Here is a 72089-nt window from a genome sequence, read left to right as displayed (position 1 = left end):
GCGGCGAGGAAAAACTTCCCTTTAACAGGCAGAAACCTCAGGCAGAACCAGACCCAGATGTTAAGTTTGCGGACGACACAGCTGTGGTGGGACGCATCACAAACAACGACGAGTCCCAGTAGGAGGTGGAACATCTGCAGGGTTGGTGCAGGGAGAACAACCTCTGCATCAACTCCAAAAAGACAGAGGAGATGATCGTGGACTTCAGGAAGGGCAGACACCGACCCCCTTCCCCTGCACATCGGAGGATCAGCTGTGGAAGTGGTCCCCAGCTTCAGGTACCTGGGAATACATCTTTCTGAGGACCTCACCTGGAGAATGAACACTTCCTGTCTGGTAAAGAAGGCCCACCAGTGCCTCTACTTTCTTAGGAAGCTGAGGCGCGCAGGACTTGGGAGCTCAGCTCTGAACTCTTTCTACAGATGTGTGGTGGAGAGCGTCCTGTGCTCCTGCATCACTGCTCTGCTGCAGAGAAGAAGACTCTGCAGTGGGTGGTGAAGGCCGCACAGAGGATTGTAGGGAACAGCTTACCACCAACCACTGACATTTACACCAGCAGATGCAGAAATAGGGCCTCTGGCATCATGAAGGACACCTCCCACCTCCCACCCTGCACACAAACTGTTTGCTCCTCTCCCCTCAGGTAGGAGGCTGCGGTAAGACTGCTGAACTCTGGTGGTGCTCTGTAGACTCGGCCGCTCCCAGCCATACAGACTCTAACATGAACAGTACTATAAAACGGACTACCTCAAAACTTGCACACTGTACATTTGCACATTCAATTGCACTATGACACAAATAACTCAATCAGTCCATGCACAATATTTATATTTGTATTTATATTTTTACATTTATTACTAATGTCTTCCCTTAATTGTATGATCTTTTTTGGCTTAATACGGGACCTGAGAAATTAAATTTTGTTCCATATCATGAGACAGCTTGTATTGGTATGACAATAAAAAACCTTGAATCCTTGAAACCCAGGTTAGACAGCCATCTGCCTCGACCGAGTTGGGGTTGGAAAGAGGGATAGAGGAGAATAAGAGATTGATAAATAAGTAAATTAATATAATGCAGTGCAATGATCAACAATCGTTCAGCCCTAACCCCTACCATCGAATACAGTGCCTTTGCTAAAATTCACAACATGTTGAAGTATATTCTTTGGCATATTTGCTCTGCATCCTCCCTTGCATGCAATGTCTTTGCAACACTGTTGCACTGTTGACTTCCTGTGGTTGGCCTTGATACGCTTCTCACAACTGTGTTCACGTACTGTGCCACAAATGATGTAATGTGACGTCTGCACAGCAGGTACAACTTTTGTGGACTGCAAAATTCTCATTTAGGATTCCTTCTGAGGGATTTATGTTGCCGTAGGAACTGAAATTCATGTGCCTCATCAAATCCACCAGTCTCAGAAATTTAGAGCCAGGTCTAAATTACAACCATTTCTTTATACCCTGGCCTAAATGGCAATGGAAGAAAAAAAAATCCTGACTTTGAAGGCAATTCCGTGTAACATAAAAATTCTGTTAACCTCTGTTCCTCACTCTCATCAAGGATGTGTGATTTACAAACTTTGAGTGTATCCTGAGATCTTGTGAAATATTCAGTGTAATAGATAATGATACAGGTGTATTTAGAGGGTGAAAAGTTCCTCAGCTCTGCATCCCCTAGCTGCACTTTGCTTTAGACTTTAGACTTTATTGTCCCCTTGGGGAAATTCTTTTTCACAGTACCTTTCTGCATCTCCACAGACAGAGACAATCACAAGAACATACACTGTAAGCTCAACTAACTGTCCACTAGGGCTGCAGCTAACGATCATTTTTGGTGTCGACTAATCTATTGATTATTTTTTCGATTAACTCAACTCAACTCAACTTTATTTATAAAGCACCTTTCATACATAAAACATGCAGCCCAAAGTGCTTCACAGAATAACAGTCAGAAAACAACAGCAATGGTAAAATTATAAAAGGCATTATTTAAAAAAAGAAATACTTAAAAAATAAAAGAAAATTAACACATTAAAATCAAGATCAGATGAACACAAGAAATAAACAAGATCAATAAATACATGTTAAAACAATAGTTTAGATAATAATGATTAAAACAATAATAAAAATAATAAAGCCGCAAGCGGCGATGAACAGGCCCTCGCACACCTGCTACCGCCGCCACACGTAAACCGCCTTCTGATGTTTGCCACCACTCGATGCGAAAACAAGATCTGAGAGTATATGCAGCCTTAAGGCTGATTTATACTTCTGCGTCGAATCGAGCCTACGCACAAAAAACTCTAGGAGGAGCTCTCAAAAGCATGCACCCTTACTCGGGCTTCATTCTTCACATTCAGAGCTGTACGTGCGTTTGATGCCCCGCCTCAACGCATGCCACGCCCACAATTTTTGTCTGATCAAAATTTGCTCTGATAATTTTTTCTCGTCAAGGTGTCTACTATAGGTTGCCCTTGGTTTGGAATGAATCGGAGAAGTTCCTTCAGGGAAGATAATGAAAGTTTGCACCCTTATTTTGATGCCGCTTTTCATGTTCAAAGCTAGGTGGCGCTCTTCCTGTGGAGTTTGGGATATGGGTGCAAAAGGCTTTTTTGTGCGTCCTGATGCCATGAATATGTGTAAAATTTTTCAAGCATGTAGTTCAAAATAACCCCTATGGGGAGGGTTTTTTGAAAACTGTAGGGGGCGCTAGTGAGCACATTTTTTCGACTTTTTTTGCGAAACCCATAAAATGTCGCAATTTTTCCCAGCACTGACGAGTGTGTTGGATGAAGTGAGATTACGTGCATTTTAAAGTAACAAAATTCCATTTTCCGACGTTTTTTTTTTATGCCCCATCCCAAACTCTGACACGCCCACAACTTTGGTCTGAACGGAATGCCTTTACTTTGTATTAATCTTCAATGGGTTTACTATAGAATGTGCCTAGTTTGGACTGAATCAGAGAAAAGCTCTAGGAGAAATTAGCAAGTATGCACCCTTGCACGGACCCATTTTTTCATGTTCAAAGCTAGGTGGCGCTCTTCCTGTTGAGTTTTGAATATGGGTGCCACTGACTGATTGTGCGTCCTGATGCCATAAATATGTGTAAGATTTTTCATGCATGTAGCTCAAAAAACTTGATGCGTAGGGTGTTATTTTTACCTCTAGGGGGCGCTACAGAATTTTTTTTTGCGAGACCTATAATAACTTGCAATTTTTACCAGGCCCGATGAGTGTGCAAAAATATCCGCGCTTTCATTAACGTTCAGGGGTCCAAAACTGCAATCTCCTATAATAATAACCCTTAGGGTTACAATAGGGCCTTCGCCACCAGCGGTGCTCGGGCCTTTATAATAATGAAGTCCAGGGCTAAAATAAATTACTCCAAATTAAAAGCTAGATTAAAAAGGTACAACAGAAGTGTTTCCAGAGGACACTTAAAAGTGATGCACACATCCGGACACACTTGTTGACGTGGATTTTGAGTCACAGCGTTATTAAGGTTCTCTTACCGTCAGTGGTGTTGGAAAATGAGATAAAAAAGTAAGTGTTTTTGATTTATTTTAACATTGTGATCACATGATTTAGCCCATTGCAGTGATCTGCTGTTAAACTACAAACATGTCCGTATGTGTGCATCACTTTTAAGTGTCCTCTGGAAACACTTCTGTTGTGTTGTGGTCTTTGCAGCACGTTTTCTTAAGGCTGCACATGTCTTGTCAAATTGATGAAGAAGTTTTCTTAATTTGCTTGTGTTTTGTCTTTTTGCATGTGTTTTCCTAAGTTGCAGTGCTGTGAGCTCTCAGGGCCACCGTAGATAAAAGTGTTTCTGCCCAAAACAATAATATCACTATAACAGCTCTGCAAATAAAGCAAATCAACTCCTGAACTTTGGACCAGAAGGTTTTCCCTTGTGAATGAGATTTTGTACCGCTGGGACATTCACAAAAGTTGGTGCTCTTGTGACGGCTCTCTGGTTTTCATGTCTGACCTTTCCTACCTAACTCTTTTTAGATGCACTCCATAGAGATGTGTGTTCACTCTTTGTGCCTGTCTATCTCCTCTTCTCCCATGATACAAACTCATCAAGCTGCTTTCATTTTGGAACAAGGCCACCTGAATAACCCTGCAGAGGGCTGGATGCCAGCTTGCTTCATAGTTTTCTGTCAGGAAATAAGAGCTGAACCTGCCAGTGAAGCCAGTCAGCCCTTTATCAAAACCTCCCAAGGGATTTCAGAAAATGAGAAAGCTGATTTAAATCAATTGATTGAACATTTTCAGTGTGTCACTCACACCGCTGAGCTGATCATGTCGTCATTTCACTCAGAGGAAATAACAAAATGACAACTGAGCAACTGTTACAAACACAGGGAAGAAACAAACCCAACACTATTAAAACTGACCTGAGTGTTGTTGCTCTGTAGTCATTTTCGTCGCCCTGCTGGCTCGTACAACATTGTAATCTCATTCACAGCAGGCTCTGCACTCTGAGCTTCAGTAACCACATGTTCTGTAATGATCTGGAAATAAAACACTATTTTTATGCACTTTCTGTGCCATCATGGCACCAGGCTTGTAGACATTGTTTAAATTCAGTCATTTCTTTTGTAGCTATAAAGACAAATTTAGATAAACATTAAGATTAAATGAAACCATGGATAGGGTTCGACAAAGTCAATATAAACCAATGACAAAATTAGCTGCAGATAAATTTAAAAGTTGATAAGCCATTGAGGACGTCATCACACGTTTTCATGGAGTTGAATTGCTGAGGAGTGAGACATCTTGCATCCTTACTATCTTTGCTGAGAGTTGCATGTGACAAAAAGACATATGGACACAGCAACTGGGAAGCAACACATCTTGCATCCTTCCTATCTCTGCTGAGGTTAGCATGTGCAAAACAGTGACTGGGACATGACAGGTAAACAAAACATAGCAACATGGTGGCAACTGATGCAATGCCATCATGTTGTGAAATTTCTACAGTCCTGGAGTATTTGACTCAACACTGCAAGATCTGTAAAGTGGAACTTGCTTTTCATGGGAGCGCTTCAGTAATGTGTGAGCGTTTGAGGAGAAGGCATGGTGATATTATTTAACTTATTGGTACAAAGTTAGCACCACACATTTTCTGTCTCTTACCTTAAAGCTGGGGTTGGTAGTCAGATTTAGATCCACTTTTTGTCATACTGGTTAAAATGATCTTTATGTCCCGATGGTAATCAATACATAATGTGTTCTTAAAAAAGAGGTAAAAAAGCTGCTATCTACAGCCGGAGTAAACCTGGGAAAACACCAACCAATCACTGTTTTTTGGGTCCCCAAATTTTAAACCAATCAAATCCTGTCCTGCCGTTCTGCCCGCCTCCTGCAAAGCGTACATTTCCCCAGCGTTCACTCCCCGTCCCCTGCCTCTGCTTCCCCTGACTCTACTGACTGCCCCTCTCACTCGACCTCGGGCCTGTCCCCTCAGACCCGATGAGGTGCTTTGCTCAGGACTGTAGTCCGGATCAGAGTCTAAAAAGCTCTCACCACGGGGGCTCTGACAAGCAGAAGAATGAATGACATTTAGTAAGTCCTACAGAAATGTAGATGTATTGTAGCGTCCATCCGGACGCTGTAGTGATGACGAGCCGATTCGTGAACACGTTGATCTTCAATAACCGGTCACTGTCGGCCGTGATCACGCCAACCAACAAAACAACAATCAATGTTTGAATGAATGTAGAACTTCTCCTCTTGTCTCTCCTCTCTCCAGCTCACACACTCTACACCTCTCCTGATGCCTTCACTGACTGTCAACACTGTAGGAATTAAGAACATCTACACTGAACACGTTTAACAAATAGTAGAGTTGTTACAGTATTATATATGTGTTATAACTTTTCTCCTGATATCGTGTCACCAGTACAACTGGATAATGCTAGAATAACAGTTGTAAGTACTAACAGCAGCCATGTTTGTTTGTGTTTTTAACTTTCACTATGATAATGTTTTGCTGAGGACCGGTTTTGAATCAGTCACCATCATATGGTCGAGAATCAGCGGCGCTCGTGCATGTGAGCGGGGGGCGTCGTTTTGGAGGAGCTCCGAGGGAGGAGGGGAGGGGTTAGACGGAGTCATGAGGAAATGCTACATTCAAATTCATGCTAGTTTTCCGAGACTACCAACCCTAGCTTTAATAGAAGGGATGTACGATAATTATCGGCACCGATGATTATCGGTTCGTTAATGGGAAAAATGACAATTTATAAATAAGTCTGATACTGAAAAAAACTGCAGATAACAAGAGCAGACTCAAATTAACCAAGATTGCTCTTGATTACTGTCACTTTAAGTTCGTCTAGCCCAGGGGTCGGCAACCTTTAACACTCAAAGAGCCATTTGGACCAGATTTCCTCAAAAAAGAAAACACCAGGAGCCGCAAATCCTTTTTTGACACCTAAAATGAAGATAACCTTGCATATGTTGTTTTGCTACCTTTATGCTATGTATAAAAAAATATATATAGTTACAATGTTACAATGTTACAATGTCATTTAGCAGACGCTTTTATCCAAAGCGACGTACATACGAGAACAAGAACAACACAAGCAAAGATCTAGACAAGAGGAAACAAGATCAGTAAGAGTAACAAAGTGCTTCAAGTCAATTTGGGTGCAGGTACTGCCAAGCAGTGTAAAGGCAATGCACAAAAGTAAATAAGGAACATCTACAATGAAGCAACCAAACCATTTAAAACCTTTCATTATCATCATCAACCATTAACATCACCACAATAATGACCAAAGTACCAAGTGCTGGGTCACTCCAGACCTGAACACAGATTCCCAGAGTAGAGCAGGACAGTGTGAGTCAACTGTAGCTGGAAGACATGATCTGCCACTGGGGACAACAGTGGAGAACAGTCTAGCTAAGTGCATAGTGCTTCCTAAAGAGCTGGGTCTTTAGCTGTCGTTTGAAAGTAGAGAGGGACTCTGCAGATCGAATGGAGTTATAAGCAATAGTGTGTTGTTTATGAAATCAATGTATGCAAAGAAAACATTTTGAACATTTAAAAAAACCGCTGGAAAGGTTTACGTCATAGAAAGCCGAACTTAACTATCCATCTGCAAAACAAGAATGCTGTGTGCCGTCATCCTTCGTGTACCAGAGCATGCAGCAGAGTGTTGACCTATTTCACTGAATATACAGTATGTCATATGTCATCGTCGCTGTCAGAATCACTCATTTCTGCAGTTTGTAGTTTTTGTTCCTAAAAGTGTCTTCTAAAAATGCTACGTGCTTGTTAATCCAAACAGCTGATTGGTGTGTATCCGTGCTCATGCAGCGGAAGAACAACGGTCTGCGAGGTCTGAAAATAGTGCCAAAAAAATAATAGTGCTGTCAGGAGAGGGACTTAGTGACAACAATACTTCAGGACCTTTCTGAATCAGAGGATACCAGCGGCTCACATACGGCTCCAGTCTGCATCACTCATCATCCAGAGTTCCCTGCCTTACAGGAGGTTTGCTTGTTTGAACAGCCGGGATAAAGACAGGTACGTCCCATCTTTTAAATGTGCAGAAAAGTGAGTTTAATTCACTCTAAAGACCGATACCGCTACTTGATCCTGCTACGTGCTTGTTGATCCAAACAGCTGATCGGCGTGTATCCGTGCTCATGCAGCGGAAGAACACCGGTCTGCGAGGTGTGTCTGAAAATAGTGCCAAAACAAAACAAAGCGGTTTTCTGACTGCATACTGAATAGCTCCAATTTTTTCTACTGGTTCATGCATTTGCACCGTGATAAGTTCCTGGACCATATTTTCTCAACTTTAGTGAAATTACATGAAATAGGAGGCCCCGTCTGCAGAGAATTGTAGCCTAGCTTACCTCCCGGCCCTCTGGGAATATTCTCATTGAAGGGGAAGAGCTCACCGGCACTCATTGTGGCTAACAGGAGCAATAGTGTAATGTAACTCCTACGACCCCACTTCAAAAAGTATCACTTTAAGGCTGTTAATTTAAATAGGTACATTGGTTTGTTTTACTGGTAAATGACTTGTAAAATAGCCTGAATAATCTAAGTGAAAGAATCGTGATAAAATCGTGATTTTGCCCCAAAAAAATCGTGATAGGACACAGCAGATTCTCACACAGACAGTCACACATACACTCACACACACGCAACCCCCCCCATGCACAGCAGTACATGTGTCAGGTATAGCTGCCCCTGATACATTTGATTTAATTTAAAAACTGTGCTTTTGAGCTGAAACAAATGTTGGTAATTTCAAGAAACTACAAGTAAAAAAAAGGCATGGATATTTCTCTTTTTCTGTATGGAAAACGTATTGAACCGAACCGTGAATTTTGTATATTGTTGCCCCCCTAGAAATCTGCTGTATTGTGTTTGTGAGGGAATTATTATTTCCATTTTTTTTTCTTTAAATCTCATTAAAGGCCCTGTGAGGAGTTTTGAACTGGCTGAGAAACAGGCTGAAAATGATACTGATGCCTCTTTATAACCTTCAATAGCAAACAAGTCCATCAGCAGCAACACTGGCACCTTCTCTGTTGTAATTTTTAAAGCCTGAAACCGCCCTGGGGGGGTAGGTGCCAGACCAGATGATGGACATCTTGCTTCAGAAACAGCCTTTATTTGACTGTTTTCATGGAAAATAATCACATTGCCTGATAAAGTTGACTTTTAAAAGACAACAGGATGAGGCTTTTGTTGAAAACACTACTTCTGCATGTATAGGACAAGAGATAAGAGGTATCACTTTGTCCACAAGGGGGGTGCCAGAATCGATACAAAACAAAAGTTCCTCACAGCAGCTTTAAATAATCCTGGTTGCAGAGAATAAGAGTTAGTTGCAGTATTGCCCAGGTTTTTTTGTAACTTTTTAAATACAGAATAAATTTGTATTTGTTTGTATGAATAGGCACAGATGTCACCAACCACCACTAAATTGTTTGGTCATGTATTGTAAATGTGGAAAGTGGAAAATTTGTCCTTTTTTTTTTGTTTGTTGTTTTTGAAAGCGTTAAAATTATCCAGTTATTTTTTGTTTATGTCACACTAATGTGTTGAGTGAGTCAGAAGCACATAAAGAGAAATGTGCTGCATATTGCTATAGTTGAAAAATGTGTACAATTTAATAGTTAAGCATTATTAAAGTTAATTGATTCACTGCAGTTTTTCTTGATTTTATATGAATCTAAAGTTTCTTAGGAGGAGTTTGAAGTAGTCAACAATAAGTTCTGCTGAACTGCAGCAACATTTAAAATTCTTCAGGAGTCTATCTGGTTAAATAAACATTTCAAGCAACACTTGGAGTACATTTTTCCTGTAGTATTTAGGCCTTCAGTCTGGTAGTACTTTGTGAACGTGTTGCTATTTCCCTCAGACATGGCTCGGGTGAATTGCATGAAAGGACAGCTCAAGTGTATTAGCGAATCAAGTACACACATTTTATTACCCTTCATCCCTTTATCTGTGGATGTGAAAGGGGTCTATTCACTCGGCTGGGCTTATGCAGTGCACGAACAAGCAGCCAGTCCCGCGTGTGCTGCCTGAGTTTGTCCGTGTTCGCTCCAACAATTGAGAGGGACAAAGGTGAACCAACTGATTTGTTGCAGTCGCTAAAATAATAGAGCAATTTCTTTCCTTAATGCTCATGGTCTGCTGTTGACTCACACACACACACACACACACACACACACACACACACACACACACACACACACACACACACATTCTCCCTCTTTCTCTCAGGCACACGCAGACGGCCAGGTCTGCAGAGAACAGGCTGTTCGCTCAAATCGTCCTCAAACAATGAAGTGCTGAACAGATCACATCAATCTCTCTCAAGAGAAATATTAGTTTCCCCCACCTTCCTTCCACCCCCCCACCCACACATACTGGAGGAGGCTGGGACTGGGGCATGTGCTTTTGTGACCGTGCTTTTGTGTGTGTGTGTGATCTGTGAATGTGTGTGACAGTGCGGTGGAAATAAGATACATTTCCAGCTTGTCTCAAATCTACCTCCAAGCCCCCTGAGAGATTTACACAACTGGCGAAAAATAGTCGGCGGGGTTGGACTGCCATGACCATCTAGAGGAGACATAAAACAACATTTTACAGGCAGCCAACTGGACATCAATCACACCTTTATTTTTCTGGTCGAGGAACGGCTAAAGAGGTCTTTTCCCTGCAGCTTAGAAAGGGATAGTGTGGAGGGCTGCAATGATTATACACAATATTGGGTAACACTTTATATTAACTACACACTTTTAAGCATTAATTAAGCATTAATTAATACTTAACTCATCATGTGTAAAGCATTGTTCATACATTAATACTCATTTATATATCATGTACAAACACAGTTATAAATGTTTTATTATTCATGAATATGACTCTTTATAATGTGTTAACTAACTCTTTGTTCATACTTTATAAATGATGGATTCACCAAATACAAATGAGCTATTATGGTCATTATAAACCAGTTATAAACACATTTACAGGTTATGATTCTAACATTTAGTAAGGGTTAAGGCTGATTTATACTTCTGCGTCTCCCCTACGCAGCAGGGGCTGATGCGGACATGAGCACCACATACTTGTGCGTCGGTGTGTCCGTGTCGCGCAGCAATTCCCCGCCGAAACGCTTGAGGGCAGTGCGGTCTCTCTGATAGCCGGTCGCCTGCTTCCGGTCCTGCTACGATCTCTGTTTACTTTTCCACAGCGATTCAGAGCGTGTTATGTTAATCTACAGCTGATACATGTTGCTGTTTATCATACAGACATGATTACATGAAGAATAGAGAGGAGGAGATGAAATACACGGCCGATGTGCGGCCGATGTCCGGGATCCCGGAAGTGCTGTAAATGCGGGGAAGACAAAGCCGCCGAGCGGACCAATCACAGGGCTTGCGGTCCGCGTCGGCTCTACGTGGAGTTACATTTTAGGGGAGGTGCACGTCAGCTACGTGCGTAGGCCTCGGCATAGGTATGGGAGCTACGGGGACCCCCGGCGTAGGGTACGCCGTTGATTCAACGCAGAAGTATAAATCAGCCTTTAGTGAACACCTTATTACATAGCAAATTATGATTAATCAAGGTAGTCACAAAGGACTTATAAGCTGCTTGTTCATGGTTTTGTGAGCTGATCTAAAGTGAGGACTTTTTATGCTTTACAAATAATTCATTAATGAGATTTAAGAACCAGCAGCACCTTAAAACACAGAATCCAAGTTATTGTTCAGTTTTGCAGCTGCATTTTAACTTGTGTTTACAAATGGTTTCATACAGCCAGCCTTTAAATGTTACTGTGTCTTTTTAAATATTTGATATGTTATATTTTATTTGAGTTTTTCCACTGTGAGCACTTTAAGTTTGAGAGATTTTTCTTTTTCAGTTGCAGAGTATTTTAAGTTCATATGAAGAGTTATTTTGATAAATGCGGTTTTATACAGAGGTTGTTTCCTTTTAATAAAAACAAGTTTAAGTACATGTGTTGTGTCTGTTTCCGTATTCTGTTGAATCAATATCTGTGACTTCTGTGTTTTAAGTCCTTTGTGACTACCTTGATTAATCATAATTTGCTATGTAATAAGGTGTTCACTAACCCTTACTAAATGTTAGAATCATAACCTGTAAATGCGTTTATAACTGGTTTATAATGACCAGATAGCTCATTTGTAATTGGTGAAATAAAATAATAATAAAATAAAATGTATTATCATTATAATTATTATATAGTTTTCAGTTTTTCAATTTATCCTAAAACTCAAATGCAATAAATCTGAAATCATTCTAATCAGCCCCAAATCCCTCCTCCCCTCCACCCAGAACTTCTCACTATGCACCTACAACCACACAGTCACACCCTCCCCAGTAGTCCGTAACCCTGGCATCACCCTCGACCTCACCCTCTCCTTCAAACCTCACATCAGAAACATCCCCAAAGTATCCTTTTTTCATCTCTGCATCATTGCACGGCTCAGATCCTCTCTCTCCTCCTCTGCTGCAGAAACCCTCATCCACGCCTTCATAACCTCCCGACTGGACTATTGCAACAGCATTCTCTACGGCCTCCCCTCCACCGACCTCAAAAAACTTCAATATGTCCAAAAGTCAGCTGCCCGATTACTCACCCACTCCCGCTCCAGACCCCACATCACACCCATCCTTCAGCACCTCCACTGGCTCCCCATTCAGCACCGAATCCACTTCAAGATCCTGCTCATCACCTACAAAGCCCTCAATAACCTCGCCCCCTCTTACCTGACCGACCTCCTCAAACGCCACTCCCCATCTCGCCGCCTCAGATCATCAGATGCCAACCTCCTGTCCCCTATCACCAAGTCCAAGCACTGCACCTTGGGGGACAGAGCCTTTGCCATCGCTGCCCCCACTCTCTGGAACTCTCTCCCTCCACACACCCACAACTCTGACTCTCTCCTCTCATTTAAAAACCACCTCAAGACCTACCTGTTCCAAAAAGCATACAACACATGACCTCCCCCCGCCCGCCCCACCTCTGTCCCTGTTTTGTTTTATTTTTTAGTTTGACCTCATGTAAAGTGACTTTGAGTACTTAGAAAAGTGCTATATAAATTCTATGAATTATTATTATTATTATCAATACGTTTGTAACAGCAAAACATGCTCCTAAAAGCTAAAAAGTTTTGTCTTGGGTTTTCACACGACCAGTTTAAATTTCAGATGGATGATTCTATTTGAAGGTGTAGCATAGCTACTATAATAATATGGCAAGAGTCTCTGCATTTCTGTTTAGTGTAGGAGAAGGGGAAGAAATATGATGGAGTGTTCTAAAGCAAAGGTTTTAAAGTAGGGGACTGAGAATGTCCCCTGAGATTTTGCTATGTTTTGTTTAGCTGTCACTTCCTGGGCCCATTTAGCATGTGCAGCTGTCAGCAGAGGTAGTGAGGATGCAAGATGACTCACCTCTCAGCAGCTAAGCTCTGGAGATGAGCAGCTCACTGCATCAAAAACCTGATGGGTGATGGTCATAGACTGTATATAAAATGGACCGCGCTGCTCTGCTTTTTCCCACTGTACGGATTTGAAGCCATAAAACGCCGTACCAATGCGCAGCCATTGTGCAGCCAGAGTCTGCGCTGTAGAGAATTGCTGTGGTTGCCACGGCAGTTTATGTGTTGCCATGGTAACGAGCTCCACCCTCCAGCGTAGCGTCACAAGATCCTATGGAGTTTCTCTCTACAGCGGCTGTCAATCAAAGCAAACCCGGACGTAAAACCCCGTTTTTTAACCTCTAATAAGAAGAAACTTCAGAAAAAAGAGGCCTTGAACACAAAACAGTCAAATAGTAACTACATATCACCACAGCATACGGATGTGAGAAACATTCGTATGATGTGTATTTATTTTTTAAAGTTTGACTGCAGCCCCATTCAAATGAATGGGACAGACAGAGTTTTTGACCTATACAGGGGCGGCAGTTGCTCAGTCCATAGGGAACCGAAGGGTCGCCGGTTCGAGTCCCAGTATGTACGAAGTTTGGCAAGTAGACTGGTGGCTGGAGAGGTGCTGGTTCACTTGCCTGGGCACTGCCGAGGTGCCCTTGAGCAAGGCACTGAACCCCCAACTGCTCTGGGTGCGCTGGTTGACGGCAGTACCCTCACTCTGACATCTCTCCCTAAGCATGTTCACTGCATGTGTGTGCATTTGTATGTATATGTGGTGCACCCAAATATGTGCAACCACATTTGTTGTGTATTGAGTAACTGAACTTTGTTTAATAAGCACTTAGTGTTTACAAATATGCTCTGATAATCAAGACAAGTATTACTTTACATTTATGAGATGTAGTCCTGTGTGAATATTAATAAGTCAAAGAGAGAAACGGTAAGCGGAACCTTTGTCACTGTAGTCGCGCACCCCAGTTGCCTACTGAGGACGGACGTCACTCAGACGGAATCTGGAGAAAGATACGAGTGCTTCTGTTCTTCTTGCTCTGAGACTCTGCTTTTATTCTACAGGTTAGTAGTGACTCAAAATCGCTATAAAATGAAAGCTTTAAGCTTTGTGTTACTTCTGTGAGTGACAGGTTGTAATGTTTGTATGAATGTGATAACTCTAGAGTTAAGTTTAAGTGAACCGCGGTAAGCTAACGGGCGCTAAGCTAACGGTGTTGCGCCGGAAGTCTCGCGTGATTTCGCTGTCGCTCCCACTAAATACTGTATAATCTCACAGTGCTACCCAGAGGAAAATTTTACTGCTCAAGGCTTTCTCTTCTAAGTCTCTGGAGACAAAATTGAGATTCTCACTTCAGCCTCATTCAAGTTTCAAATTGTTCTCATTTGTTTCTCCTAAAATTCACTAGGAGAAATATTTGAGACCATGACATGAGTCTTATTTGAGACTTAAATGAGAGATCTCATTAATGGCTTATTTTCTTCTCTTTTTTAAATATATTTTTGGCCTTTTTGCCTTTATTTGACAGGACAGCTGAAGAGAGACAGGAAATGTGGGGAGTAGTGAGCGGGGGAAGACATGCAGGAAATGGTCGATCGGCCGGGAATCGAACCGACGACCCCTGCGACGAGGACTGTACCCTCTGTATGTGGGGCACTTAGACTGCTAGGCCACCAGCACCCAAAAGAATCCCCCCCTTTAATTGTAATAATCTGTCTAAATCTGGTCAGCCCTTTTGCGGCCCATATTTTAAATAAATGGTCTGTCATACCTGGTATGAAATCTCTATCTTTTGCAGTTTCTCCCAAATCCACTAAATCTTTGTGAAGTTGTTTTGTTCCAAACAGACTTGTAAAGGAAGGACCATATTGTGAAGTCAAAGAAGAGATCATTTCACATCTAAATAGCTGATCTTGAAGTGGTTCAAATGTTTTAATGAGAATTGTAAGTTTGTGGACAATCACATTGAAATCTTAATTTTGCAGGGCACTATAAATGTTCATGAAAAGATGAGCTCAGGCTCTTTCTTTGCTCCATCTGAGCTCAACTTGAGACACAAAAACTGAGTCTGACAAAAACAAATGGATGAGGTTAGATTGAGACAATTGAGAGAGCTCCCTGATTTCTCCACCTGAGCTCAAAAGGAGTCACAACACTTGAGAAATACCTGAGAATCATTTCAGATTTTGACCAGATCTCCTTTTGAACTGAAAGGGAGACTAAGCTGAGACTTTTTGAAACTTTTTTTCTGGAGGCAAGAATGAGAAACAGGAGACATAAGCTATAGTCTCATTTCGCTTTCAAACAGATCTCATTGTTGTCTAGGAGACATAAATGAAACACTTTTGAGATCTCCTCTCTAAATTTATTTTCCTATGGGTATGTGTGTTAGTTTGTTTACACTTAGTAATGTGCTCCAGTTTATTTTGCAAGGCTCCTGATGTGACTTAATGTGTTTGATGATTACAGAATGTATATTTGTTTGATGTTTTTGGTTAAGACAGTCATGTTAAGCTAATTAATTCACAGTCTAGTTGCAATGTCCATATATGATTAAGTTACAGCACTTATATAAGAGTATGGATGAGTAATCCTGAGTTTTGCACTATGTTCATTGAAGTCAATGAAAGATTAAAGGTGCCATATGTGATTTGTAAGTCAAGTTTGTAAGTCCCCTTAAAAGTTTTTTAGGCAACAGTTTTGAGTATTTAAACATGCTTATTGTGACAAAGGGAACTTATTTAGGTTTTTTTTTAGAGTTTATATTAATAGGACAAGAAAATGCACTGAATGTGAAATGTAAAAGGGTTAAAGAAATTAAAAGATTGAATCTGGAGAAAGATACGAGTGCTTCTGTTCTTCTTGCTCTGAGACTCTGCTTTTATTCTACAGATCCGTTCTTTTTGTTATTGTGGTCACCGTGCACAGGACCTGTAACATATATACCAAAAAAACTGTATGTGTAGCATGTCCAAAATAGCATGAGTGAAATAATTGAATTTCCCCCCTGGGGATCAATAAAGTGCCTTTCTTTCTTCTTACTGCAGCCAGCCACCAGGGGGCAGACACTTTGCTGGAAGCTTCACTTCCAGCCGAGCGAGCTGCACTCCTAGTGATGATGCATTGATGTAGCTAACTAGTTATCAAAGATCCCATTTGCAGTTTGGCAACTAGTTTTATCATCCACTTTCATTGACACATCGCACCCCTCTCAACAGCACAATCTTCACCTGCTGCCGCCATGACTACACCCCTTTATCCAGATCCAGACATTAGACACGTGATGATGTCAATCTAAAAAAAAGGTTAAAGCAGGTAGCGCCCCCTGCTATTTCAAAAGAGGTATTGCAATTTGTGTTTTTTTTAATCTCACCAGTTTAATTTTCCCCTGTTATGTTTTTCGATTTTGAACTGCCTTGTGAAGTGCTGTTACATCCCTAATTTCACAGCAGTTGAAGTGTAATAGTTTATATTTTTCTCCTAGTTTAATTGCAGCTATTACCATAAAATATACTTAACATTAAAGTACAGCATGCACTTTCTCTGTTGAATCCTGCTTGAATCGGCAGGGTGTTGCATGAGAAGTTTTCAATATCAGAATTGGAAATTAGTTTTGAAATCCTGAAAGCAAGGTGAAGGAAGGCTGGCTGATAAGGCAGCTGGGTTTTAAAAAAAGGTTTTAAAAAAGTTTCCCTATTTTGTGCGGTTTCTCTCCCCCATCTCTCTCTCCCAGCCCCCCACTAATCTCTGCATATTAGCTCTCAGGAAGAGAAAGCTCAGTCGGTGTGCTCTGGCTGTTTTAATATCTGTCAGCTTCATCCTGTGCTCCATCCCTCTGCTTCCTCCTCTCTTATTTTGGTTCTCTGTTTCCTCCCGTCTTCATATTTCACTCCTTTGTTTGACTCCTCTGTCCCTGTCTCCGTTCACTTCATCAGTCCTCGTCAGTGACCAGCAGCGGACAACTCTGCGTGCGTACTCATTTAGAGACGGATGATAAGGTCTACACCATTTACAGCTTTGTCTTGGCATTCCTCTTTTCACCCAGTGCTTTTTGTCACAGAAACTCAGGTTTCTTGACAGTCTGTATAAACACACTGATTACAGCGAGAGCTATGGGACCAGAGTGTGTGTGACTGTTTGTGTACATGTATGTGGGTGTGTGTGTGACTGATGCCTGGCGTGCACCTGTGTTTCAGGGTTACCCTAGAAGCAACATCTTTCTGCAGGCCATCAATTCAATTACATATTTTTCCAAACATCTGATGTGCAGAGATACATTTATTCTAAGTTAAATTCCAAGAATGTCTAATTAACTTAGAGACTACAGAAAAAGCACCCAGCAATGTTAAACCCTTTGATATCCATTACTGTTAAAAATGAATGGATGCTGTGCCCTTGGAACATGGATTGGTTGACTGCGTACTGAAACATTCTTTGAACTATTGAATCAAATGTTTCTCTTTAGAAAGTAAATTCTATGTGATTCAGAGGATGTCATCTTAACTATGGACACTGTTTGGCCTCTTAATTCAAATGGAAATGCATTCTGCAATGCCCGATTCAATGTGCAATTTGGTCATGCGGTTTTAAAAAGTATTTTGCTCTTGGTAATCCAATATTCGAAGTGACACTGAAGTCCTCCGTTAAGGTAAAAATATTTTGGCATTTTATGAAGATGCATTTGTAATAGTATTGGTTTTATTGCAGATTTGCCATGGAATTGCCTGTTGCAAAATATATATATATAATATTTAGGTGTCCACCTGGATATTAAGTTCAGCTGGGAGGCCCACATTGATAACCTGTGTTCCCACATACAGCAAAGATTGTACTTCTTACGTCGGCTCAGGGTGTTTGGTGTGAATCAGCAGGCTATGTTTTTGTTCTATCAGGCTAGTATTATTAGGTATGGGATGACAGCATGGTACGGTAACCTCTCTGTTCAGCTCAAAACCAAACTCTCTCACCTGGTGCAGACTGCCAAGAAGGTCATAGGGAAGACTGGCAACTAGGGGTGACCCCAAATAGTCGAATATTCGACGATTCGTTCTAAGGAGCCTTAGTCGACTGCCAATCTCATAGTTGAATATTTGCATATGAAATATGGATCATTCCATTCAAACCATGGGGGTGCTCAATGTCTAATTTTACATTATTTTCCTGTTTCCCGTAAAAATAGTGTCTCATATATCCTATTTTTATATAAATATAGACTTATTTAATGTCATTCTGAGAACAGCTCTTGAAGTGTTAAATCTCCTTTAAGTGGTAATTAAATCTCCCCTGGTAATTAAAGGTGGACCATTTAGCGGGACCTGTGAAGCAGACGTACCCCAGCTGGCCTTTAACCCTCAAAGACCTAGACAGCTGCCGGCAGCTTCTTGTTCTTAAATGTTTGATAACTTTTGAACCGCTAATCCAATCAACAAGCTTTAAAAACTCAGTTAAGGCGGATTTTCTCATTCAGCATTTTAAAAGTAAATTCAGAAGAGTCTGGCGCCCCCAAAGATGGTCTAGGTCTTTAAGGTTTAAATCTTTCTACGTTCATGGCAGCTCAAAATGTCAGGAAATAAAACTTCAGTTGATCCTAAAAGATAGTGATGAAGATGAGGAGCAGCTTCATGGAGAGGGCTGTGACATCAAGGATTACCGGACCACACAAAAACTGTACGGGGCCAAAAGAACGAGGAGGAATACCCAAAGCTGTCTGAAGCCTCAAAAACAATCCACAGCATCCCATCCACCTCCACACCATCAGAGAGGATATTCCCAAAGACAGGATTTACAGTCAACAAAGTAACGAGCGCACTTCTGCCAGTAAACATGATGGTTTTCCTCACGTACAATTTGAAAAGTCTCAAGCGGACAAAGACGCGATGAAAGACTGTTTTAAAAGGTTCTGCTAAGAGATTTAAAAACCCTCTAGCTGGTTCAGGTTTGATTTTGAACATTATACAAATGTTTAGCCTTAAGTTGGACAAACTACCCATGAAGTGCTGCTCTTCTCTGTGTGAACACTGTTTAAATATCTCCTCATTCCTTTCTCTATAGTGGAGCGTTGTTCCATGTTTAACAGATGGTGGCATTATTTGAGTTTTCTCTCCATCACCTCGTTGTTTTTGCAATATAGATTAAAACATCTAAGTTTTATACTTACAATATTCTGTTGTCCCTTTTACTTTAAGCTACGAGTCTCTTAATTGTAAATGGTTATGCGTAATATTGTCATGCGGTCACCATCATGCAGACTTTGGGTCAATAAGGAAAAACAACAAACATTCCACTATTCATCGACTATGGGCAAAATCTGATGAATCAGATTCGACTAAGCAAATCCTTAGTCGGGCTCACCCCTACTGGCAACCCTTCCCTTCAGGCCATTTATGAGCAGTGTGTTCTTGGGCAGGCTCAGAGAATACTTGGAGACCCGTTGCACATCCTTTACTATGAGTATGAACTTTTACCATCCAGAAGAAGGTACAGACTAGTCCCCAAATGTAAATTGAATCATTTTAAAAACTCCTTTGTGCCGATCTCTATTAGAATTTAAAATATTAAATAGCCTGTTAGTGTTGGGACAGTGTTATGGTGCTCTCTCTTTAAGAGTATGCTGTGTGTTGTATGAATGTGGACTATTTATTGTACTTTTCTTATTTATTTATGTGTTCTTGTGACATTGTGGTGGTTTTTGTAGGAGCAGGTAACGTGCAGCACTGATGTCAAAGACAAATTTCCCTACAGGGACAATAAAGTACATCGTATCCTATCGTATCGTATCATAAAATGCATTTCCATCTGAATACAGGGGCCTTAAAAACTTGCATACTGAGGTGGACCTGTCAAACAAAACTTGCTTTCTAAACTAAACAAGAGAGAGAGAACAATTGGTGGTGAGTAGCAGAGGTAGTTTTTACACTATTTTTTTAATGTAAAAACTACCTCTGCTACTCACCACTGCACTTTTATCATATTATTTTAGCCTGTACATATTAGTCATGCCTATTTGTTCTTCTTTTGTATTTACAGCTGATGTTATTTTTATTTTATTTTTATTTGTAGGTCTTATTCTTATGCCTTGTACAAAGAGAGCACAGTTTACCTAAGTCAAATTCCTTGTGTGTTCAAGCATACCTGGCCAATAAAGCTGATTCTGATTCTGATTATTTCAAGAAAAGTAAAAACTTCCTCCTCAGAACAGTATGAGAAATTGTGTCAATTATCCAGCCAAGGTTGACTTAGATGGAGTGAACAGTTGTCCTGCAAACTAAAGAACAGACATATTCTCAGGGGTATCATCCTTTTGAGATGTTTATGTTTGGAAAAATCACACAGGCATGTGGATGTTAACCTTTAAGTAGAACCAAGCGGCAACCTCCGGTCTAAAAATATGAGTCCAATGCGGAAGTGATAAAAGCTGCAGTTAATTGAGGATCTGCTTGAGGCTGGCTCCAGAAGTACCTGAAGTCACATACACATGAATAGGAAAAAGAAGATCTTTACATCAGAAATAAACATGTTTACAGCCTGGTACAAAAGACGAGTGTACAATCTGATGTTTTTTTTACCAGCATGCTAAGTGATCTGGTGTTCAGCCATGTTCAATACGTCATACATACATCAATTTTGTGTGTTTTTGTCAAGGGCAACCTCCGGTCTCAAAATATGAAGCCCATGAAGAAGTGTTATAAACTGCAATTCATTGTGAATCTGCTTGAGGCTGGCTGCAGAGCCAGCCTCAAGCAGATTCTGTTGGCTAGGAGGCTTGAAGCCCGCCTCTTTACCTCACACTAAGTTTGGTTGAGTTCATCATTACCAATAAGGCTCCCGCCAAGGAACAGATTGGTGACGTCACAGACACTACGTCCATTATTTATACAGATGGTTTATACATGGTTTTTGTATAGCGATACTTCTTGGTTAAAGGTGACATATCACGCTCTTTTCATCAAAATATATTGGTCTAAGAGGTCCCCAAAACATGTCTTTAAAGTTTATGCTCAAAAAAACACTTTGAAATCAGATTTTGGCAAGCCTGAAGAACCCTCTTTTTCAGCCTTGCTCAGAACAGGCTGTTTTCTGTGTCTGTGCCTTTAAATGAGAATGAGCTCTCTGACCACGCCCCCTCAGGAAGTGGATGTGGCCTCGGCTGTCCAGCACGTGGATCTAATGTTTACATGTTGGCTGAATATACAAGGCTGCTCACAGACCCGCGTTACTTCAACCCTCTGAATCTGATCCAGAATCTGATCCTGATGGAGAGGCGCCTGCAGCAGGACCTTTCTGAACCATTGGTCACAGATTTAGTGTTTCTTGTTGTTTTATTTGTCAGTATGTCGACGTGTGTCTTGGTACACAGCGACGAACATGTAGCTATGTGGCTATGCTAACTAGCGCTAGCACTTATCCATGATAAATAAAAATCATCCACTAGATCTTCAAATCTGCAGACGTGGGGAGTAAAACCGACCTCTGCCAGAAAGGCAGCAGGACCTTTCTGAACCATTGGTCACAGATTTAGTGTTTCTTGTTGTTTTATTTGTCAGTATGTCGACGTGTGTCTTGGTACACAGCTACGAACATGTAGCTATGTGGCTATGCTAACTAGCGCTAGCACTTTTCCATGAAATCATCCACTAGATCTTCAAATCTGCAGACGTGGGGAGTAAAACCGACCTTTGTGTTTATTAAGACAGCCTACAACTAGCATGCCTCCCTCCTAAGCTCCTTGTTAGCCTGACTCCGTTACAGACCGGATGGCGTTGTGACGTATGAAAAACACTGAAAACTGAAACGGCTCGTTTCAGCACACATTTACAGAAAGGTGGAGAAATCAGAACAGGGGCAGAATGGATTCTTTTCATTTTCGGGGGGTTTGTAGACATGCCAGGGAAACATATTTCAGGTAGAGAACCATTGAAAAGTCGACTCTGCATGATGTGTCACCTTTAATCAGACTTTAAATTTTCGTTTTCGACAAAGCAGAGTCTTCAGAACCTCACTGGTACTAATCAACCGTCACCAGAAGAGCAGAAGTTTTGAATTAATCTCATCTGGATGTGGACTGGACGAAAAAATCAGGCAAGTAAATGTTAACCTTTATCTCTTTCTAGAGGAAACACACAAACAGATGATTTTGTAATGATCAAATTTTGCAGACACAAACCTCTAATATATTATAAACCCATGTTTTTGTACATAAAGTTACTAATCAATAGGGACGTAATGATACGACTGCTTTGACAATAACCAAACAGTTCATGCCAATAAAGCAATCTGATCTGAACTGAACTGAATTCAACCAAATATTCAAATACTCTTTGTTTCTTTCCTCTGTCGCCTGAGAGCTGGTGTGTTTGTGGAGATCACACCCCCCTGGATAATGTGAAACTCTTTCTCCTTATCAACTGTAAGACAAAGAGGACACTGGGCACATGGAGGATCACTCCCATCACAACACCCCTCTCAAACGCTCAAAGGCTATTGATGGAAAGTCAGCAAGGAATCAACCAGAGGCTCAAAGGAACCAGCGAAACAAATAAGTCTCTGTTGCTAAGGTGCCTGGCAAGAGATAGATGCTATCACACTTCTCTGTTGATTGTAGAATTTAGGATTTCAGAGAATTAAACACATTGTTCTCCTGTACCAAAAACCCCAAACAGGAAGAGGCTAAAACATGACCCGCAGAGAACCTCAGAGGAAACTTCTTCTTGTCCCATAAGACTGAGAGGAAGGAAGAGAGGAAGACAAAAACTAGTGCGCTCACAAAAACAAGGTAGGTTGGCTCATGGCTACACTCAGACTTGGGATCACTTGATTGAAAACTAACAAAATGGACCCTGACAGAGTAACAGTGAAGTAGAAAGTATTTTGGCAGCCCCTTTCAGCTCAGCTAGGGGACTATAGAACTTGAGAGCTACAACTTCAACTGATAAACAGTGAAATAAATCAAATATAATATGTTGTTATTTCCTTCAGTGATGTGTCCTTGGACATTGTATCTACTTCCAAATGCATAAACACTTTAAAGACTCTTCTATTTGATTGTAAGATCCCTCTCTTTGAGTATCAGGAGCTTGCTTTTGAGCATATTTTTAAAAATATATTGTCAGTGCAATTAAACTTTCAAATTTAGTTCTGCCTTCTTGCCTTTTTAAAAATATTTTTCCCATTGAAATACCATTGTGACAACCAACCCCATAGTGTGTGACAACCAACCCCATAGTGTGTGACAACCAACCCTATAGTGTGTGACAACCAACCCCATAGTGTGTGACAACCAACCCCCATAGTGTGTGACAACCAACCCCATAGTGTGTGACAACCAACCCCATAGTGTGTGACAACCAACCCTATAGTGTGTGACAACCAACCCCATAGTGTGTGACAACCAACCCCATAGTGTGTGACAACCAACCCCATAGTGTGTGACAACCAACCCTATAGTGTGTGACAACCAACCCAATAGTGTGTGACAACCAACCCTATAGTGTGTGACAACCAACCCAATAGTGTGTGACAACCAACCCTATAGTGTGTGACAACTAACCCCATAGTGAGTGACAACTAACCCCATAGTGAGTGACAACCAATCCCATAGTGTGACAACCAACCCCATAGTGTGTGACCACCAACCCCATAGTGTGTGATAACCAACCCCATAGTGTGTGACAACCAACTCCATAGTGTGTGACAACTAACCCCATAGTGTGTGACAACCAACCCCATAGTGTGTGACAACCAACCCCATAGTGTGTGACAACCAACCCCATAGTGTGTGACCACCAACCCCATAGTGTGTGACCACCAACCCCATAGTGTGTGACCACCAACCCCATAGTGTGTGACAACCAACCCCATAGTGTGCGACAACCAACTCCATAGTGTGTGACAACTAACCCCATAGTGTGTGACAACCAACCCCATAGTGTGTGACCACCAACCCCATAGTGTGTGACAACCAACCCCATAGTGTGTGACAACCAAGATATTTAGATTACGAGTCTTCCAATGAGAGGCACAGCTGACTTGATTGACAGGCTGGAACACTGTAGCTGTTGGCTAGGAGGCTCAAAGCCCGCCTCTTTACGTCACAATCGCTCGACAGCAGCAATATGGCTGCCGCAGCGAATTGGCTTCAAAACAGCACTTCAGAAACAGATGGGTGACGTCACGGATCCTAGGTCCATATTTTATACAGTCTATGATCACTACATTAACTGGGAGGCTTACTGAAGGACCTCTCTCTCTGATCACCAGCATATGTCAGGTGCTGCAGGTTACAAGACAGAGGGGCATGAAGTGACAAAAGAACAACTTCACCATTTATCATAGCAATCTTGTGTGGGTAAATAAAAGAAATGGTCGGCAATTAAACAAGGGGGTTTGAAAATATACTTGGGTGGCATGCTCAGGTATTGTAAGTGTGTTGGAAATACTGGGCTGCACTATAAAACATTTTAAAGCATGATAACTTGGGTTAAAAGAATGCATAGAAAAAATCACACAAAAGGTTATACCAGGGGCCCAAGTTCAACCTGGAACCTTTTTTTGGGTTCTTCAGTAACAATCTGTCATGGTTCTGTGCAACCTCTCTCAGGGTTCTTGACACCTCTGACTGTGCTTTGAAAATGATTGTTGCCAATGGAGAACACTTTGTTGATGGAGGCTCTATTTATGTCAAATAGTCGTACAAACCACCACAACACATTCTACCTTTTAATGTTATCTGTGAATCAGTTGTCTGAATGTCCAATGGAAACATTGTATGTAACTCATCAACTTCTGAGGATCTAAGAAAACAGGCTTGTTTCAAACTTAATAAAGAAGTTTTGTGATAATCCATTGTGCTTTGAAGGATATCCATGAGCCTTAGTGGTGGGGGAATTTCCTTAAGACATCAAAAAAGCAGGTAATCCCTCAAGTTTATTGAACACAGGAATCACCATACTTGGAAAAAGAAGAATTTCACAGTAAAGTGATGAGTGTGTCTCCAGCCACACTCATATTTAGAGAAGGTGAGGGGTTGGTTGTTCTTTTATATTAATTAAGAACAAAAAAAAAATGGAACATGATAAAAAAAAGGCGAGATTTGTTTTCCTTTATGTAAAAAAATGTGAAAATACATTGGATTAAAAAAGACAGGTGTATTGATGAGGTCTGCTTTGGATGAGGTTAAAACCACCCTCTTAAACTGATGTTTGAACAGGTGTTTGAATGAGAGATGTTATCCTTTTTAACTGTAATATTTTAAATCTCTGGGCACCATAGACACATATTACACGCATACATTAGAACAATTGCTGTCAGGTTAATATATGTTTTTTGAGAGGCGCCATAGGAGGTCATTTTCATCCTTTATTTTACACTTCAGATGAATATGAAGCCATCTTCTACACAGATTATTCAAAGGCAAACAAAATCCATATTAATATTGGAAATATTAAAAATGCTCAGTAAATGGATATATCTACATCTGCAAAACCCTTTTTAAAACATATTTATTTTACTCATTTGTTTCCACTAAAACCAGCCAAGGCAGCACTTTTTTCAAAAATCAGTGACCAGGACTGGTTTTAACATATATATATTTAAAACTGCACACAGAGAAGCAGTTTTCCTGTCATTTTGAAGAAACATGGAAGTGTTTGCATCTAATTGGAGCCCTAAATAGATAATTGATCATGTCTGACTAAACTATTTAAACATATCTCAATCAATCAATCAATCAACCTTTATTTGTATAGTGCCAAATCACAACAAACGTTATCTCAAGACGCTTTTACAAACATAGGAGGTCTAGACCACTCTATGTCAAATTATGAACAGAGACCCAACTTCAAGACAGGGTAAGACTCAGTCTGACCCCACCTTAATCCATCATGAGCATTGCACATCGCAGTATTTAGCTAGTTACAGTGGTGAGGAAAAACTTCCTTTTAACAGGCAGAAACCTCAGGCAGAACCAGACTCATGTTAGACAGCCATCATGCCTCGACCGAGTTGGGTCTGGAAAGAAAGATAGAGGGGAGTAAGAGAGAGAGGTGATAGTGATGAGAAGAGTAGTAGAAGCTGTTGCTGCTGGAGTCCAGATCGTCCGCAGCAGGAGGATGTCTACGGCAGCTCAGAGGAATCTACGAGACAAGGGAGCTCAGGGACTCCAGAAAAGTCTATGGTTAGTAACTTTAATGGGACAGGCAGAGTTAAAGTAAGTGATGAAGGGGTTGGGGGGGAAGGGGGTGAGCTAGGATCCAAGTGTGTCAGTGCGCCAGTTCCCCCGGCAGTCTAGGCCTATAGCAGCATAACAAAAGCTGGTCCAAGCCTGATCCAGCTCTAACTATAAGCTTTATCAAAAAGGAAAGTTTTAAGCCTACTCTTAAAAGTGGAGAGGGTGTCTGCCTCCCGGACCCTGACTGGTAGATGATTCCAAAGGAGAGGGGCCTGATAACTGAAGGTTCTACCTCCCATACTACTTTTAGAGATTTGAGGTACAACTAGCAAGCCTGCATGTTGGGAGCGTAGAGTTCTAGAGGGGTAATAGGGCACAATGAGCTCTTTAAGATACAAGGGTGCCTGATTTTTAAGGGCTTTGTAGGTTAAAAAGAAGGATTTTAAATTCTATTCTGCATTTTATTGGGAGCCAGTGAAGAGAAGCTAACACTGGAGAGATGTGCTCTCTCTTCCAAGTTCTAGTCAATACTCGAGCTGCGGCGTCTTGAACTAGCTGAAGAATCTTTAGAGACTTATTGGGGCAGCCTGATATCTGAACTTGTAACCTTTGTCGTGCACCCTTGAGATGTCTTGTTTCATTCTGTTTTTTATATACGCTTAGACCAGTGATCCTGAAAATAGATACTTGCACTACTATATAGTTTATGATGCAAGACAATGTCTGTATGTAACTTTTTACAAGGATTCATACTATCATTTCAATCAGTACAGCTTGTCATTCACTGCTGCTCACTGTTTTGTGTTCATAAGGTGTGATGAGTTGTGTATTTAAATGTAGCAAGCTGAACAGTTAAAGTGAACCAACTGTCCACAAGTAGGAATCACACTACAGACACACTACACCGACATAATCAGGGCTCACTAAGGGCCTGATCTACTAAAGGTTTGCGTGTATAAAAACACGTGCAAACTTGATAGCGTGCGCAAAGCTGACGTACTAACCGGGAGCACTGAGGATTACGTCTTTCAAATGAGCAAAATAGCACTCGCAAATCATTTAGCGTGTTTGCCTTCATTAATATGCAGAATACATGTAGATCATCAGGACGCGCAAAATACTGGGAGGAGAAGATGCAAATGTAATCATTTAGCACACGCAATGTGATTTATCAAACCCTGAAGCAGATAGCGCGCGCTGTATTTGCGTCTAAACGTTTGAAAGGCAGGTGCAAACTGGCACAGTGTTACGCACACTTGGCTGCGGTCACTGTAAAGCTCATCATAACATCGCTTTACAACATGCCCGCAAAAGCTGGGCTTACAAGCAATACTAAATGTTTTAGTCAATCAAACAAAGAGAACAAAAAATAATAATAATAAAACAACACAAATTCTAAGCAGTTCAGCACCACAGATAGCGACTGCATCATTCTGACACCCACTTTAACTTTCAACTAATGAGAGCACAGTAGGTCACTGCATCAACAGATATAAAGTTTAGTAAAATTGGCACAGCGGCCCACATCTTCACATACACCAAAAAATCTATACGAAGTACTCGGCCTACTCACCACTGTTTGGACGAGCCTTAAGCTCTGCGGACTTGTCCACGATGCGCTGTATGTCCATTTTCTTTGATCTGTCATTCTCAATAGATAACCTGACATGTCCACTCAGTCTCTCCTGTCCCATCGTGCTCATCAAGGGGTTTTTAGTTAGTTTTAACTTGGAGAATGAGTGCTCACTGAGCTGCGCCAGGCAGCTCTGCATAACTCCTCATCTCGTGCTTGCAGCAGTGTTTTGGGGTGAATTGACTCAAACATGTTCCCAGTTCAATTTAAGCTGGTGAATCTTTGGGACAGTTGCTGGATGATGATATCAGGCATTAAAAACGTTCACCCGAAAGTTGCTCCCTGGGACAGTGAGGCGACTGTCTTCATCCAAGTGACGCCTAACTTTTCTAGAGCAAGAGTGGCAGACTAAGCCTCATCAAATCGCTCTCTAAACTCCATCAAAACACTGATTGCGTTTTGGAGTAGAGTAGACGCGTTTATTTCATCGGCAGATCTTCTGTTTTTTCTCACATCATTCACCTTTTCACAGATGGACTCCCACTCTGCTCTCTCAAACTCTCCATAGCACATGCAAAATCCTCGTAAAATAGGGCGGTCCGCACCACTTTTGCACTCGTTATCATTTGCGCACGCAGTCTTAGTAGATCACCCGCAACACGCCCAGAAATAACACGTGCAAAATTATTATTTGCACACGCAAATTAGCGCTCGTTATGTGGGATCTTAGTAGATCAGGCCCTAAGTGTTTATTAAGAACATTCTTAGACTGATGGTATTTATCTTTAAGAAGCTGATTCTGTTTTATGAGTGATTGTTAATCAGCTTTAATTTTTTGGGGTGTATGTACCCAGCCCTGTTTATAACCTCAAACACATATTCAACACACCTCTTTCTGCTGATGTTGGCTGAGCTTCAGTGAAACACAGAAACTTTTGTATGAATAGATAATACTCAAAGGCCATTGTTCATTCTGCATAACTCTGGTGACTCGGGTGCTCTTTTTGAAATTCAGAATGTTTTTTCTGCCTCTGATGGTGATTTCTAAAAGGCCAAGGTGGAACTAATTCTTTCTGGCTTGTTAGCAGAGGCTGTCGCACTGTTTGTGTGCTCCTGAAATGTAACTCCACCTTCACGAAGCCCGACTGTTCTCATTTCTCTATTTGCTTTTATGTCTCAAGTACATTATTTTGTTATTATTATTAACCAAAAAAGCCTGTCTCGCTCCCTCTCTCTCGCTTCCAGGAGTGCAGAAATTGAATATTGCATTTAAAAGTCAATTTCCACGATGGGATTACGCAAATCAGCCTCTCCCTGTTCCACTCTTTTGCTTCCATTCATCTCTCATTCATCCTCCTCCACCTTGATGCATCTCTTCATTTGCTGCGGTTTACTCTATTCATTTGAAGACATCTTTTTTCACGCTCAACAGCCTAACACATGTTTTTCCACTTTGCATTGTTACATTGCCCCTGGCCAACCTGTGTGTGTCTGTGTGTCTGTGTGTGTCTCGTGCATATACAAATATCCTGTCCAGACCTTTTTAAGTGCAAAGAACATGATGAAAAAAAAAAATCTTAAAAGCTATTACTCCCCTTAAATGTAATGTTTTTGGTCAATGCAATTTAACTATTAGAAGTGAGGGTTATTTATTTCTGTATTGAAAGCAGGGGAATTGGTGAAATTGTGCCTGGGAAGTGAATTTGGAGAAAAAGACTTGGATGAACAAAAGCACATTCTAATACATTACAACCCCACCTCATCCTGAGTCAACCTGTCTGTCTGTCTTTCTGCATAAGTAAACCATATTTTACAAAACACTGTGAAAGAATCAGACACGGGCATGACTAGATTTCTTGAAAACAACCAAAAGGAGAAGATGCGGAAGCATAAACATGTTGGAATACAATGTAAATATTGATATACATACAGTATCTCATAAAAGTGAGTATACCCCCACATTTCTTCTAAAGATGATGCACAAGAAAGTCTGCAAACAGTTTGCTAAAGACAGCAGACAAAGGACATGGATTACTGGAACCATGTCTTGTGGTCTGATGAGACCAAGATACATTTATTTGGTTCAGATGGTGTCAAGCGTGTGTGGCGGCGCCCAGGTGAGGAGTACAAAGACAAGTGTGTCTTGCCTACAGTCAAGCATGGTGGTGGAGGTGTCATGGTCTGGGTCTGCATGGGTCCTGCCGGCACTGGGGAGCTACAGTTCATTGAGGGAACATATACTGTGACATGCTGAAGCAGAGCATGATCCCCTCCCTTCAGAAACTGGGCTGCAGGGCAGTACTCCAACATGATAATGACCCCAAACACACCTCCAAGACGGCCCCTGCCTTGCTAAAGGAGCTGAGGGTAAAGGTGATGGAGTGGCCAAGCATGTCTCCAGACCTAAACCCTATTGAGCATCTGTGGGACATCCTCAAACGGAAGGTGGAGGAGCACAAGGTCTCTAACATCCACCAGCTCTGTGATGTCATCATAGAGGAGTTGAAGAGGACTCCAGTGGAAACCTGTGAAGCTCTGGTGAACTCCATGCCCAAGAGGGTTAAGGCAGTGCTGGAAAATAATGGTGGCCACACAAAATATTGACACTTTGTGCCCAATTTGGACATTTTCACTTAGGGGTGTACTCACTTTTGTTGCCGGTGGTTTAGACATTAATGGCTGTGTGTTGAGTTATTTTGAGGGGACAGTAAATTTACACTGTTAAACAAGCTGTACACTGACTACTTTACATTGTATCAAAGTGTCATTTCTTCAGTGTTGTCCCATGAAAAGATATAATTAAATATGTGCAGAAATGTGAGGGGGGTACTCACTTTTGTGAGATACTGTACATTCTGAGAAATGTTGTGAACCTTGACCTAGCAGACATGGAGTCAACTGTGGACCTCTGAAGTTGTGATTTGGTATCTACCACAAAAGATGTTACCACCTCAAGTTCTGTAAGGTGCGAGGGGGGGCCTTCATGGCTTGGACTTGGTGGTCCAGCACATCCCACAGAGGTTCAGTTTAATTGAGATCTGCGTTGTTGGCACTTTCGGTGTTGCACAGGACTCAGCATTGGCACCCTGACAAAAAACTGTGACTTCATAGGTGGTGTGACACCTTTCTATCAGAACCAGTATTCACTTTTTCTGTGATGTGAGCTCCAGTAGCTCCTCTATTAATATGTCTTGCCATATAACCTTGTTGCTGGTTCACTGGTTTTCCTATCATGGACCACTTTTAGCAGGTACTGACCACAGTATGCCGGCGACCACCCACAAGTACTCCAGTTTAGGGGATGCTCTGACACAGTTGCCTTCCCATCACAATTTTTACCCAAATGCTCCCATCCTTATACCAATCATCCTTGCTTTCAATACATGAACTTCAAGGACAAAATGTTTACCTGCAGCCTAAAATATCCCATCCACTCTCAGGTGGCACTGCAGCAAGATAATCAATGATACTCACTTCATCTGTTAGTGACCTTAATGTTATGGCTGAGTGATGTATTGTTTTAATTGTTCATTATTTATGTTGCCTTGAAGTTCCTTTTGACTGTTTTTTGCCACATAGAAACTTGTCCTTACTTGATTTGTATTTCTGAGAGAGAACAAGACAGAGCAAACTATTGATTGACACAGTCAAAATTTCAGCCTTCCATGTCTTTGGCTAGTGCTTCGGTCAGTAACTAGAAGATGGTGTTGTTGTAGTAACCTGAGGCTGTAGCTAACGCCCTGCACACCAGACACATTTAATCAACACTCATGCACACACACACTTACTGCAGAGAAAGGGGGGATTTTTGAAGGAGTGTTTGGAAACAGGATTTTGCTGCATTAAGTTGGAAGAACAGATGCCACATGAGTACATGGGTTCGTGGGAAGGAGAATACACAGAACTTGTACAGGATGTCTGTATTTCTATGTGTTTCAAAGTAATTAATTAAAGATGTATAACACATGAACATAAATACATCAATTTAAACTTCCTGGAGTCAAATATTCCATGTTCTTTGAATTGTACATGCCAGGCTTATTTTGAAATGTCAACCTAAAAGCATATTCTCCCGGACCTTTGAGCTTTTGTCTGTAAATTCTTGTCTGGAACTTCAGGATCTAATTGATATTGATATGTGTATATTTCATGGAAAGACTTTAACTTTGTATCATAAAATAACACACCTGCATCTGGAATTCACATATTCATTATATCAGGGCTATTCAATTACCTTTTAAACCAGGCCAGATTTGAAGACCAGGACAATAAAGCAGCTCAGTCCTTTGTTGAAGGCAAACTTTAAATAAATGCAAATGAATGCAGTCCCATAGAAACATTTATCATTGTTTCTGCTTTAAACACTTGCTCACATGTCAGGCAGAGGCACATTAAAGAGCATGAACATTATTTAACCAACAATAAGTGCTATTATTCCATGGACTCAATTCATATACTCTTGTAGTCTATGGGTGCATCTCAAAGCTCTAAACGTCCATCCTCGCGTCTCTTCCTCACGTCTTAGTCCCGCCCACCAGAGATGCGAGGAAATGAAACCAGAGGAGAGAGGAGATTTGTATTTAGAGAAATGAGACGTCCTCTCCTCCGGAGCGTCACGTGAAGCGATGTCGGTTTGTGATGACGGCTTTAACAGCTGTTTGTGTCTGCACACATGTTCACTGTAATAACTCTGATAAATATAAACAGTAACAGAGCTCTGTCTCTGTGTTTACATGTTTAACACACACTTGCACATGAAGAGAATCAGCTCTCTGTTTATTCTGTCCTAAAGCATCGCGGATCGATTCACTGGTAAAATGCCTCATTATTAAATTATTTATTACTTTAAGGGAAAATAGAAACCATGCAACTCTTTTCAAACCCTGTGCTCATTAATGATCAGCCTCATATGAAACTTTATTAACCTGACAGGAAATATAAGAAGTGTTTTTACTAACAGACAAACTTTACTGTCAGACTTCCCTTCATGAAGAAAACGAGAACAAATGGGGAAACTAACAGGAGGAATAACTGATCATTGATATATATTCTATCAATGATGTTAGACTCTATTACTCTATTTCATTAGACAGTGAATCTGACAAAAACAATCAGATATAACATAATCCATCCTCTGTTATATTGAATTTATGATTTTGCGATCAGTATTTTGTTTTTAAAATTCATATCAAACACTTTTCAATCTCAGCTCATCACACACAGACTGTTTAGAAACCGACGGATGTTTATGATCTGTTTCAGGGCACCCTTAATGACTGTTTTAAGGTCCATCTTTTCTCTGTTATTAAACTCAGCTGATGTTAAGTTTCGGTTAAGTCTGAGCCGCTGCAGCGTCCAATCGGTGAGTGATATTCGATAAGGGGGCGTGTCTGTCAGAGAAAAGACTTCCGCACAGTCTGCTCTCGTGTTTCCTCGATTATCCCTCCTCGGATCAGTCTCCTCGCTCCTCTCTCCTCCAGCAGCGTTTAGAGCTTTGGAACGCAAGTTAAAATGGCGCGTCAGTAAGTACTTCCGGTTCGACCGAGGAGCGAGGAGCAAGGAGACTGCAGTTTAGAGCTTTAAGATGCACCCTATAACTTCCTCAGAGTCTGTGAATGGCCGCTTCTACTTTGTCAAGATCCAGGACTCATGAAGGGTAGCCACTGTGGCTCTGTGTTGGGCTGTGCAGGTCTGTGTCTCTATTCGTAAGCTGCAGACCTCCCTTATCTGTTTTCCTTTGGGAAACTTTGATCAGAAAGTTGGGTGTTTTTCAAAGTGATGCCTTTGAATGTTATATTCTCTAATTAAAATACAACGCACTAGTTGAAAGTGAGTAGAGTTGCTAAGGGGTGGAAGATTTCTGGTAAATTTCTGGAAAGTTTCTGGTAAATTTCCATGGGAAGTTAAGCTGGGGAATTTTGGAAATACTCCAAATTGGAAACTTTCCATTGGAATTATGGGAATTTATGGGAATTAACTGGGAATTGAGGGTAATTTAATGGACAGGTATCATATCCAAGCATAAATATTTGTTTTGCTATAAGCAGACATCCATCCAAAATAGAAATCATCTGTGAATGTGATGGAGGAATGCACAGTGCATGTAGGGGGCGTGGTCTCAATAGCCCTGCAGTAAGCAGTGTGCTATGTGCATGTGATTGAGGAATAGCATAGATATTCAACTGTACTTGTATGAAATCTGGTTCTTTTAGTCAGGATTATGCTAAAATATATTTTCCCCAACTCTATTTAAGTTCCCTATTAAGAGCCAACCTTCAATTTAGTAAATTTCTGGTTTATTCTCATTTATTTCCATAAATCTTTTGAATTCCTGTTAATTCCTATAAATTCCCGTTAATTATGATGGAAAGTTTCCAACTTTTAAAATTTCCCCAAATTTTGCAACCCTAAAAATGAGGCATGCTGGTTTTACTTTGGAGTTTGTGGTAAAACAAATACAGATTTTATAGTCCAGGCAGGGTTAATCCCATCTGCAATCAGACTGTTTAACACCAGTACTGCTGTGTCCCGTTAATCAGCTGTTCTCATCTTTCATTCCACTACATGGAAGTTACTATGTGACTTGGCACATTCACAAATAACTACTGTAATCCATCTGAATCACACTGTTCCTCATACTGTGTATGTTACTGTGTATTTAATAACCTGGTGCAATTTTATCCATGCAATAACATACCTTATGTATTTATCAGATAGAAGTGTACATAGTGTGTATACATCTGTAATAGTTGTCATATTTTATTTTATTTTATTTCATTTTATTTTCTTCTATTTTATTTTCTTCTATTTTATTCTATTCTATTTTACTTTATTTTATTCTATTTTATTTTATTTTATTCTAATTTATTTTATTATATTTTATTTTATTCTGTTTTATTTTATTCTATTCTATTCTATTTTATTCTATTTTATTTTATTTTATTCTATTCTATTTTATTCTATTTTATTTTATTCTATTTTATTTTATTCTATTCTATTTTATTTTATTCTATTTTATTTTATTCTATTTTATTTTATTCTATTTTAGTTTATTTTATTCTATTTTATTTTATTCTATTCTATTTTATTTTATTCTATTTTATTTTATTCTATTTTATTTTATTCTATTTTATTTTATTCTATTTTATTCTATTCTATTTTATTTTATTCTATTTTATTTTATTCTATTCTATTTTACATTTGTCATTGCTATTATTATTATTATTATATTTTTTAACTATGTTAGTACATTGTTGTATTCCCCTGTCCCGTGTTGTAAGCTGCTGTAACAAAAGAATTCCCCCCAATGGGGGACCAATAAAGAATATCCTATCTTAAACTTGGCTGAAAGTTTTGAAGATGACTACTTCAATGAACCTCCGCTCTGATGGGTACTACACATGTCCTACTCTTGACAAAGACAGGAATTAAGTAAGATGGATCACTTGCAAGCTACTTCCGTGCACACTGTATGTGCTGTTTAATTATTTTTCCATATATTTAATTTATGCATGCTGGTAGGGTTGGAGTCACTCTGTGGTTGCCTGCTGGCCGGATTCAGCTGGGGGCTGCCAATTGAATAACTCGGCATGACATCATATGTAATATGGAGGATGTTGGCGCGCATTAAGATTTGGACAATGTATAAATGAACAAAGCAATACATAAAAAGTCCTAGATGATCTTTTCTTTCCCCCCATTGAGTAGTAGAAATTACACTACCCATCCCCTCCCTCCCCTCCTTTTTTTGGGGGGGGCTGCAATATCTGTGTCAGAAATTATGACACTGTGGCCCACATAGCCCTCTACCACCCTTCACCCTCCCCTCTCCCTGCTTTCACCTCTCCAGACGGCATCTCTCACCCGCTCCACTTTCCTCTCTGCTTGTTTACAGTAAGCAGGTCCGAGCAGGATGGTTTTACCTTTTATGGCCATTCTTTATCCACGGTAAAAGTGCACTAATACAACGGTATGTTACCCACTTCCCCCTCCCGGTTCTGACCTCCTGGATAGGTTGCCATGGTTGGTTGGACTCTGTGTGTCTCTCTCTGTGTGTGTGTGTGTGCATGGTACAGACTGGCTTAACATGTCTGTGAGGTGTTTAGTTTCTGATGCACGGTAAAAGCACCTTTTTAAAACGTCTCACTTGTCTACACAGACAGATATTGGCTGAAGGTATGGGTTTGTTTTGAATGTCTGGAGGTAAAAAAAAAATCTCTTCTGCAAGTGTTTAGGTTAGACTGGGGGTCCCTATGTCTCACTAACGCATACACACACCCACTTACCAAAAGCAGGAAGGTGTTACTGAGTCCTGCTGCAAACATATCACAGGGTTTTCAAGGAGGAGTGAGTCAGAGGGGAGAGAAAGAAATGGTGGATACAGATGGTTACAGCATGGTTCAGACATAGTGGGCAATCATGGGAAAGGAACTTTGTTGATTGTATTGAAGTTTCACAGTGACTTCTAGTAGAATAATATTTGATTTATCATAAATGGACAGCTTGAGGGGATCTGGCCTGGATATTGGTTGGCTCCAAGCAGCAACCCCTGGTCTAAAAATATGAGTCCAATGCCAAAGTGCTAAACACTGCAGTTCATAGAGGATCCGCTTGAGGCTGGCTCTGGAAGTACCGGCAACCACATACACATGAATGGGAAAAAGCTGATCTTTACAGCAGAAATAAACATGTTTACAGCCTGGTACAAAAGACAAGTGTAGTCTGGATAACTGATTTCTCGATCGGCACACACTGTACGGGAGGTACAGTCTATGGTTCAACGTTCAACCAAAAGTCCCGGGACCTCTTAAAAGTACTACCCCCCAAGCAGGGGCTTTTCACGGGGGAGATTATCTACCCCATTTCCGGGGTAAAGTTAAAGTGTATCTCTTTCTTGTAGCATCTGTTTGCAATCCTACAAGCTGGGTAGTTTAGCTCAGCTTGACTGTGCTGAGGGTCAATACGGCCAATGTCTGTGAGGAAGATTCAGCTAAATTGTTGCACCATCTTCTAGGTAAAAAAATGAATAATAATAATACAAATTCTTTTTACACTGGTTTTGTAGTTGCAGCGGTTTATGGGACCAAGTCTACTTTTTTTTAGAAGAGAAACATGTATTTAGTGTATCTTTTACAATGAGTTATACAGCTTTTTAAAACTTTCACAAACAAATGATTGGCCATATTTACAGTCAGACACCCCTGAAGTAGCAAGTTGAATGTGATGTGAGATATGAAAGTATCAATCACACCAAATCCCCAATCTTTGAAATGCATATAATCGGGTTGATGATTGGATTATTGGTTTATTTCATGTAGCTCTTCTTTACACTATGTATTCATAGCAAAAGTGATCATTTCCAGTTTTAATATTGGATTTATTGGTTACATTTATGTCACTCAGAAAGCCATGTGAAGTATACTGAAGCACATACCTTTCTGTGACATACACCCAAAGGTAGCATAGTCTGCAACTATGATAAGTAGTTGTCTAAGCCTGCTGTATTGGCATTGAAAGCCAAATTAATGAAGCTAATTCAAAGGCAATGGTGCATTTGCCAGTCCCTCCAGTATTTCGCAGGATTTTTTTGTGATTGTTGCGGCAGCTTTTTGAAAAAATTGCGGTGAAAGTTGCGATTTTTTTTTGCTTTTTTCCCCCAATAACATCTCAGGGGCAAGTATATACGCTAAATTACAGTTGTTTTTAGAAAACATTCTTGATGTGACCACTGTGACTGTATTTTGATTCTCTTGATTCACAGAAAAATGCCATGAAAGGTCTGTATTGCACATTTACGACGGTCCCTGAATGCACCTCGTAGTGACAGAGGCACTTGACAGGCAGTTCACCCACTCTGAAGTGAATCTGCATCTTTGACTACAAGGAGTTGATCAAAACTTACTAAATGTGTTTGATGTTTCACCAAACTAGAATAAATCAAGCTGTAGACGCGGAGCTTTTTACGGTAATGGCGGCAACAATGTCAAACCTCAAATAGTAGTACCTTAAATAGTAAACAGACGCCCGTGGATGTGTGTGTGTCACTAACACACCTGGGGTAAAATCATCAATGAAGATGAGACAGATGCATGGAGGAGGGCGAGCTGGTTCATAAAGCACACCTGCTGCAGGTAGGTGACCAAGCGAACACTGAGCCCCTCAATCTATAAATAATAACGTTGTCATCGTCACTTGTCCCGCCTGCTGTCCCCTCTCTTCACCCGTTCTCTGTGCGTGTTTTGCTGTTCAAAAGTGCCGATCAAGTGAGGACTTATGTTTAAGGAAGTGAAATTGATGACAAAACCGATGTCAAAACCAAATTTGCAGGAAAGTTGCGGTGATTGTATAAAATTGCAAGGCCGCGAAAAAATCGCGCTTATTGGTTGAATTTGCGTTGATAGTTGCGATCGCGAAATAGCAACTTCCTGGAGGGACTGATTTGCATGTTGTATCATTTTTTTGGGGTAAAGACAAAATAATAATCAAACATTTTGAAAAAGTAAAACTTAGGGTTATCTATAGCAAGAATCCCCAATAAATGAGGACAGCACCAAGACATGTGCTTTAGCTCTATCACACTGTGTAGCATCAATTAAAACCCTTTGGAATTTCTTTGCTAGTGCTCTGTACTGCATGTCAAGGCTGACACATTAGCAGGAGACTTGCCTGAGACTTCACTGTCACCATGAGCTACTGAGCTGATGGTCATTCAAGAAACAAGAGTATGTGTGTGAATGTCAGTGAGTCATAGACTATATAAAACATAGACAGACCGCTAATCCAGATGAAAGCTTTCATTTGTAGACTCATGGTGACTGTACTGCAGTGTGGATCATAAAGCTCACTTCCTCCATTATAACAGATGGAACATGGGTTCAACTAGAAAATGAGTTAAAGTTAAATGCCTGTTTTGGTTAGCAGAAAGGATGGCATATCTTTCCTGCAGCTTCACTAGTGCAATATGTAAGAACCCATCAAGACATTATTTCAGCTTCACATTTTATAACAGGAGGAGATGGAGGCGCCATGTCCATATTCATGTGTAGCAAATGTTGTGTGTTTGTGTGATGGAGAGAGAAACACATCTGTGAGTTGTTTTTATTGGTACATTTGTGTGCCTGTTTGGGGCCTATGTGCACAGCAGGGACTTAAGCTAGCCACAGGGTGTGCACTGAGACCTGACCTCTACTGGTTATGAAATGTCAACGTGTGTTGTGTGTGTGTGTGTGTGTGTGTGTGTAATTGTGTATGTGTGTGGGGCTCTGGAATGCCAGTGTCAGGGGCCTGAGAAACAGTCATGTACAAACAAACATAGGCTCGTCTTTCCCTTTTGCCCCCCTCTGGTCCCTATCACTCACATGAAAACGCACACACACTCACACACACACACATACACACAGAGGTTGCATGGGAGCGGTGTTTATTGTCTCAGTGTTAACTATCGTTGCTGCCATATCTGGCCTCTGTAATTAGATTTACCTTTCCTTGTTTTTCTTTCCTTTCATTCAGCGCTTTCCTGCCTTTTGCTTTCTCTTTCTCCATCAAAGTTGTTTTTCTTCCATGAGCGGCCCTTGCAGGGGGAAAGGGGGAGATGGAAAGGAAACAAGAAGAGGAGGATCCTAGCCCCACCTCTTTTTAACTTGCTTACTTATTATTCTGTTACCCGGTGTGTTTTTTTCTCTCTCCTCTGTTTCCTCCCTTGACTCCATCACCTGTCCCCTGATTTCTGTGGGTACAGCTAACATAGCAGCACCCTGGGGTTCCTCCAAGAGCGTTGCCAGCAGGATTCATTGCTCCTTCTGCCCTTCAGCACCCTCACCTTACCTGGAGGGGAGGTATACCTTGCTGTGGGGCTCACACACACACACACACACACACACACAAAATAAATCCCCAAAACGCAAACATCCACTTACATTTAAGGCTCTCCATGGGTCCCCCTTCGGTCCCCACTGAGATACCTCTTGTGCAGTTCAAAGAGTGTGTGTTAGTGTGTGTTTTCCCCACAGAGCTGAGGTTGCATCTGTCAGGGGATGTGTTGTGATCTCTCTATTGTTGTTCTGCCTTTTTATGCCTTCCATTATGTCTTTCTCCTCCTCATCAGCCAGTCCCGGCTGCTTTGGGATGTGGAAATAAACACACACTGAAAAGCTAAGAAACACACAGTCACACACTTACAGTAAGTGCTTTTGGAAACATATACATAAAAGTTGTACAAGTTTATTTAATACTCATTATCTTGTGACACAAGCCCAGGAGAGAAAACTTGCACAAAGTTTTGTTTAAAGTAAGCCATAATGCCTCGCTCTCCCTCTGTGTGTGTGTGTGTGTGTGTTTGTGTGCGTAGGCGACTGATTTTAGCAACACTCTTTTTTCAGTCTCTGGTTCTGTTTTGGAAAGAAAACCTAAAAATGTCCCACTCCTTGGTGGAAGTGACCCTGCAGTGCCCACTGTAAACTCCTCTTATGGTAGTGTTATGGTCATGTGTACAGTTCTCTCCGTGTGTGTACATCTACTTTGTTTTCCCCCACGGGATTTAAAGCCTTACATGGAGACAAACAGACAGCAGTAGCTACATGGAAGTTCCCCAGACAGGTTTTTGTTGTGTGTGCATATACGTGCATGAGTGTGTGTGTGTGTGACCCTCTGTGTCTGTGTGTACACAGACCTCCGAGGCCCATGGGTGAAGGCTACCATATCAAAGGTTCAGTAAGCAGGGATTAAATATCACTCCCCCGTCAAAGAAGTTTGGTCCTGTTTAGAAGTGACAACAATAGGTGGCAAAACATTAGACTGTCACTAGAGGGGTGAAACCCAGCCCGCTATGCCCCGAAGTACTTGGCTTATAATCTCTCTGCTTTAGATTTGATGTTGATCCATAACATCTACTTTATAATCTCCTGTTCCCGTGCTGTTTCCACCTGGCCTGCTCTTGTTTAGAATCTGTCTTTGAATACTGAGACATGTCTGGATGAACCAAAATGACGGGCGGGAGAGTGCAAGAGGGAATAAAAAGCTCCTCAGCTGCCCCCCTTCTCTCACTTCATCTCACCCTCCTCCTCCACCTCCTCCTCCTCGTCCTCTTCAGCCCCCTCCCCTCCAGGGAATGTTTTTGGGGCCCAGCTCATATTTTGTTTGCACAATGCATTCCTGCAGGCTCTTTATTTATGTCAATCTTCCTTTTGATCAGAGTCCGGTTACCACCGGTTACCCACTCGCGGCTCTTGTGAGTGAAGGAACCCACCTGTGATCCAGAAATCACTGTGTGTGTGTGTGTGTGTGTGTCTGTGTCTGCAGAAGCATGGGGCCTTCATTCCAGGGCAAGTTTACCGTCAATTAATATGGCTAAATGATTCCCTCACATGGTAAAGCATTTATGTAAGGTGATCTGGCTGGTGGCGTAGCCTGGGACATCTGGCTGTGATCTACACCACAGATGGTTCTACCTGCTCACACACACACACACACATATATACACACACACACATGCATAGTCTGGAGGCGGAGATGTGAGGTAGATGTTTTGTGTGTGCGTGTGAGTGTATGCGTGGTGAACTCTGTGTGTGTAGTACATTTTAGGCTTTAGTGCCCAACTGCTGCTGCTAAAAAGGAAATAGTGAAGCGAAGCCTTTGAATGGAGGCACGCACACACTGCTTAGAGAAGAGGTCACGCATGCTTGACTTCTGGGCTTGGTTAGGAGAAGTTAGAGCTGTAAGTGAGCATATGGACAAAGTACACACACACACAGAAAAAAAAACCAGCTTTTAAAACAAGTCCAAAAAGCATGCAAATAAACACTAATGGATCCTTGTTTACTTTAACAACTGCATTTGAACAAAGTAAGCCTTTCATATTTCTTCAGGAAACGCTTGCTGCATTTTCAGATGCAAAGAAACATACAGTGAGTTAAGTTAACTGAGGACTTATGTAGTTTATGATCTGCTACAACATGTAGGTGTTTAAACTTCTCAAAGCAAAATGAAAATAAAGTGAAATGCTCTGAGAAGCAAAACTTTCAATGAAAGCAGCAAGCTCTTCAAGAATGCACCACAGGTTGGACCCTTTCAGGTTCTGTTATATTTGTAAGATGAAAGGTTGTCTTTTTTTTTTATTTTTTGTCTCTTTGAAATGACAGATGTGTTGACTTCACAAGAATAAATCACATCATTTCTGCTGGTTATACAGGCTAGATTTAAAATCAGAAGTTATATAGCAGTTTCCAGGTTGGTGTTTTGTTAGAGTAGGTTATGTCAAAACACAGAATGGCATTGAGTCCAATAAGCACAATCAATCAATCAATCAATCAATCAATCAATCAATCAATCAATCAATCAATCAATCAATCAATCAATCAATCAATCAATCAATCATTGATCAATCAATCAATCAATCAATCAATCAATCAATCAGTTAATCAATCAACCAACCAATCAATCAATCAATCAATCAATCAATCAATCAATCAATCAATCAATCAATCAATCAATCAATCAATCAATCAATCATTGATCAATCAATCAATCAATCAATCAATCAATCAATCAATCAATCAATCAATCAATCAGACTTAATTTGTAAAGCACTTCTCATACAATGATATTGTAACACAAAGTGCTGTACATAAATTTAATAAAATAGAATACATGAAAAATACAAAATGAATGAATAGAATAAAATACAATAAAAATGCAGTGTCTTATTTAACATAGAGCAACAATGTAAGTGTACAAGCAAGATTATCTGAAGAACAGATGTGTTTGACTTAAGATAAGTAATATGAGATATTCAGATATTGAACATTATATTGAATGTTTGATGTGGTCTAAGTTTTGTGATGACCGCTTACTTCACAACACATTCAGAGTGCATTCACCTTCTAAGATGCTACACCACAGTTGATGTCAGTTGATTTACGTTGCCACATAAACACAACCTCTGAAGGTCCTGTTGGAAGCTGAACCATATCACATTACCATGCACGCTCATTTATTGATAGACTCTTAAAGTGACATTTACATTGCACATCAGTAATCCTTTTCTTTCTTGATAGATGACAAAAGGGCAAAGTGCCATCTCATATACAGAACAATAAAGATTTCCAAGTGCATGTGATGTATGGATACTTATCATACAGGTAATGTGCAGACTTATAAAAGCTGAGAATGATAGGATAAGGGCAAGCAGTGTTGGAAATTCACTTTTTTGTTCATCTGCCACACAACAAGGCTCACAAACAGGTGAGCAGAGCCAATTTGAGGCTCATTAGTAAGATAAGATAATATAAGATACTCCTTTATTGTCCCACAACGGGGAAATTCATGGAGTTACAGTAGCAAACAAAAAGGTGTACAGTACAAGAATTTCAACAAGAATATATATAGAAAAGAAATGTCCATCAGAGACGACAGCTTGGTCATAATTCTCCTGTCAGCCACCACCTCCACAGGGTCCAGGACTTAGATGGACTCCTTCACCAGTTAGTTCAGTCTTGCTCTCCTGTATTCTGTCCGCCTAGTACCTTCATTGCAGCCATGACCTCCAAGGCTGATTTCTACAGAGTTTATAAACAGTCACATAGGCAATATTTTGAACTTGTAAAAAAAAGGTTTGTAGCTGTAGAAATCTTGTGTGCCTCTGAGAGGCAAGAGAGTCATTGTATTATTTTAAATGATCTAAACATATATGAGAAGAGTCACGATTCATACACACAGGTAAAAGTCAAAGTCTTAACCCTCCTGTTATGTTGCGGGTCAAATTGACCCTTTTTAATGTCTATTTTAGGCAATATATGCCTTCCAAACCAGCTAAATGCAGCATACAAATCTGGACAGCATGTGACAAAAGAGGAGTCTTCATGAAAAAAAAATAAAATCAAAGAGTGAAATTAAATAAACAAAAATCTATGTCATATAAAACTATTGTATTTATATTTAGGGTGTTTCAATGTACATTAAAAAAAGTTTTAACATTCATTTTAATGAAAAAGAAGTGAGATATCCTTATTGAACCATGATCTGTGAGAATTCAAGAACACCAATGGATAAAATCTTGATTTAAATGGTCAGTAATGGAGTTAAAAATTTAGATTTGAAAAAAATGTATTGGTTTTTTTTCCCGGTTCTGACACTTTTGGATAATTGAATGCCACGGGTCAAATTGACCCAAGAACATAACAGGAGGGTTAAAATATTGTGAAATTTTTTCATAATTTTGGTAAAAGGTAAACCTTCAAATATTCTTAAACTCATTAATATAAAGAGGAATATTTGTTGTTTGTTTGTAATTTCATTGATTTTGGCTTATAGCTCATGAAAATCACAATCCAGTAACTTCAATTATTAGAATATAACTCTAAGATCAAAAACACAGAAATGTCCAATGTCTGAGACGTATGTTAATTTATACACTCAATACTTGGTTAGGACTCCTTTACCTTAAATGACTTCATCACCACAGATCCCCATACTGTAGGCGAGCCCAGTTTGGCAGAAGCTTTGTCCCATCAGCCATTGCACTGCTAAATAAAATGCCATTGTTATGTGTCCGGTGTGTTTATATGTGTCCGGTGTGCATATATGTGTCCTGTGTGTTCATATGTGTTCGGTGTGTATATATGTGTCCAGTGTGTACATATGTGGGATGAGGTGCACTATTGCTGTGAGGCTGGGTGGGTGTTTATTGTTTATTGTGTTTATACATGTATTCCTGTACAGACGAACAAATCTCCTTATTAAGGACAAATAAAGATCTATCTATCTATCTATCTATCTATCTATCTATCTATCTATCTATCTATCTATCTATCTATCTATCTATCTATCTATCTATCTATCTATCTGCACCTGTTTTTTTTAGATGCACCTGTACTAACATAAAATGTTGTTAGCAACTCTGATGCTTTACAGTTCATGTTATTTTAATGCATCACGATTAGGTGCTGCATTTTGTACTTTACTACCAGAAGCACTTTTATAAGAGTAGAAAAATGTATAGTTTATAATAATATCATAATAGACTTTAGAGCAGGGGTGTCAAACATGCGGCCCGCGGGCCAAAACAGGCCCGCCAGAAGTTCCAACCCGGCCCGCGGAACAACTTTGCAAAGTGAAAAAACTACAGAGAAGACATTAACTGCATTTTTTCAATAAAAGTAACTACTATTTCAGATTTGTTTGCTGGGGGTCGCATAAAATCATAGCGCTGATGGAGCGCACCTGAACAGCGCTCTGGGACTTTTTTTCTCAAAGCACTATAAGATGATCCAATTAGCACTAAAGTTTACATATATGTAAACTTATTACAGCAGGAACTAGTGATGTGTCGGTCGCGAACGATCCGGCTCTAAGAGCCGACTCTTTGAAGTGAACGACGGGAGCCGGCTCCTAACAGAGAGTCGTTTTTTTTTTTTTCCCTCGTCTTTTTCTTTGAAAGCCTCACGGGATTGGTCGAGACATGGTGGCGTGTTGACCAATCACGTGTCTACATTGAGCAGAACGGGGAGGGGAGGGGTCAGACACACACAGCACAGTCAGCAGCAACAGGAGGGAGACGAGAGGGAGAACGTGAGCGACAGAGAGAACGCACTGGAAAGGTGAGAAAACGAGTGACTGCAGAAAACACAGAAAACTTTAGACACATTTAAAAGACATAGACTGTTTAAGTGTAGACTGTGTAAAGTGAAAATGTCATCAATCAGGCTCCACAAAAAACCTGCAAAGGCACATTAGATCTGTCTGTGAAGGTTCTCAGTCATCCAGGTCATGGACATTAGAGCTGTTTATCCATCAGTGCAATAAGTGAAGAATAAAGACAGTCAAGGTAACTTGCTGTTAATGAAGGTGTTTAAAAGTTTATAAATAATATACAGACAATAAGAGATTGGACCTTTTTGTCTAACTGAGATGAGTCCTGTTTTTGTACTTTATAATTTAATTTCTGTAAAACTCTGCTCCATGTTGAGAATATAAATAAAGCCTTTTAAATGATGCACATTTCATATAAGGTATGTTTTTTACATTAGTTACTCATTTTACATATAATTTAACATTATTTTAGGTAATACATTCATTCAAACAAGAAAAAATCTGAGGAGCCACTTGGGAGCCGAAAGAGCCGGCTCTTTGTAGTGAGTCGAGCCAAAAGAACCGGCTCTCTAAAAAGAGCTGGAATTCCCATCACTAGCGGGAACAGTGGATCCACAATCTTCAAAAGGAGCCAAGAATTATACGCGTGCTTACCATACATGTGCATGCCTTACAGGTGCACTCAGTCACTACTAACACTAGCATTATCCCTTCATACAACACTGTCCAGCAAGCAGACTGTTCATGTTTGAGCTGAGGGGTCCAAAATAGTCAATTTTACCTTCTTTACTATTATAGTCTCTCTGTTCTTTTGCAGTAAACATTACACACTGTGTGTCAGTTGAATGGCTAACCTGTGTGTTTGGTGTGTTTGCAGCAGGTTTCAGGGCTTCAAGAGTAAAATGTTTGGCCCCACTATGAGACTCATCATGGCAAAAAATACAACAGTTGTTTCTGTAGAAAGATAGTTCATTAAATGTGAACATTTTCCGAATGTTCTTGTACTTTTTTTGCACTAAAACAAAGGGAAAAATGTTTAAGACTAAGCTGAGACTTTTTGCAACTTTTTTTTCTGGAGGCAAGAATGAGAAACAGGAGACATAATCTATAGTCTCATTTTGCTTTCAAACAGATCTCATTGTTGTCTAGGAGACATACATGAAACACTTTTGAGATCTCCTCTCTACATTTATTTTCCTATGTTTCTTATCCCTTCTCTTCCTCATGTTTGAATGTTGTGCTGGCTTAAAGGAGGAAGGATGCCAGTGAATCCTTCCTTGAAACCAGCCCTTCTTCTCACAACTCTTTCTCATTTTCCCTTCCTCTCCATCACTCCATCCTGCGAGAGCCCTCAAGAGATGTGTGTACCCTCTCGCCGCCCGTATCCAAATAATTAATCCAAAGCAATTACTCTCCTCCTTCATCTGTCCGTCGGCCCGCTAACAAAACATTTCGACACGTGTCCTCATCACTCCCCTTTAATTAAGGCAGCACTATTTATCACTCCCCTTTAATTATCCTAGCCTGTTTATCAGTCCGCCTTTAATGGAATAGGCACCAGAGAGATACTCGTACAAAACACACCCCGCTACGCTTTTCCTCGCTTCTGCCAGTTTTGAACTCGAGCAGAAGAAAAAAAAACAACACAAAACAATTAGTCAGGGAAAGAAAAACAGAGAATTAAAAAAAAAAAAAAAAAAAAAAAGGGAGAGGGGAGAAACTCAGAGCGCTGACAGAAGATAGAAGTTGTTGTTTTTGCTTCCTTTTCTAAGCAATCAGGGTGATGGCCACACTCGCACACTCCGCTGTGCTTTTGTTCCTCCTCGCAGAAAGCTTCCGCAGACTCCATGCGGTTCACACCGAGTTCAAACACACACACATACGCACACACAAACTAAGATCAAACACACCTCCACAATAGTTCTTTTGTGTCCTGTAACCATGGTTTCTGTCAGGTTTAATGCCTAGCAACATGTGTCACGGGGCAACCACTCACCGAGAAGGGGAGGGCCTCTGGTACACTTCATAACAGCACAAGTGTTTGACCATGAAACAAATTTTACTACTGTGGCACTTGCTTAGGGGAGATGAGTTTAAACATAGCTGTGAGAGTTTGTTTTTTTTCAGTGTGTACATACACACAGGAAGAGTGTGAGTACAGTATGCTCACTGTGTGTGTGCGTGTGCGTGAAGAAAGAAATCGTTTTGCTCTCCTCACATATTAACAAAGTTGTCCATCAGCCTTAAATCAGCTCAGACAGAAGAGAAACCCACAGGGAAAGGGAAGCAGCTTCAGAATCACACCCAGATCCAGTGCTCCTCCCCTGGATCCACAACTCCCTGGCTAAGGCTGGCTCAGCCTGGGAGCAATTTGGTGAATGTAAAATGTAACCGCACAAGGGTTGGACAACTAGCAGGGTCTCACACACACAGATGACATACACACACACACACACACACACACGCACGCTCACACTCACACAAAATACAAGCTGCTAGTAGGGTCAGAAGTCTGGGTGTCACACCCTGTCATTGCAGATTAAGTTATGCAAAGTGAGGTGGTCGGGCAGCCAACCCCTAGGGCTTAACAAGCAGGAAACACTAATTGGGTCGGCTTGCTGATTGCCATAATTGCTACTGTGTGTGTGTCTGTGTGTGTGTGTGTGTGTGTGTGTGTGTGTGTGTGTGTGTGTGTGTGTGTGTGTGTCTGCACTGCACATGTCTGACTAATAGAGGAAGGCTGAACAACCTGCAAGGTAACATGGCAGCTTTCAACATGGACCACTACTCTCTTGAGGAGAAGAGGAAGAAGATAAAGGAGATTGAGAAAAGAGAGATAAAACAAGGGATTAAAATTATCACAGAGAAATTAATGATAAATAATGAAAATGTAACGTACAGTTTTTAATGTTTAAGCTCAGAGTGGAGAGAAATCTATGCTATTCTCAGAAAAACATCAATATTAAAGCATATGATGTGTCAGTTTACATAAATGCCTATTGAGGGCTTTAAAAATATATTGTACAAAGCACTTCTGATGCAGCACTGTAATATCTTCTTTGGCAGTTTCAAGCTATCAAGGCAGGACTAAAGAATGCCATCTAGGGCAAATACATGATCGCCCACTCTGCATCAGCGTGCGTGAGAGAGTGCAGCCTTCACCCGGTGTTGGCAAGAAGTTTGAATGTTTTTTAAAGCTTCATGAAGGCTAATGGGACTCTGTGTTAATTTGCATCTAAACCAGAAAAGTGAGATCCGATCATGAGTGTTCACTGGAGACCCCTGGTTGATGCAAGGTTTGAACGCTTGTATTTAAAGCTGGTCACTTAAAGCTGGGGTTGGTAATCAGATTTAGATACACTTTTTGTTATACTGGTTAAAATGATCTTTATGTCCTGATGGTAATAAATACATGATGTGTTCTTAAAAAAGAGCGAAGAAAAGCTGCTATCTACAGCCGGAGTAAACCTGGGAAAACACCAACCAATCACCGTTTTTTGGGTGCCAAAATTTTAAACCATTCAAATCCCGTCCTGCCGTTCTGCCCGCCTCCTGCACGTACATTTCCCCGGCGTGCACTCTGAGTCCCCGTCTCCTGCCTCTGCTTCCCCTGACTCCCCCTCTCACTAGACCTCGGGCCTGTCCCCTCTGACCCGATGAGGTACTTTGCTCAGGACTGTAGTCCGGATCAGAGTCTAAAAAGCTCTCACCACAGGGGCTCTGACTAGCAGAAGAATTAATGACATTTAGTAAGTCCTACAGAAAATGTAGATGTATTGTAGCGTCCGTCCGGACGCTGTAGTGATGACGAGCCGATTGGTGAACACGTTGAGTTTTAATAATCGGTCACTGTCGGCCGTGATCACGCCAACCAACAAAACAACAATCAATGTTTGAATGAATGAAAAACTTCTCCTCTTGTCTCTCCTCTCTCCCGCTCACACACTCTACACCTCTCCTGATGCCTTCACTGACTGTCAACACTGTAGGAATTAAGAACATCTACACTGAACACGTTTAACAAACAGTAGAGCTGTTACAGTATTATATATGTGTATAAGTATTTCTCCTGATATCGTGTCACCAGTACAACTGGATAATGTTTGTTTGTGTTTTTAACTTTCACTATAAGAATGTTTTGGTGAGGACCGGTTTTGAATCAGTCACGATCATATGGTCGCAAGTCAGCGGCGTTCGTGCATGTGAGCAGGGGGCGTCGTTTTGGAGGAGCTCTGAGGGGAGGGGGGGAGGGGTTAGACGGAGTCATGAGGAAATGCTACATTCAAATTCATGCTGGTTTTCCGAGACTACCAACCCCAGCTTTAAAGCTGGTCACTTAAAGCTGGGGTTGGCAGTGGCTGCTGTTAGTACTTACAACTGTCATTCGAGCATTATCCAGTTGTACTGTTGACACGATATCAGGAGAAAAGTTATAACACATATATAATACTGTAACAGCTCTACTGTTTGTTAAACGTGTTCAGTGTAGATGTTCTTAATTCCTACAGTGTTGACAGTCAGTGAAGGCATCAGGAGAAGTGTACAGTGTGAGAGCAGGAGAGAGGAGAGACAAGAGGAGAAGTTCTTCATTCATTCAAACATTGATTGTTGCTTTGTTGGTTGGCGTGATCACGGCCGACAGTGACCGATTATTAAAACTCAACGTGTTCACGAATCGGCTCGTCATCCCTACAGCGTCCGGACGGACGTTACAGTACATCTACATTTCTGTAGGACTTACTAAATGTCATTCATTCTTCTGCTTGTCAGAGCCCCCGTGGTGAGAGCTTTTTAGACTCTGATCCGGACTACAGTCCTGAGCAAAGCACCTCATCGGGTCAGAGGGGACAGGGCCGAGGTCTAGCGAGAGGGGCAGTCAGTAGAGTCAGGGGAAACAGAGGCAGGAGACGGGGACTCGGAGTGCACACCGGGGAAATGTACGCTCTGCAGGAGGCAGGCAGAACGGCAGGACGGGATTTGAATGGTTTAAAATTTTGGCACCCAAAAAACGGTGATTGGTTGGTGTTTTCCCAGGTTTACTCCGGCTGTAGATAGCAGCTTTTCTTCCTTCTTTTTTAAGAACACATTATGTATTGATTGCCATCAGGACATAAAGATCATTTTAACCAGTATAATAAAAAGTGTATCTAAATCTGATTACCAACCCCAGCTTTAAGACCACATGATGACATAACGTCTCAATGAGGGATGGGTACCTTTCACATTTGAAACGATACGATGCCTGGGAATAGGTATCGGTACTCAATGGTACCAATTTTCAGTACTTTTGTGTGTTTATGTGGTAATAAATGTTAATTTGTTTAATAACAAAATCTCAAAATTTTCAAATTTAACATTTATTTCTTAATATATACACTTTAACAAATATAACAACTTAATAAATGAACTAAAACTACACAGTGTTTTTTCTTAATAATGCACAAATTAAGACCCAGCTCTAAGTACTCCTATTAGTGATGGGAATTCCGGCTCTTTTTAGAGAGCTGGTTCTTTTGGATCGGCTCACTACAAAGAGTCGGCTCTTTTGGCTCCCAAGTGACATTTCAAGGACATTTTCAGTGATGATCAAGCTGGTATAAATTTAGTTCCCTAATTTAGTTCCTAAATAGTCTAATATGTTCCTCTCAGTGCAAGTCTACATTGAAGACATGCAGTCTATGGCTATCGATGAAATAATCTCTTACATGCTTAAAAATTAGAGCAAATTGATTACAGAATAATGCAACCGCAGATGTACAGCACTTCACTTTATTAGTGCAACTAAGTAACAATGATGGGCAACTCTCATCTCAGCTTCCTCTTTTCTCAAGAAATATAAAATTAGCTAAGAAAAAAACAAAAGAGCCAACAAAGGAATCTGGAAGCTGCCTTACTGAAATAAATAAATACTAATAATAATAATCAGAGGATCAGTGCATTAATGACCTAAATAGAACTGAATGACAAAAATGGCCACAAATGTTGAATGGGGATGTGTTTTTTTTTACCTTGTTAGATCGCATGCAGTCATGTTGGAATAATTTTCCAGGCACAATCTGTGATTTTCCAGGACATTTGACTTTTTCTCCCATTTTCCAGGTGTTTTCCAGGACTGGAAAACTGGTCAACCAGGTTTTCCAGTTTTTCCAGGATGCGTGGGAACCCTGGTAAGTTGAAGCGAAGGTTCATTTTTGGTGTCAAGATTTGACAGTGAACTTTTGGGAGGGAGAGAGTTTTACTAGTCCGCATGACTGTGTTCACCCACATTTGCTTTTATGACAAAGAATTTCTTGCCCTTGACCTCCGTAACTGCAGCTTTATTGACCAGGCTGGATCAAAAATAAACATAGCTGTCCTTACCCTTGCAGGCTTTGATCCTGGAAGCAGTGCAAGGGGAAGGATTCTCACAGATAGAAGTGAACATGAAGTTCTGGCAAGGACTCAGCTGCTTTGAGCTTTTGAAATAGTGTTGCTGTTTAAAAGTTGTGACTGCTCAAAAACGTTCTCTTCATATTTCAGTTTCTCTTTGGTTGTCAGGTGAAATAAATACACCTCATTCTGAAGAGATTGACAATTAACAAGCCAGTGCTGTAGCTCCATAGAGTGTTCAACGGAGGCTGTTATTTTGCTGCACTCTTCCTGCTGTGACATAACCCTTCACTGTGTTATATATCCTATGTTTGTTAAAGAATAATTCAAGGCTTGAAGCCATTTTTGAATCTTTTTTTTCTTAACCAATACAAACAATGCACACATTATTATTGAACAAATATAAATGTAATATATACTGTAATGAATGATTTCTGTCATCTAGGCAAGGCAAGGCAAGGCAGCTTTATTTGTATGGCGCATTTCATACACGAGGGCAACTCAATGTGCTTTACATTAAAACATTAAAAGCATTTGAAACACTCAGACAAGCATAAAAGAACATAATTAAAATGACAAATATAATAAAACACAAAAGAAAAGAAAAAACCTATGCATATACCTCAATCAGTGTCGAAGTATATTGGATCAATATCAAATTGAATTATTATTGAGGTGAATCGTGACCAAAGAATCAAAACAGAATTTAATTGCGTGGTCCTTGACAATACCCAGCCTTAATAAAAACTATATATATATATATATATATATATATATATATATATATATATATATATATGTGTATATATATGTATATATAAACTTTGTTTATTAGAACTTAATTGACATAATTTAACAGTTATGTTGGATTCTCCTAATTAACAGTGTCATATAACAATAAGAATAAGACAATCAAATACTTAAATAATAATAATAAAAAAAGATTTAAAAAGAGATTAATAATAAAAAGAAAATAGAAAATAAATGTAATGATAATAAAAATAATCATCATCATTATTATTATAATGATAACAATAATTTTCACTATAATAACCACAATAACAACAATAATACAAAAGGAAAACAAATTCATTATTACACGTATATACCAGGGGTGCAATGATACACAAAATTCACATTTCCATGCCTTTTTTTACTTGTAGTTTATTGAAATTACCAACATTTGTTTCAGCTCAAAAGCACAGTTTTTAAATTAAATTAAATTAAATGTATCAGGGGCAGCTATACCTGACACATGTTCTGCTGTGCATGGGTGGGGGGGGGTTTGCGTACGCATCTGCATCTGCCGTGCAGGATACAGAGAGAGCAGAGGAGAATAGTGAACGCGCGACCATGTAGAGACAGAAATGACATCCCGTCATGTAAATAAGATAAATAACATAAAGCTATTTAGTCTGTTAAATAAAAGAACAAGGTGTAGACCTGATGTATGAGAGAGGTAACCTTAAATCACTTCTGCTTTGACTTCCAGGGGGGGCGGGACCCGGCGGGTGCACCCCCGATATATCGGCAGGGGAAACACTGTACGGTATCAGGCTGAAGTCTTACACAGCATGCAGTATAAGACCACAAGTAATGCATATACGCACTTTAAAACCACATCACCCAGTCTAGCATCACTACAGGACCATGGAACCCAGCAGACCGTCGTATGGCGAAGTATATATTTCCATATGAAGCACAGTTAAAACAAACGTGACATGCTTTCAAATGGCATTTGTAGTGACAATAGCAAGTGAAAAAAATTATGTTACAAATACTTCCCAAGAGACCCCCCAAAATGTTGCAGTTGAGGCTTTCAGGGATATCTCTTGTGTCAATTAAGGGGTCTCAGACCCCCCTGGACCTCCCATAATTCGCACAGTGCTTGCAACATTCTGTTGTATTTTTGTCCTGGACGCACTGTCCATCAGGGTCATACTTAACATGAATGCCAAAAGTAGTCCCAAATGCTAGATCCGAAGGCTGGTGGAGGATCTTCGATTTCAGGTAAAGGCAAAGCATTCGCAGTGTTGCAACAAGCTAGCTTAGCATGTAGCTTCTGTCTTAGCAGCTTGGACTCGCTTGGACTGAATGAATTTGGGAGGAGCGCGCGGTTCAGTGGACCTGTTGCACCCCTAGCATATACATGTACACAAATGTATACACATACATATCTATGAAAAATGAAAAACAATTTTGATAATGTGTATATTACACAAGGAAATAGATTCCAACAAGGTAGGAAAAAATAATATAAAAATTAAATATTGAACACAAAATCAACCATACTCAAGCACAGCTCAGTACTAGGCATGAATGCACATAAATGTGTTATCAAAGGAGAATCAAAAGAACAGCCCTCCATATCTATATCTATATATATATATATCTCCATATATATCCTCCATATTTCACAGTCTTACAGGACCTTCAAAATCGTGCCTGTGCCAATGACTGCACCTCAGGGAACCCCTTGGTGAAACTCCTGAAGTTCGCAGACGACACCACCGTCATAGGTCTCATCCAGGATGGAGACGAGTCTGCTTACAGACAGGAGGTGGAACAGCTGGCACTCTGGTGTAGTCAGAACCATCTGGAGCTGAACCCGCTCAAGACGGTAGAGATGACAGTGGACCTCAGGACACTCCCCCCCTCACCATCCTGAACAGAACTGTGTCTACTGTGGACTCTTTCAGGCTCCTGGGATCCACTATCTCCCGGGATCTGAGGTGGACCTCCCACATAGACACAATCAGAAAAAAGGACCAGCAGAGGATGTACTTCCAGCGTCAGCTCAGGAAGTTCAACCTGCCCCAGGAGCTGCTGATCATGTTCTACACCTCCATCATCCAGTCTGTTCTGTGCACCTCCATCACTGTCTGGTTTGGATCTGCAACCAAACTAGACAAACACAGACTGCAACGGACTATAAGGACTGCAGAAAAAATCATCGGTGTCGACCTGCCCCCCATCCAGGACTTGTACTGGTCCCGGGCCAGGTAACGGGCAGGTAGCATCACCGCTGACCCCTCACACCCTGGACACAAATTCTTCAAACTCCTCCCCTCCGGCAGGCGCTACAGATCACTGTGCGCCAAAACAACCCGCCATAAGAACAGTTTCTTCCCCCAGGCTGTCACTCTGATGAACACTAAACCATAACAGTGTCATACCTGTCAGATAAATACTCTCTGTAAATATACATGTAAATATACAATGCAACAATTCTCCAAGCAGAATTCCATATTTCTATTTATTGTATTATTTAACTATTTTTTTAATGTAAAAACTACCTCTGCAACTCACCACTGCACTTTATCATATTATTTTAGCCTGTACATATTAGTCATGCCTATTTGTTGTTCTTTTGTATTTATAGCTGATGTTATTGTTATTATTTTTATTTTATTTTATTTGTAGGTCTTATTCTTATGCCTTGTACAAAGAGAGCACAGTTTACCAAAGTCAAATTCCTTGTGTGTTCAAGCATACCTGGCCAATAAAGCTGATTCTGATTCTGATTCTGATTCTGATATCCTCTTGTCTGGGCAGCTCAGTAACAATGCATTCAAGGAGAAAGCTTGAAGAAATTGTGCAGCACCTGTGGGAGAGCCTCTCTTTCACATTCACATCCTTCGCCTGAGTGTAGCAAATCAAGCTGATTATCCATGATACTAATCTGTCTACAGGTTCTTCATAAAAACTGCTGAATCTAGCTGACTGCATTTAGGTATTGGAAGGATTCTCATTTCCGTGTGTAGTGCGAGCAGTGAACTGACGTTCCAGCAGGCATTGGCTGTCCATGTGGAAAGCAAAGGGATAGGAAAGCAATCCACCATAACGAAATCCAGTAATCCATCAGCAGTCATGTAATGACAATTTAGCTGTAATTAAAGTATTTGAACAGACATCTGCATGCAAAAGCAGCCAAAAATTGGCTCTTGAGGCTGGCCCACACTAAAGGATTTTTGAAATCCTAACAGATGCTGAAAGCGTGAGAGAGCCCATATGTGATGACAAATAATGCTAGGTTTGAACAGTTTTATTCCTAATGCATGTGGAGAGCAATGATATGATCAAAAACAGCACACCACACACGAACAGATTCTATTCACAAACAGCCAGAGTCACAACTGGAAGTTTTGTGAAATATGTCAAGTACTATATCAAGTTTTAACTTAATATGGTAACTCCAAATATCAACTATCAACTAGTCGGGGTGCTGGTTGCCTACCGGTCTAAGTGCCCCACATACAGAGGCTATACTCCTGGTTGCAGAGGTTGGACTCCTGGTTGCGACCATATGCTACATGTCTTTCCCCACTCTGTACTCCCCATGTTTCCTGTCTCTCTTAAGCTGTCCTATCATAAAGGCAAAAAAGCCCCAAAACACAACTTTAGAAAAAACAATAAAAAGTTGATATAGTCAACAAACATGGCAGGCTGGAAGAAAATGCTACAATCCACAGAACAGGTGCTCAGTTGAACTTAAAGGTGACATATTATGCTCTTTTTGATCAAAATATATTGGTCTAAGAGGTCCCCAAAACATGTCTTTAAAGTTTATTGCTCAAAAAAACACTTTGAAATCAGATTTTGGTCTGCCTGTAAACCCCTCTTTTTCAGCCCTGCTCAGAACAGGCTGTTTTCTGTGTCTGTGCCTTTAAATGAGAAAGAGCTCTCTGACCACGCCCCCTCAGGAAGTGGATGTGGCCTCGGCTGTCCAGCACGTTGATCTAATGTTTACATGTTGGCTGCTCACAGACCCGCGTTACTTCAACCCTCTGAGTTTGATCCAGAATCTGATCCTGATGGAGAGGCTCCTGCAGCAGGACCTTTCTGAACCATTGGTCACAGATTTTGTGTTTCTTGTTGTTTTATTTGTCAGTATGTCGACGTGTGTCTTGGTACACAGCTACGATCATGTAACTACGTAGCACTTTTCCATGAAAAATAAGAATCATCCACTAGATCTTCAAATCTGCAGACGTGGGGAGTAAAACCGACCTTTGAGTTTATTAAGACAGCCTACAACTAGCATGCCTCCCTCCTAAGCTCCTTGTTAGCACACGTGTGCAGGTAATGAAAAACAGAGGAGGGGTTGAGTTGTATTTTATACAGTCTATGGGCTGAACAAGCTTCGAGCTCTGACTTCCTGTTACAGACCGGATGGCGTTGTGACGTATGAAAAACACTGAAAACTGAAACGGCTCGTTTCAGCACACACTTACAGAAAGGTGGAGAAATCAGAACAGGGGCAGAATGGATCTTTTTCATTTTCAGGGGGTTTGTAGACATGCCAGGGACACATATTTCAGGTAGAGAACCATTAAAAAGTCGATTTTGCATGTTATGTCACCTTCAAGGTACACCCCACACAACAGGTAATTGGACATAATTGTATGAACCAATCAGAGCAAGCTGTAGTGTCTTGGTTTGTTTATCCCCCTCCCCTTTTGCCCCAACTCTGTGAGAGAAAACATGGCTGCTAATGAAAGTGAAAGTGAGGAGTTGGTCCCTAAAAGAAACTCTACCTCTGTAATATCTACCCTCCGTTCTATTCTGAGGGACAGACAGCGTGAGAGCACTGAACAGTGCCTGTGTTTTAAACCTTAAATTATTGTTTGTTGTTTTGTTACAGCCTCCACACCTCTTATTCCTATTGTAAAACACTATGCATCTATAAATTTGTATGTTTTAACTTGTACTGTCATTTTCGTGCAACGGTTTTCATGACATGTGGTGCTGACCTCTTGGCCAGGTCACCCTTGTGAAAGAGATCCTGATCTCAATGGGTTTTTATCTGGTTAAATAAAGGTTAATAATAAAAAATAATAATAATGATACAGAACTGGTTTGGATTTCCCCAAAGCGACACAACGCAAACAACTGTTATTTGCAAAGTTTGCAACAAGAAGGTCCGCACCTCGGATGGAAACACAACTAACCTTATTTAACCACCAGGAGAGACAGCAACAGAAACGGTATGCAGAAAGTCAAAAGGCGAGGAGACCAGCGTCGTGCCGTCATCCACACAGACAAATCAATCAATCTTTATTTGTATAGCCCCAAATCACAACAAATGTTATCTCAAGACGCTTTTACAAACATAGGAGGTCTAGACCACTCTATGTCAAATTATGAACAGAGACCCAACTTCAAGACAGGGTAAGACTCAGTCTGACCCCCACCTTAATCCATCATGAGCATTGCACATCGCAGTATTTAGCTAGTTACAGTGGAAAGGAAAAACTTCCTTTTAACAGGTAGAAACCTCAGGCAGGACCAGACTCATGTTAGACAGCCATCATGCCTCGACTGAGTTGGGTCTGGAAAGGCAGATAGAGGGGAGTAAGAGAGAGAAGTGATAGTGATGAGACGAGTAGTAGAAGCTGTTGCTGCTGGAGTCCAGCACGTCCGTATCAGCTGGAGTCCAGAACGTCCGCAGCAGGAGGACGTCTACGGCAGCACAGAGGAATCTATGAGACAATGGAGCTCAGGCACTCCAGAAAGGTCTATGGTTAGTAACTTTAATGGGACAGGCAGAGTTAAAGTACGTGACGAAGGGGTTAGGGGGAAGGGGGTGAGCTAGGATCCCAGTGTGTCAGTGCACCAGTTCCCCCGGTAGTCTAGGCCTATAGCAGCATGACAAAAGCTGGTCCAAGCCTGAGCCAGCTCTAACTATAAGCTTTATCAAAAAGGAAAGTTTTAAGCCTACTCTTAAAAGTGGAGAGGGTGTCTGCCTCCCAGACCCTGACTGGTAGATGATTCCAAAGGAGGGGGGCCTGATAACTGAAGGTTCTACCTCCCATACTACTTTTAGAGATTTTAAAAGAAAACACACAACTTTGACACAGGCGTTTCATAAGGGCACTCCGTATGAGAAAACAAGTAAGCGCTGAAAATATGTAACCGAAGCAGGAACATGTTATGATCCCCCAGCAAGTGTGCACCTTACTTTAATGTTGTGTTTAAGTTGTTTTTCATTTTGAGTTCAGAAAAGAAAAAGACTAAAAGAACTTGAAGTTATGCATGTCAATATTTTTGTTTGATGTTAATTGTAGGCTACTTGGCACAAGTTTTCTAAATTGCTTAACTAAATTAAAAAAGTGTTCCAACTAGTGGTGCAACGGATCATCGTTGATCTGTGATCGGTATGGATGCCTCTCCACGGTTCAGCACGGACGTGGTCTGCGGATTGTCCACACTCACTCGTCAAGCGCAGCGGTTGTCATGGCAAGTGAAGGAGCAGAGGAACTTGAAAACCTCCTGCATCTTGTAAGTCACATGTATGGGAGCATTTTGGTTTCCCTGTGAAATACAGTGAATGCTGAATGTGCTTGAGCCACATTATGAAATTCCGTCGCACACCCACTAGACCAGAGGCCGTCAAGACCCGGCCGGCGGGACGCATCCGGCCGCCTATTGGTGGCCCCTGAACTGTTATTCCTTCACTCTGTGTTTTGGTCGGGTCACCGCATGTTTACTGGGACTTGTCTCCATGTCAACGATACGCAGACAGGCTGTTACTGGGTCACTTAGAGTCCACTGCTGCAAGTGCAATTTTTAACTTTCACTTTCGTTTATGGAGCAGTTCACATATTGGCACTTTGCCAGCTGTAGGATCCTAGAATGCACAAATAGGTGTGTTCGAAGTTTGCAGCTCAAAGAAAAGTGGACGGTGGAAAATCAGCAAATGAAAGAAGAATGGAGTGAAACTTTTGAGGTTCCTCTGCTCCTTCACTTGCCATGCCATGAAATGCAGTGAATGAGGCAGGACTGGGCCCACAGATAGGGTGCTTTGCACATGCAGTGAATTTTGAGTTGAGTGTTGTTTTTATTTAATGGGCAAAAGTTTACAAGTGTTTTACAAAATAAATGGAGGGCAAAGTTGTACTTTCTTTTTTTCTTTTTTTTTTTTGCTGATCCGAAAAATGATCCGATCCGCGATACGATCAGAAATGTGAGTTTTTTTGATCCGTTGCACCCCTAGTTCGAACATTATGCAGTCTTAAATGATCTTGTATCCTTTTATCCGTTTAAGGCTATGATTCTAAATAGGTCAATTGGTTTGTTTTGCTGGTAAATTACTTTAGTCTTTATAATCTAAATCAGGCATGTCCAAAGTACGGCCCGGGGGCCAATCGCGGCCCAAGGTCCATATATTTATGGCCCCAAGCTTCCATCTTTAAAATGTGTTATTTATAGCACAGAAATTAATCACATTCTGAATCATCTGTACATTTGCAGTTTCTTTCAAGCACACAAACAAAACTAAAGTCAATCCAGAAATGTCTCAAAAAGCTTCATATGGACTACCTGTATAAAGCCAAAGCTCTGGAAATTCTACAAGATGACAATAAAGAAGAAACACAAGAACTCTTTAAGTTGAAAGGTTTTCAAAATAATGTTTTTATCATGATTTGAATTTTTTTTTTTTATGAACACTAAAAGTTCAGAAGACACAAGACAAGATCAAAATTATGAAATGGTACAGAAAAGGCAAAATTTGATGCATACAAATTGTTCAGAACACAGGAAAGGAATGATTTTGTTCTTAAAATGTTGTCTGCTGGTCAGAATAGTCTTAAAAACAACATAAAAAAGAAGTGTGATGAAATCCAGATCGTGATCCTGCCATAGGAAAATAATAATACAATATTTTTCCCACATTGCCCGACCCCAATGAAAAACATTTTCTTCCAGAAGAAGATAAAGTTTTCTAATGTTTAAGTGGCTTGTGGAGAACTGAGGACTACCTAGTTACTGTTTTATTGAGAAAAAATGTAAAATAATTGTTAATAAATAGATATTTATATATAACTTTTAGGATTCCTAAGTCTCAGTAGGAGCCACTGGCCCTGAGGTTATCTGACAACATCAAATGTGGCCCTCTTTGAAAAAAAGTTTGGACACCACTGATCTAAATGAAAGAATCATGATAAAACTGTGATAAAATCGTGATCCTGATTTTGCAAAAAAAAAAAGGTTACATGATTTATTTTTCATATCACACACCCCTAGTTTTGAATATTGCAGATGACCATCTTTAGCTATATGTTCTCTTAAGTGTGACTCATTTACCCTTGTACAAAGGAGAGGGTACAGATAATTGATATGGCTCCATTTCAATGGTTTTTATTCCCTTTTCTCTTGCTTGGTCACTTTCTATGCATCTTCTTTACTCTCATACCCTTTGTAAGCTTTCTCCCTGTCACCCTCTCCTCTCTCTCTCCTGGTCTCTCTGTCACTCACACAGAGAAAGAAACATCCTAACTTAACCACTCTCTCTGACCAACTTCCTTATTTATGTGGACTGTAATGTGGAGAACTGCCTACTATCCTCAGCCCTTCCTGAACACTCACACACACACACCCAAACATGCACACGCACACATCTACGCATGACACCGTGCACATACAACTACCCCACCATGAAGTTCTAGTGCCCAGCGTGGCTAACAATACACAGCTACAAAGGCAGCGTCGTGCACTGGTAACAGCGTTAGCGGCCTCTGTGCAAGTGCTCCCAGCAAGCTCGCTGGATTTTAGGGTTTAGTGTCCCACTGAGACAGAATAATGAGTGTATGTTTCTAATCTGTGTGCATGGCTGTGGGTGTGCATGTGTGTTTGTGTGCAACAGGAATGCCGCAGAATAATGAGTGTGTGTTGCTAATCTGGGCCCTCGGAGACTACCTCTCCCTGCTCCTCTCACACACTGTTTCAAATCAGCGGCCTCTGTCTCACTCTCTCTCCTCTCACTCTCTGTATGCAGGCTAATTTAGCGCTGGCTTTGATGCGTTCTCCTGCGGGCCTGCGTTTCTCATATCCAAATGCAGGGATTAGCCGTCTTTTATTCTCCAAAGCCCATCTCATCCTGTTCTCCCTCTTTTCTGTCTGCTTGCCGTCTCCCCGACCCTTGGAAACAGTGGCAGGGACTTAACAACCTGACAACAACTGCTTTGTTGTTGTGTTTTTGTGTATCGGTTGTTAGCTTAGGCGCTTAGGCCTTTGTGGGCCTGGTGTTTGCTTGTGCGTTCTGGGGATACGTGTCAATAGGGAGAGGGATGTAGGAGAGATTTGCAGGGGATGACAGGAAATAAGGATGAAGAGAGGTGAGAAGAGAAGAGAAGAAAGAAGAGGAGAGTAATTTAACAGCCACTATCTTGTTTTAAGATTCATTAGGAGGAATAATGGGAAATTATGTGGAACTAAGTTACGTCTCTGGGTGACATCATGATCCCTTTGTAGCAAGCTTTGTGTGAGTATTTCTGCATGTTTGTGTGTGTGTGTGTGTGTGACAGAGAAAAAGAGATGGCAGGTCTCTTGGTGATATTCTAAATCCCTTTGTAGAGACAGGGACTGTCACTTCTGAGCGTGTGCGTGATGAAAGTGAGTGTTAAGCAGCAGACGCAGCCAGCATGCTCCCACAGAGGCAACACACACATGCACACCCACCCTTACACCCATAGATTGTGCAAAAAAAGTCTCTTGATGATCTTTCAACAGATCTGCAGAAGTGGCTTAGGCAGTGAGGGCACCTTTGGGACTCTTCACAGACTAAGACACACAAGTGTATACCACATACACACACACACACACACACACACACACACACCTTCCAAACTTATACAGCACTCTGCAAGACATAAGTCCTTCTAACACAAGTCCAGAAAATGTTCCAAAATGTTTGGGGTGGGCAGCATGTGTGAACACAAAGAGCACAATGTGTTAACTCAAATTTGACCCCTGAAAAATGTTCCAACAGCCTCCTGGTAAATTTTACGCAACAAGTGAGCGCAGGTGGAAAATTCACTGCAAGCAAATGTGCAGGATGATGTTTGTAGCACTCAACTGTTGCACGACTGCTGTGATCATCATGCACCCCCATGAAGCAGCATCTGCTTGTCTGCCTGCTCATTGGCACGCTTTTGATGATACTGTGGATTCATTCTGTAGTTTGGAAAATCAGGAATGGATACAGCAGTAACATAACATTGTGGATGACAAGAAGAAATGAATAAAGAGGGAGTTTTGAATGGCAAGTTCAGCTTTAAAACACTGCCAGATGGTTCTCTGGACAAGACCAAAGTTATCTGCATTTACTGTCGATGTGACAGAGACGCATGGACAGTGCGTCTGTTGTTGTGATGCTTGAGCTGCTTAAAAAAACAGGATGTTTAGTTAGTTGGATATTACATTGTAACTTGTTTCATCTCTTCTGAACTGTTAAACTTCAACAACGTTAACTAGAAACTGAATTAATGACACTTAAGGGCTGTGGGGAAGAAAGAGCACGGGACAACTTCTGCTGTGCGGCCGTGATGCCTTCAATGACTCTTCCTCAACATAGGACAACAGCACATCAAACACATGTGACACTAAGCAATTCTTTCATTGAAGAACAAAAACATGAATGTTGAGTTAAATATTACTCATTCCCCCAACCCAACCCATTCAAAAATTAACAAAAATGCAATCCAAACAAAGTCCCATTCAAAATGTTAAATGAAAAGAGCCACTCTCCCTCTCCAAAAAAAGTCCCATTCAACATGCAAATAAAAAAAGCATCTTCCCACAAGCTTCTCAAGCTTAGCCTCTGCATTTCTTCTATTTTCTATTTCTATTTAATCTTTATTTAACCAGATAAGTCCCATTGAGATCAAGACCTCATTTTCAAGGGCGACCTGGCCAAGAGGTCAGCAGCACACGTCAGAATAAATGGCACAACTCAACAACATGGAACATATATGCAGACAGTATGTAGAAGCAAACAATAAAAATGCAAAAGTGCAACTTATTTTCAAGTAAAGTGCAGTTTTCTAAACCCTTTCAGGCAATGGGCTCTTCCTGGGTCTCATCAACATCCTCCATGTCCACTTCCTCTTCAGTGTCACTGTCCAGCCTTGTTGAGGATGGCTCTGCATAGATATTCAACTGTACTTGCATGAAATCTGGTTGTTTTAGTCAGGATTATGCTAAAATATATTTTCCCCAACTATATTTAAGTTCCCTATTAAGAGCCAACCTTCAATTTAGTAAATTCCTGGTTTATTCCCATGGAAAGTTTCCAACTTTGAAAATTCCTATAATTTTTCAACCCTGGAAATGAATCAACAGTGTTGTGACAGTTTTTTCTTTTAAATCAAGGTTGTGTGTAATGAATAGAGCTGTCAATCGATTAAAATATTTAATCATGATTAATCGTATGATTGTCCAAAGTTAACTGGCGATTAATCTCAAATTGATCGCACATTTTTTTTTATCTGTTCTAAATAAACCTTAAAGGGAACATTTTGAAGTTTTTAATACTCTTATCAACATAGGAGTGGACAAATATGCTTGCTTTATGCAAATGCATGTTTATTATTATTATTGCAGCAATCCAAAAAAATGATAAATACTGTCCAGAACAATCGCCACACACCATCAAAGGTACTGCATGCTCAAAAAATATGCTGAAAGGGCATTTTGACCTGAATGTAACATTACTTAGTAATACTACTGTAAGTTTGGTCTAAGTACTTGTATCATTGAGTTCTTTAATGAAGTTCCAAATACTTCTATTTCATATATTGCACTGTAGTGATGGGAATTCCAGCTCTTTTTAGAGAGCTGGTTCTTTTGGATCGGCTCACTACAAAGAGTCGGCTCTTTCGGCTCCCAAGTGGCTCCTCAGATTTTTCCTTGTTTAAATGAATGTATTACCTAAAATAATGTAAAATTATATGTAAAATTAGTTACTTATGTAAAAAACATACATTATATCAAATGTGTATTATCTATGAGGCTTTATTTATATAGTCAACATGGAGCAGAGTGCTACAAACATGTATTATAAAGTACAAAAACAAGACCCATCACAATTAGACAAAAAGGTCCAATCTCTAATTGCATGTATATTATTTATCAACTTTTAAACACCTTCATTAACAGCAGGTTCCCTTCACTGTCTTTATTCTTCACTTATTGCACTGATGGATAAACAGCTCTAATGTCCATGACCTGGATGACTGAGATCCTTCACAGACACTTCTAATGTGCCTTTGCAGTTTTTTTGTGGACCCTGATTGATGACACTTTCACCTTGCACAGTCTACACTCTGCCTTTTAAGAGTTTCAATGTGTCTAAAGTTTCCTGTGTTTCCTCCAGTCACTCATTTCTCACCTTTCCAGTGCATTCTCTCTGTCGTGAACGTTCTCCCTCTCATCTCCCTCCTGTTGGTGTGCTCACTGTGCTGTGTTTGTCTGTAACCCCTCCCCGTTCTGCTCAATGTAGACACTTGATTGGTCAAGACGCCACCATATGTCTTGACCAATCACGTGAGACTTTAACACAAAAAAAACAAACAAACAAAAAACGTCTCCCAGTCAGGAGCCAGCTCCCGTCGTTCACTTCAAAGAGCCGGCTCTTAGAGTCGGATCCTTCGCGACCGACACATCACTATTGCACTGCCTCTTTAAGGTTGCTCAGGGTGATATGGTTTTGAGTTGAAGTGAAATTCAATAAAATATTGAACACTTGATCATGTTCTACTTACAAATAAATCTGTTTTAATTGTATTATATTGGATGGATGTCTGCTTATAATAAAACACATATTTATGCATGGATATGATAACTTTACATTAAATTAACCTTAATTCCCAGTTAATTCTCATTAATTCCCATAATTCCCATGGAAAGTTTCCAATTTGGAATATTTCCAAAATTCCCCAGCTTCACTTCCCATGGAAATTTACCAGAAATTTTCCACCCCTTTGCAACCCTATTCATTACCCATCTTGGAGATGTTGTAAACACTACCAGGTGACTACTGCAGCCTCCTTTTTAAGTAAACTTTTCCCTGCTATCCTCTAGGGAAAATCTTTAGCTTCAAGGGACGTGTTAACATGCAACTCCGGCGTGCAGGCTGTCTTTACATTTCTAAAAACCTACAGGATTGCATGTGTAAACAGGGCTACATTGTGTGATTTGGAATCAAGGATCACAGAAAGGCCACATGCCTGATGGGTCAGTGGAGGGAAAAGCTCTGAGAACACAGCTGGAAGCACTCTGGACAACACCTACTGCAACCTCTATTGCAATCCCCATTGACAATGCTATGTTAAGGACACCTGCTAATGGGTCTATGTTTTCATGAACTGAAGTCAAACACCCACTTGGCAAAATGGAAAAACTCAGCTGAATTTTACCTGATGAGCATGTGATGACTGAACTGTATTTGAGTTCAAGTGATGTGTGGGATTCTTTGTTTTTTTGACAGTGAGGGGTTCCTGGACACAAAGGAGGCAGTGTATAACATTTAATGAAATTAGAAATTATACAGAATGTTAGGGTGAAGATATTGGTTACAGTTTCTTTTCAACTTAATTATTAAACATTTATACATAATATATAATTGCTATGGGGGTTACCACTACCAATTACATGTTTGTTAGAATATTCTATTGGAGCCAGATTAAAGCAGACTAACAAAACAAGCTGTGTTCTCTGATAGCAGTGACACCCCAGATGCTGTCCCAACAGCCAGTACAGATATTATACACAGTACTCTCCCACAATGTAAAATTGGATTAACATCTCTTATATAATCATGCTTTTAATAATTTGTCTGTCTGTCTGTCTGTCTGTCTGTCTGTCTCTCTCTCTCTCTCTCTCTCAGTGTTGTTGTTGTTGTTGTGTTGTGGCTGAAGGAGCCTCCTCACTCTGTTTTGACTGTGAATGAGAGGGACCTTTGACCCCTCTGGCTCTATGGAATTCCATACATGGTGTGTCTGTGACCCGCCGACCTCCAGCTGTGCTCTGATTCTATTGGCTGAAAGGCTCCCTTTGCTTTACAGCAAAGTGCCGCCAGTAAGAATCATGGGGCCAAAGGTCGAGACTCGTGGAAATGAGGCAATGTTGTATGGTCTGACTATTACAGCACAACCACAATACCATCATTCTCTGCTCAGAAGGGGTCCTCATGAGAAAAAGGGATGGCGCCAAGTCAGCTTGTTGTTAGGGCTGGGCGATATGGCCTAGGAATAAAATCCCAGATTTAAGATTTTAATTGATTTTGTGTTTTTCTTCTGAAAATAGTAATAAAAGCAGTATAACTTTCAGCTAGATGTCTAGTTTGAAACAAAGCAGTACAACTTAAAGAGACTGAATTTTCCATCTCATGAAAATAATCATTTCTTTGACTGTGACATTAAGCACCATGAAACAAAACTACTTAAAAAAAGTAAAAGTAAAAGTACCTCCTCTGGAAAAAAAATGTGTCTTTTCTAGAATTAACCTCCTTGAAAACTAAATTCTTTATGCTATTGCTAAAAAAAAAAAGAATTCCCCATTGGGATACATGAAGTGAAAATATATCTTTCATCAAACTAAAAAGTGTCTCCTATACTATCCCTGAAGATATATACAAATAAAGTAAACTGCATCAGATGTAAGCAGAGGTACAGGACATAAGGTGTGTGGTTTTTATCTTTCAACATTATTTTTTCCTTAAATATTTATATATATACAGCTGAGAAGGTTACAGAGAAAATCTAGATTTTCTTTTTTTTAAATTGCTTGAAACCAAAAATGCGAATTAATCGATTAAATCGATTTATCGTACAGCCCTACTTGTCGTATGCTTAGATTTCATTTCAACTTTATTTTCTTCAATTCTATTTCTGATATAATACCTATTGATTAAAATAGCATGTATCATCATATACTATCTATTTGCTGCATTAGTTGGCACAGTATACAGTATATAATAGTGGTGCAACGGATCATCGTTGATCCGTGATCCGTACGGATGCCTCTCCACGGGTCGGCACGGACGTGGTCCACGGATCGGTTGATGAAAAAAGTTGCGCGTGTTCACGTGATGACTGCATGTTCAATCCACACTCACTCGCCAAGCGCAGCTGTTGTCATGGCAAGTGAAGGAGCAGAGGGACTTGAAAAACCTCCTGCATCTTGGAAGTCACATGTATGGGAGCATTTTGGTTTCCCTGTGAAATACAGTGAATGCTGAATGTGCTTGAGCCACGTTATGAAATTCCGTTTCAGCGTTAGTGTGATTAGCTGCAGTTTTAGACTACGGTAGTGTAACCTCCTCCCACAGCTCCACAGTAATCATATCTTTCATATACTCTTCTTTCTGTCAGTGTATCTCAGCAAACAGGTAACAGGTTTAGATACTTTCATTGCATGTATTACAGGGAAATGGTACCAACATATTCACATGTTTTCAACTCGCTATAAGTTCCTCTGCTGCTTCATCACTCTGTCTGGTGTCTCCTTTGTCAACGCTGTCACTTCTGTGTAATGTTTATGCAGCCTAGAGAAAAAAAGTAGCATCCCACTAGACCAGAGGCTGTCAATACGCGGGCCGCATCCGGCCGCCTGTTCATGGCCCCTGAACTGTTATTCCTTCACTCTGTGTTTTGGTCGGGTCACCGTGTGTTTACCGGGACTTGTCTCCATGTTAGATACGCAGACAGGCTGTTACTGTGTCACTTAAGAGTCCACTGCTGAGAGTGCAAGTTTTAACTTTCACTTTCGTTTATGGAGCAGTTCGCATGTTGGCACTTTGCCAGCTGTAGGACCCTAGAATGCACGAAAACGGTGTGTTCACAGTTTGCAGCTCAAAGAAAAGTGGACGGTGAAAATCAGCAAATGAAAGAAGAATGGAGTGAAACTTTTGAAGTTCCTCTGCTCCTTCACTTGCCATGCCATGAAATGCAGTGAATGAGGCAGGACTGGGCCCACAGATGGGGTGCTTTGCACAAGCTGTACATTTTGAGTTGAATCTTGTTTTTATTTAATGGGCAAAAGTTTACAAGTGTTTTACAAAATAAATGGAGGACAAAGTTGTATTTGTCTTGTCTTCTTTTTTTTTTTTTTCTTTTTTTTTTTTGCTGATCCGATAAATGATCCGATCCGTGACTCAAAACCGTGATCCGATCCGAACCGTGAGTTTTTTGATCCGTTGCACCCCTAGTATATAACATATAATATATTCAGATATTCAGATTAGCAATTTACCCTTTATGAAATGAAACTGAAAGGGTTAAAATATCATTGGAAATGTATTTTTTTACACTCAACATTTGTAGTGAACTATAAATTCCAAAATGTGATTAACTATTTGGACATCCTTTTTCATGAAGTATGAATCAGTATAGTTTCAGCTTCAAGTATCATTTCAGTATTGAGTAAAGTGATACTATATGAAACTTGGTATTTTAATTAAAAGTCCAAATTTTGTTTTTTAGGCAACACTAAACTGGACCATGTACACTACCTTCTACCACTTTGAAGGCCTACAAGTTAACCAGTAATGTTGGGAAAAAGCCTTCAATGATTAAGGTTTACTTGCCTCAAATGTCTTGAATATTAACATCTCATAGCCAATAATTTCACTGCTCAAATGTGTCACTCTCTAAAATTACTTTTGCTAACCTGGCTGTCTGAAAAAACTAATATGAACATCTGACCACTCATTATCCTGTCAGATCTGACATTCTGTGAGCAGTGTTGACACATTCAGAGATCTCAGCAGTAAACTAGATGATATGATGGCTTGAACTAAAATATTAAAATGGAAAGAAGTAACATACTTCAATGTGAATCTAAATGTGGGATCAAATAAAGGCCAAATCAAGGTCATATCATAAAGCTAGAAATAGTTCTATTTTAAAATCTAATATTAAAAATCATTGCCCATTTTAACATTTTGATGTGATATTTATGCTACCCCATTTCTCTCCATAAATCAGTTAGAGAGAGTTTGGTAAATGCAAGTTTTGCACCTCATTTGTGACTCATGATTTCACCCCACACTTCCTTACTGAACTTCAAATTCACCAAAGCTGTAACCACAAAGCCTGTCAGTTTATCAGCACTTCAAAGATCTCCTAACTTATCACCCACTCAATAATGTCAATGTCCAGAATGTCCAAAAACTTTCTGTGATTTGTCTGTAGTCAAATTGAGCTCTAGGTACCCCCCCTCCCCCTCACTGTCTGCCCCAACCCCCAAACTTCTGTCTTTGTCAAAGTGAGATGCCCTCTATCTTCCAGGCGGAGGCAGGTGGGGGTTGGAGGTGGGGCTGTCAGCGGTGGCAGCACCTGGCTGTGCAGCAGCCTTGATCAAGCCCCAGGATCGGACGTGAACATGGAACGTTCATCTCCAGAGCCGCACCACTCAGCCCATGACACCTTTACAGGACAGGCTGACAGACAACACCTGAACTGTCTCTCTGCTCGGCTTTGAATGTCCTTTAAGATACAGGGGAGTAGAGGAAGAGTGGAGTGGTCCTTCTTCTTTTCTGTCGTTATACTGACAGGTCAAAGACAAGCTCCTCTCAGCTCGGTCTTTGCTCTTGTCTTGTCTTCTGGAGCCAAACCCCCCTTCATCCGTTACCCTTTCAAATCATGGTACCACAGGACTTTCAGGCGTTATTTTGAGAATAGTTTTTCAAAGTATTAAACTTTCCCTAATAAACTCCCAATCCTGATTTTTCCAACTTTCTTTTCATGTTTATTAAGACTATTTTGTAAGTTACCTCAGGGTACACCCAAATTAATTTCCTTATTTAAGAAATATTGTTTTTAAAGAATAAAGAATAATAGAAAATTTAGACCAAAGTACTTATAGGAACAAATTGAACCTGTGTTTGCATTTTTGCCAACTCATGCCGGTTACAATGGACATTATACCAGAATGTTGACATGGATAAAACTTCAAATACTCAGTCTGAGACGTTTTTGCTAAATTCAAAAATGATAATTGGTTTGATTATTTTTTCAGACAGTGAGAGTCTGGGGTAAATTCACCAACAATGGATTGTGGCTGCTAATTGCTCCAAGACTTGCCCAGTATTGTGTTTCATTGTGACTGAGATGAGCTGTCAGCATCTCCAGAGCTGCGCTGTGCACTCTTTTCCTAACTGTGTTAAATTCAGCATGACAATACTTCTAAATATTATAAGCATACTAGCTGATGGTACAATTTGTACTCTGGCTTTAAAGGTGATATATCACGCTTTTTTCATCAATATATATTGGTCTAAGAGGTCCCCAAAACATGTCTTTAAAGTTTATGCTCAAAAAAACACTTTGAAATCAGATTTTGGCAAGCCTGAAGAACCCTTTTCTTCAGTCCTCCTCAGAACACTCTGTTTTCTCTCTGACCACGCCCCCTCAGGAAGTGGATGTGCCTTGGCTCTCCAGCATGTTGATCTAATGTTTACATGTTGGCTGAATATGCACGGCTGCTCATAGATCGCGTTACTTCAACCCTCTGAATCTGATCCAGAATCTGATCCTGATGGAGAGGCGCCTGTAGCAGGACCTTTCTGAACGATTGGTCACAGATTTTGTGTTTCTTGTTGTTTTATTTATCAGTATGTCGACGTGTGTCTTGGTACACAGCTACGAACATGTAGCTATGCTAACTAGCGCTAGCACTTATCCATGATAAATAAAAATCATCCAGTAGATCTTCAAATCTGCAGACGTGGGGAGTAAAACCGACCTCTGCCAGAAAGGCAGCAAGATCTGTCTGAACGATTGGTCACAGATTTAGTGTTTCTTGTTGTTTTATTTGTCAGTATGTCGACGTGTGTCTTGGTACACAGCTACAGCTATGAACATGTAGCTATGCTAATTAGCGCTAGCACTTATCCATGACAAATAAAATTCATCCACTAGATCTTCAAATCTGCAGACGTGGGGAGTAAAACCGACCTCTGCCAGAAAGGCAGCAGGACCTTTTCTGAAGGATTGGTCACAGATTTAGTGTTTCTTGTTGTTTTATTTGTCAGTATGTAGACGTGTGTCTTGGTACACAGCTGCAGCTACGACATGTCGCTATGTAGCTATGCTAACTAGCGCTAGCACTTATCCATGATAAATAAAATTCATCCACTAGATCTTCAAATCTGCAGACGTGGGGAGTAAAACCGACTTTTGTGTTTATTAAGACAGCCTACAACTAGAATGCCTCCCTCCTAAGCTCCTTGTTACCACACATGTGTGCAGGTAATGAAAAACGGAGAAGTTGAGTTGTATTTTATACAGTCTATGGGCTGAACAGGCTCCGAGCTCTGACTCCGTGACAGACCGGATATTGTTGTTATGTAACAAAAACACGGAAGTCTGAAACGGCTCGTTTCACGCACATTTATAGAAAGGTGGAGAAATCAGAACAGGGGCAGGATTGATTTTTTTCATTCTCGAGGGGTTTGTAGACATGCCAGGGACACATATTTCAGGTAGAGAACCATTAAAAAGTCCACTTTGCATGATATGTCACCTTTAATGGTGTTAAATGTTTTCTTGAGAGGCTTGTTTGCATAGAAATGAGCAAAAGGACTAACTTTGGTTTCAATATTGATATTTGACCCCAAACAGGATGGTTTCCAGTCTTAACATCTAAAAC

This window comes from Notolabrus celidotus, chromosome 1 (genome assembly GCF_009762535.1).
Source record: "Notolabrus celidotus isolate fNotCel1 chromosome 1, fNotCel1.pri, whole genome shotgun sequence".
Lineage (NCBI taxonomy): Eukaryota > Metazoa > Chordata > Actinopteri > Labriformes > Labridae > Notolabrus > Notolabrus celidotus.
This window is presented reverse-complemented; position numbering follows the sequence as displayed.